Source organism: Marmota monax, unplaced genomic scaffold, assembly GCF_021218885.2.
Source record: "Marmota monax isolate L192 unplaced genomic scaffold, Marmota_monax_Labrador192_F-V1.1 WCK01_AAM20220418_F8-fsc00044, whole genome shotgun sequence".
NCBI classification, from domain to species: Eukaryota; Metazoa; Chordata; class Mammalia; order Rodentia; family Sciuridae; genus Marmota; species Marmota monax.
In genome coordinates this window covers 3,449,337-3,521,425 of record NW_026695198.1, presented here as the reverse complement: position 1 = coordinate 3,521,425, position 72,089 = coordinate 3,449,337, and the positions used below count along the sequence as shown (strand labels likewise).

Genomic DNA, 72,089 nt, shown 5'->3' with positions numbered 1-72,089 from the left:
ATTCAGACAGTGCAAACGTACAAAATAACCACAGTCAAGAGGAAGACATTTCCTGGGAAGGCAGGTGGTTCTGTTTTTTAAGTTCTCCCTTCAGATCCCAACACTGCCCATTTCTGGCACAGTGACATGTGCAACCTCCTGTCTCTCCCATAAACTGTATATGCCACCTCCGTGGTCCATGAAGTTGTCCAGGGCTAATACAAAGCACCTAACATATCTGGTATGTAGCAGAGAACAGTATGTGTCATGGGCTCCATTGTCCTATGGAACTCACAGCCAGACACCACCTGTTTCAGGACCACTGGTCTAGTCAGCAATGGCAGGTGACCCAATTTTGGTCAACGAGGTGAAATTTGCTGGGACCAGCTTGTAAAAACTAGACAGAAACAAAAATGGCCCTCTTCTCCACTGGTATTAAAAGTTCAGAATATTTTCAGCAACACAATGTATTGTGTTTTGCTAATAGGAGCCATGTCCCTCTCCCCTGCTCCTGTCCTTAACTCCTGGAAAACATTAAGCTGTTCTCTATTACTATAATTTGTATTATTTCAATCATGTTGTATAAACATAATTATACATCGTGTATCCTTGAGAGACAGGCTTTTTCTTCATCTAGTCTATTTCTCTGGATATTTATAAGGATTATCGCTTGTATGAATAGGTTTATTCCTTTTTATTGCTGAATACAATTGCCTGCTGTGGATGTGCCACAGTTTGTTTAACCACTCACTTGTTGAAGGACATCTAGGCTGACTTCATATTTTGGCTATTATTATAAATATCCCATGAAAATTCCAGATAGGCTTTTGCATAAATGTAAGTTTTCATTTTTATGGGATAAAATGCCCTGGATTGCAATTTCTCATGTTTGTTGCATGCTTATTTTTGAAGAACCTGCCCAACTGTTTGCAAGAATAGTTTTGCCATGTATGTTTCTGTCTGCCATATATGTGACCCAGTTTCACTGAATCTTCATCAGCATTTGATGTGGTCACTATTTATTATTTTAACCACCCTGATATATATATATATATATATATATATATATATCCTTTGGTTGCAGTTTCTATTATATTGATTGTTAATAATGTTAAGAGCAGCTTTTCATGTATATATTTACCAGCTATATATTTCTAGTGAAATTACTGTACCTGGGGGTTTTTTGTCCATTTTCTAATAATTTGAAGTTTTGCTGTGGTGGAGGTGGTGATACTGGTGGTGGTGGTGGTGGTGGTGGTGGTGGAATATTAAGACTTATACTTTATTTTAACTATTATATTTATTTTGGATATACAACGGTATAATCTTGTCTATAACTTTGAAATATATAACTATGCTGAGTCTTCCAATTCATGAACATGGTATGTCTCTCTTTTTGTTTAGCTCTTTGACTTCTTTTCTCAGCAATATGTAGCTTTCAATATGTAGTGTATGCTCTGCTTGTAGTTTTTTATATTTAAATTTTGTAGTCTACATGGTCACTGTAAAGAAATACAATTGATATTTTTATGTTGATCTTGTATCCTACAAACTTATTGAATTTTCCTACTTCTGAGAGTGCTTTCTTTAATTCCTTGAGATTTTTTAAGTAGAAAATTATGTCATCTGAATAAAAGGGAAACTTTTATGTTTTTCTTTCTGATATTTATGGCTTTTTTCTTCTCTTGCCTTATTTCAGCAATTAGACTTTCCAGTGCTCTGTTGAACAATATTGAGAACTGACATTCTTGACTTGTTCACAGAATTAAAGGAAAGTTCGGCTTGGGATGTGGCTCAAGTGGTAGCACGCTTGCCTGGCATGCGCAAGGTGCTGGGTTTGATCCTCAGCACCACATAAAAATAAAATAAAGATGTTGTGTCCACCAAAAACTAAAAAAATAAATATTAAAAACATCCTCTCTCTCTCTCTCTCTCTCTCTCTAAAAAAAGAATTAAAGGAAAGCAAGCTGTCTTTCACTACTAGTGTATGTTATCTGTAGAATTTGTATAGATTCTTCATTAGTTTCCATTATTTTCCTATTCTTCTGAGAGTGTTTAGCATAGACACTGTTAAATCTTATTAGATTATTTCTCTGCACCTTTTGATTTGATGGTGTGATTTTTCTTCTTTTGCCTCTTTATATGACATAGAACCTCAATCAATTTTCAAATATTGAAAAATCTCACCTATACACCAGGTTATATTTTTCTGTTTGCTAATATTTTGTAAATGATTTTCAGTTAATTTTTATGAGTGGTACCTATTGTTTTCTTTAGTTGTACTGTTTTTTATAGTTTTGATTTCAGTAGAATGAATTAGGAAGGCCCTTTTTCTCTTTGCTCTTCTAGAATAGCTAGGTAGTTTACAATTTGTGTTCATTCTTCTTCAAAGATTTGAAGGTTTTCTCCATGGTAACCATGTGTGCATGAACACTTTCTTTGGGGAAGGTTTTCAATTACTAATTGAATTTCCTTAAGAGTTATAGAGCTATTCAGATTACATATTTCATTATGTGTGAATTGTGGTGCTTTTCAAGAAATTGGTATAGTTCACCTAAGCTGCAAAATTTATTTGTGTAGAATTGTTTGTGCTAACCTCTTATTATTTTGATATAGGCAGTGTCTACAGTAGGATTTTTCTGGCATGAATCTTAAAACTCCTCCAGTCTCTACCCATTATCCCATTTCAAAACTGCTTCATATTTTGGAATATTTGTTATAGTAGCATCCCACTTCTTGATATTCATTGCCCTAGTTTATTCTGGTAATTATATAGGAAAATTCCACAAACTGGGTGTCTTATATACAATGAAAATTTATTTCTCACAGTTCTGAAGGCTCAGAAATCTAAGAATAAGATGGCAGATTCAGCATCTAATGAGAGACTGCTTCCTAGCTATGTTCTTAATTGGTGGGAAGGGAGGGAATTCTCTGGGATCTCTTTTATAAGAATGCCGATACCAGTCATGAGGGCTCTGTATTAGATCTAAGCACCTCTCAATATATGCACCTTCAATTGCCTTCACGTTCAATTGCTTTCAACCTATGAATGGAGGTGTGCACAAATATTCAGACTATAGCACCAGGGAACTTACGTCTCGAGCCAGTTTGCCTTCTTCTTTCCACCTTTGAGAGTCTTCTTATGTTCACTTGACGTTCATTGCCTATTGTTTCTATGTGCATTAGAGACAGGAACAAGGAAAAGTGCATGTAAGCATCCCCCAGAGAGCAGAAGTTCTGCCATGTTAGTATCAGCTTCTCTGTAGCCACAGAATGACTGAACAAAGAAGGCAACTTGTTCCTTGCCCTTCAAGTCGTAGAAGTACCCTGAAGCTATCTGTACAGCCAAGAGATCCTACCCAGGCATGGGACTCTGTTATGGTTTTGCTTTTTGATTGATTGTTTAGTTTGGATTGTTGTTTTATAAACAAGGATTATGGTATTTCTGAGAAGTAGGGACTTAAAATTTTCCCAGCCTTAGCGTGAATTCCCAGTTTTCTGAAAGAAACAGGAAGGCATCAAACAAATATGATAATTCGATCCAGTTATTCTAAATAAATAAATGTAATTTATTGATTCACTGTAATGCAGTTCATTTATTCTAAACAAAATAAGCTATATAGATAATAAATAAATCGAATAATTAAGTGAGTTAAATATTCAACCAAGCTGTCCTAAATCTCTGGTCATCCACATGATCGATCAATCAATGCATATTCATGAACCTCAAGGCTCCTGTGCCCACCATGTGCCAACTTTCATGTCTCTGTTATCTTTGCGTAGGCATGCAGTTGCTGATATAAAAGCATTTTACTTTTAAATAAAATGTTATCAGTAGATAGTTCAGATGATTATCTCAAGGGAAAAAGTTATTTCAATAATATGAAGCTCTGCCCCTGATATTCAGGTTAGAGATGTTGGAGTCTGTTAGACATAGCGTTTCCTTAGAGTCAGTGTCTCAATCTGCAAAGGGTATTAAAGTGACCCAAGTTAGGGAAATATTTCAGTTTGATAAAGAAGTTTTTGATTTCCAAGGAGTTAGGCTTTGAAGAGGAGAACTTGTTGAAATGTAAGTACTTGAGGTCACCAGGATGAAGTCTCCCAAGAGGCTATCTACTGGATGGACAGGAAGGTCTCTGGATTCCTTATGCTGCATAACTACAGGGGCATCTTGGATAGAAGGCCTCCTAACCTTGACCCTGGGCTTCCCAGCAGGCAGAAAGTGTGCCTAGAAACTGAATCTACTCAGGGTTTTAACTGGAGGATGCTGCCAGCATTTGATCAAATACAGAGGAAGAGTTATGGGAGCCGGGCTGGACTTGGAATGATTTCTCTTCCTGGTCTTTCCTTCCCAGTGATCTGCTTCTTAGAGCCTCAAAGAACATCAGAATTCATCAAAATAAATGGTTCCTAAAACTTGCTGAAGTCAGAATCACACATGAAACTTTTAAAGAAACACACACGTCCTAGGGTGCTTCCCCTACATGTTTATGAATCAGACTCTCCTGGGCAGGACTTGGAAGTCTCTATTTTTCCAAAGCTCTCCTAGGGGATTCTAATGATCCAGGGAAGATGTAGAAACTACAGGTGTCCCCTACCCCCCAGGGGCCTCCCTCTTTCAGGTAGTTCCCAAAATACCTGCAAGCAGAAGTTGCCTTGGACTCATGGCTTTCTTCCACCATTGCACCCTGCAATTCACAACACACAGTCTGTCAGGAGTTAACGGTCCTATTTCAGAACTTTCTCATCTGAGGAGGCAGAGGCAGTTAAAGATATAAGCATGCAGCTCTGCCTGAAGACAGTGGCCTCCTACAGTAGCATAAAGCATACTGAGACACCAGTGCACAACTCAGGAATCCATACTGTTTCCTGGATGGGTTAATTTAAATCTGAAATGCTCAGACAGAGCAGCCCTCATCAGCTGGGACATCAGGAGAATGCCCTGGTCACTCAGATAAGGCCCTGGGAGAAAAAGAAGGTGTGAAGCATGGTGAGAATTGCCCTCCCCACCGTCTGCACAGAGAATGAATGACAATGTCTACAGTTCACTGAGACTCAAGAAACCAGGGGCTGCTGGGAACATGTCTTTTAATCTGTGTCTGCTGCCCAGTAGAAAGATCCAGAGAAAAGTCTGCTTTACAAAGACCAAGTTGAATTTTTCCAATCAGGGATTTGCATGAAAGTTTCCCCCCACCTCCACCTCTTTTTTTTTTTTTTTTCTCTTTCTGAATGCTATGGAAGAGTCTCCAGGGCACAGATCCTTTCCAAGCAAGAAAAAGAGAGCGTGTGCTATGGCCTTCCGAGCGAAGGCCTGTGGGTTTGGGCCAGGAACAGGAATTCCCCACACAGACACTGAGTCGGCCGCCTGAGACAGGGGCGGCAGCTCTACAGAAAGCCATTCTGTTCGTGGCCACCGAGGAACGCCTCACAGGGCACACACACAGCCGTGGAAAAAGGGATGTTTGAAAGGAGTGTTTTTTTTCCCTAGAATACACAGTGCTCTTATTTCCTTAGGGGTGCAATAAAAACTATCCATGAATAGATGGCCAAACGCAGCTAAGAGTCAGTGAGGATATTTATCTCCACGGGCTGGGGTTTGCTGGGATGGGTCGCTGGGACTGACTTTGAATACTCAATAAATCAAATTGAAAGATTAAAATAAGAAAGCATTTGCTTAACATGTTTGGAAGGAATCTTTTATGCTGCTATTTTTCCCCCCTGCTCAGAGACTTCACTGGGCTTTTTGAATCCAATAGAAAAATGTAGATGTGTTTGAGGTGGGAGGTAGGAAAAAAAATAAAAATGAAAAACGCGGTTCATATTTAGAGCTTTGGTTTACAAGAATTTTTGAGGTCAAAGAAAATCCAATTGCTAACTCTAAGTACATACGCTATATTAACTGTTAAAAAAAACAATAACAACAACAGAAAATAGTAACATTTCCTCAGGACACATGGATTCTTAACAAATGGATCTACTGCAATGCATCCTTTGGTTTTTATTTTATTAAAATATAAAGAATCCATTTCTTGTAAAAAAAAAAAAGTAGGGAAACCCCCACCAATTAAAAAATATGAAATATATTTTTGAGTCCATGAGCAATATATTGAGAAGCCGTGAATAATCAGAAGTTGTAGCTCTCTGAGCACACATGGAGACATGGTCTCTGTCCTTCTTTCACAGCATAAGAATGCCTTATTTGTGTAGAACAGGAAGTCAAGCCAAACAAGAGGAGTAGGTCTTTCCAGCTCAGAAGCTGACCCTTCCTGATTTAGGCCTAACTCTCTTGGACACCCAGCAGACCATGGAACCTTTTCAAAAGGCCTGGCCACCTCCTCTGAATCCTGGAGCAACAACAGGCAGGTGCTGTTGCTATGGCTGGCCTCATCCACTTTCAGAATCTTGAGCTCATCTAAGCAGTGATTGTTCCGTAGACTGTAAAGGACCTAAGGCTCTGTTAAGGACCAAGTTGCGTGTCTTAAAAAAATCCATATGCTAAAACCTCAAGGTATGACTTTGTTTAGAGATAGTCTTTAGTGGGGTATTTAAGGTAAATGAATGTCATTATGGTAGGTCCTAATCCAATATGACTAATATCCATATTAGAAGAGATTAGGACATTAACATGTGGAGGGGAGACCATGTGAAGATGCAACAAGAAGACAGCTGTATATAAGCCAAGGAGCAAGAGCTTAGAAGGAATCAACCCTCCCAACACCTTGATCTTGAACTTCTAGCCCCCAAGCCTAGAGAAAATAAATTTCTGTTGTTTCATCCCTGCAGTCTTTGGTACTTTGTGATGCAGCCCTAGAAAACTAATGCATGCATCTTCTAATGCCCCATGGCACATAATCCAGAGCTTGGAACAAAGAGATCAGAAGTTATACTACAAACACAGATGAACTTTTTTTTTTTTTTTGTACTAGGGAGTGAACTCAGGGGCACTGAACCACTGAGTCACATCCCAGCATTATTTTTTTGTATTTTATTTAGAGACAGGGTCTCACTGAATTGCTTAGTGCCTCACTTTTTGCTGAGGCTAACTTTGAACTCGTGATCCTCCTGCCTCAGCCTCCCAAGCTACTGGGACAGATGAACTTTTCATCTATTTATGCAGGGATAATTCCTAACTAGTAAAGTAAGGTCAAGTCTAGAACATAATATAAAATGTGATAAAGCATACAAAGTAAGCAAGGGTGGAGATATATATATATATATATATATATATATATATATGATATATATATATATATATATATATATATATATATAATTATTTTTCAGATACCTAGATTTTTCTGTTCACTTTGCAGAATGAAAGTTTTCTTTCTAATGCATATAATCAGAGAAACCAAATCTGTACCTCAGCCAAGAAATAAAGTAGTCTACAAACCAGACTCAGAGCTGGACCTGGTGCTCAAATAACAGTGTATATATGTCTGCTGAAAACACTCAGCAGAAAGCCCTGTGGAAACAGAACATTCTCTTTACCCAAAAAGCTCTGTCCACATCCATCTTCCAAGGGAAATAGCTCTCTAGGGACTACAGGCTGATAAGAAATGGCAAGTGATAAATGAAGCCCTGGCGTCAAGGACGAATGGCCCCATAAGGATGAGAAAAACAAAAATTTTAATGGGGGTTATACAGGCTAATACATGTATTTCCAAAACACCATACACACACACACAGATGCACACACACATGCACACACACATGCACACATGTGTACTTGCGAGTATAATGAACACCACACATGACCCAGAATTCATCATCAGCCAATTTGGAAGGGAAAACACAACCTCTCTAACTTTGAGCTCCACACTTTTCTATCTTGTAACTAAGCAATTCAACCTCTCTGAGCCTCAGTGTCCTAAAATGTAGGGCAGATAAAATAGTAGTGCTGACTTCATAAGGTCCTCATGAGAATTCCTTCAATACAAAACAATCGTGACCACAGAACCCAGCAAACAAGTACTTACTAAATATAGTTTGCACTTAAGATTGAAGTGTGGATTGCTTTTTTTTTTCTTTTGGTGTCTACCCTCTATCTCTAACGTTTTACTTGTTAAAATTTGAACACCTGATTATGAATATTGGCAAATTCCAATGAGACAAGCTCAAAATTGGTTCTTCAGACAGTCTTGCCAAGTTAGCTCAGCTGTGTTTTCAGATGCTCGCTCAACATTAGCAACCCCAACTTCAGGGAAGAAAGGGGAGGAACCTCCTTTCCTTCTAGTCTTGTGGTCCCTTTTCTCCCAGGCATCAATATCTGGGCACTAGTAAGAGTAAGAAACCAGGTCCCAGCAGTTCCAGAGATCTCCCTCCCACGCACGCAAGCCAGTGAATCCCCAGCATGAGGTGAAGAGTACCAGCCAAGTCTCCCCGCTGGAAAGGCACCAGCTGTTTTTGAAACAAAGCACTTCCTGGCGACCAAGAAAGTCCATATTAGTAAAAGTACAGGGAGCTGCCTCTTGGCTCTTCCTAGAGAAATCTCCCTCTCCTTGTTATTTTTAGGAGTTCCTTTCTCCCTGTAGAGAGGATTCCCTGGGTAATACCTCGAACCTCACACCTTCTGCTTCTTCTGGGACATGGGACATCTCCTGGCCACAGAGGGTCCCAGAGGAGGGCTGTGAGTACAAAGCCCAGCTCTGCCACACGTGCCTTCCTGGGAAAGTCACTTAATCTCTGGGCATCCATGTCCTCACTCTGAATTGCTGTTCTGAATGAAACCACACAGTGGATAAAAGGTCTTCCCGATTTCTGCAAAAAATGTAAGCCCAAATGTAGATTATGTATTTGGTAGTAGCAGTAGTGTCCTGCTTGGTCATTACATTCCAGGACCCCAATGGATGCTTGAAACCACAGGTGGGTACTATATCCTAAATATACTGTTTTCGTCTTTGCATCCATGATGTGGTTTAATTTTTAAATTGAGACATGATAATATATTAACAATACTAATACTAATAAAGTAGAAGAGTTATAACAATATACTATAATAAAAGTCATATGACTGTACTCTCCCTCTCCCTGAGTCTCCCTTTCTCCTTCTCCCCCTCTCACCTACCCCACCCTCCCTTTCTCTCTTTCTCTCACAATATCTTGATTCCCTTCTGTATCTCTACTATATAGTGTTAAGGTGCTTTTTTAAGGTTACACCCAACCATGAGTAAATGAAAACTTGGAAAGTGAAACTGCAGATAAAGGGCTTACTCTCCACGACAGAATCATCCCTTCATATCCCAGGGGTTTGACTCCAGGACCCTCTATTAACACCCAAATCTGCAGATGCTCATGTCCCTCATATAAAACAGTGTAGGATTTCTATGTAACCTACATGTATCCTCTCACACACTTTATGTCATTTTTAGCTGGATTATTTCTACACAAACATCATGAAAATCTTATATAAATAGTTGGTTTACTGTCGTTTTAGAGAATAATAACGAGAAAGAAAAGTCTGTATGTGTTTAGTACAGATGTATTACTTTAAAATAATATTTTGAACTCATGGTTGGTTGACTCCATGAACAAGGCGCTTGCAGACACGGAGGAGGGCCAGTGGTCTTCACTGAGGCAATCTATTGCCAATAGTTTGGGAGATTCTCTAATATAATTTTCCAGAACCTGAAGAATGATGAAAACAGTGACAGAGTCTCAATAGGACCCAGCAGACCCATAGGCTTAGCTCCGGTTGTTCCTGGATTTTGTCATCCTAGTTTACTCTTGCAGCAGAAAGTCTATAAAGATGGCCATGGAGATTCCCCCCAGCCCCTCCAAAGTTGCCCTTCTTCCCAAAGAAGAAAGCAACTTCCCACCCCTGGCATCTGGGTTGGTCTTGGAACTTACTTTAAGAAGTAGAATGTGGGGCTTTGGGGACATGTGGCTTTCAGGAGCCAGCAGCGGCCACTTGGGCTCTTCCTAATATAGAGAAGCCTGAGCTGGCTTCTTTAAAGATGAGGCACGACCTGGTGAGAAAGACCACCCAACAGCCTGATCAAGCCCCTGGAGGAGCCACTCGGATCATCTCCCAGCTGTAGAACCATTGGTTCACCTGAGACCATCAGCACGGTCCAGGTGAAAGAAGTCCACATTGCCACCCCGTGGAACTGAAAGCTATAAAGGACTGTGACGTGAGCCACTAGATTCCGGGGTGGTTTGTTTTGTAGAGCTAGATCACTGACACTAATGTTGCTTTGGGTGCAATGACCTCCTTGTGGTTTCTCAAGCTTGATGAGCCTGAATCAGAGCCTTGCTCCCAGCTCCTCCTGCTCCCTCAAGTAACTTCTACTCATATGTATTCTATGATTAAATCCTTTGTGGGCCTGAGGAATTTGCTCAGACCTTTTTCCAGTGATCCCTAATCCCCGTCTTTACTACCTTATCCCAGGACACTTGTCACTTTGCAGATTACATGTTATATTCTCTGGCTGTTTGCGGAAAGCCTCACATAGAAGACCTCCAAAAGGGAGGCTGCCATGGGTCTGGTCCTAGAATGCCACCTTCTACCATAAGCTACATTAGCTGAATATTATGGTTCAGATCTGAGGTATCCCCAAAACCTCCTGTCAATGCAGGAATGTTCAGAGGAAAAATGATAGAATTGTGAAAGCTGTAACCTAACCAGTCCATCCTAGTTTGAATGGACTTACTGGGTAGTAACTATGAGCAGCTTTCCTTGTCCACCATGGTTTTCTTTTTTTTTTTTTTAATTTTTTATTGTTGGCTGTTCAAAACATTACATAGTTCTTGATATATCATATTTCACAATTTGATTCAAGTGGGTTATGAGCTCCCATTTTTACCCCATATACAGATTGCAGAATCACATCAGTTACACATCCATTGATTTACATATTGCCATACTAGTGTCTGTTGTATTCTGCTGCCTTTCCTATCCTCTACTATCCCCCCTCCCCTCCCCTCCCCTCCCCTCCCCTCCCCTCTTCTCTCTCTGCTCCCTCTACTGACATTTGTTTGTACCCCTTATATTATTTTTCCCATTCCCCTCACTTCCTCTTGTATGTACTTTTGTATTACTCTGAGGGTCTCCTTCCATTTCCATGCATTTTCCCTTCTCTCTCCCTTTCCCTCCCACCTCTCATCCCTGTTTAATGTTAATCTTCTTCTCATGCTCTTCGACCCTACTCTGTTCTTAGTTACTCTCCTTATATCAAAGAAGACATTTGGCATTTGTTTTTTAGGGATTGGCTAGCTTCACTTAGCATAATCTGCTCTAATGCCATCCATTTCCCTGTAAATTCTATGATTTTGTCATTTTTTAATGCAGAGTAATACTCCATTGTGTATAAATGCCACATTTTTTTTATCCATTCATCCATTGAAGGGCATCTAGGTTGGTTCCACAGTCTAGCTATTGTGAATTGTGCTGCTATGAACATCGATGTAGCAGTGTCCCTGTAGCATGCTCTTTTTAGGTCTTTAGGGAATAGACCGAGAAGGGGAATAGCTGGGTCAAATGGTGGCTCCATTCCCAGCTTTCCAAGAAATCTCCATACTGCTTTCCAAATTGGCTGCACCAATTTGCAGTCCCACCAGCAATGTACAAGTGTACCCTTTTCCCCACATCCTCGCCAGCACTTGTTGTTGTTTGACTTCATAATGGCTGCCAATCTAACTGGAGTGAGATGGTATCTTAGGGTGGTTTTGATTTGCATTTCTCTGACTGCTAGAGATGGTGAGCATTTTTTCATGTACTTGTTGATTGACTGTATGTCCTCCTCTGAGAAGTGTCTGTTCAGGTCCTTGGCCCATTTGTTGATTGGGTTGTTTGTTCTCTTATTGTCTAATTTTTTGAGTTCTTTGTATACTCTGGATATTAGGGTTCTATCTGAAGTGTGAGGAGTAAAGATTTGTTCCCAGGATGTAGGCTCTCTATTTACCTCTCTTATTGTATCTTTTGCTGAGAAAAAACTTTTTAGTTTGAGTAAGTCCCATTTGTTGATTCTAGTTATTAACTTTTGTGCTATGGGTGTCCTATTGAGGAATTTGGAGCCCGACCCCACAGTATGTAGGTCGTAGCCAACTTTTTCTTCTATCAGACGGCGTGTCTCTGATTTGATATCAAGCTCCTTGATCCATTTTGAATTAACTTTTGTGCATAGCGAGAGAAAGGGATTCAGTTTCATTTTGTTGCATATGGATTTCCAGTTTTCCCAGCACAATTTGTTGAAGATGCTATCCTTCCTCCATTGCATGCTTTTAGCCCCTTTATCAAATATAAGATAGTTGTAGTTTTGTGGATGGGTTTCTGTGTCCTCTATTCTGTACCATTGGTCCACCCGCCTGTTTTGGTACCAGTACCATGCTGTTTTTGTTACTATTGCTCTGTAGTATAGTTTGAAGTCTGGTATCGCTATACCGCCTGATTCACACTTCCTGCTTAGCATTGTTTTTGCTATTCTGGGTCTTTTGTTTTTCCATATGAATTTCATGATTGCTTTCTCTATTTCTACAAGAAATGCCGTTGGGATTTTGATTGGCATTGCATTAAACCTATAGAGAACTTTTGGTAATATCACCATTTTGATGATGTTAGTTCTGCCTATCCATGAACAGGGTATATTTTTCCATCTTCTAAGATCTTCTTCTATTTCTCTCTTTAGGGTTCTGTAGTTTTCATTGTATAAGTCTTTCACCTCTTTTGTTAGGTTGATTCCCAAGTATTTTATTTTTTTTTGAAGATATTGTGAATGGAGTGGTTGTCCTCATTTCCATTTCAGAGGCTTTGTCGCTGATATACAGGAATGCCTTTGATTTATGCGTGTTGATTTTATATCCTGCCACTTTGCTGAATTCATTTATTAGCTCTAATAGTTTCTTTGTAGACCCTTTTGGGTCTGCTAGGTATAGAATCATGTCATCTGCAAATAGTGATAATTTAAGTTCTTCTTTTCCTATTTTGATGCCTTTAATTTCTTTCGTCTGTCTAATTGCTCTGGCCAGTGTTTCGAGAACTATGTTGAACAGAAGTGGTGAGAGAGGGCACCAGACAAAGACACTTCAAAGAAAGAAAACTACAGACCAATATCTCTAATGAACCTAGATGCAAAAATCCTCAATAAAATTCTGGTCACTCGGATACAAAAACTTATCAAAAAAATTGTGCACCATGATCAAGTAGGATTCATCCCTGGGATGCAAGGCTGGTTCAATATACGGAAATCAATAAATGTTATTCACCACATCAATAGACTTAAAAATAAGAATCATATGATCATCTCAATAGATGCGGAAAAAGCATTTGACAAAGTACAGCATCCCTTTATGTTCAAAACTCTAGAAAAACTAGGGATAACAGGAACATACCTCAATATTGTAAAAGCAATCTATGCTAAGCCTCAGGCTAGCATCATTCTGAATGGAGAAAAATTGAAGGCATTCCCTCTAAAATCTGGTCCACCATGGTTTTCTACCTCACCTCAGTCCCAGAGCAATGGAGTTGATTGACCATGGATTGAACCTCTGAAACCATGTTCCCAAAGTAAATTTTTTCTCCTATAAACTGGTCTTGTCTTTTACTTTGGTCACAGAGACAAAAAGTCAACTAACATATTCAGGAAAACTTAGCTGCAATAACGAAGAGATTCAACAATAATCTAGTGACTTAACGTAGATTAATCATTTCTCTTGCACCCAAGGTGAATTTTACAAAGTGACAGGTAGCTCTGTTCACAAAAGCCTTTGGGGAAGGACTTAAAATCAGCATACTACAGCAATGCAGCCACTTCAATGTTTGCAGCAACTTAATTCGTAATAGCCAAGCTATGAAAATAACCAAGATGCTCTACAATAGATGAATGGATAAAGAAAACATGGTATATATACACAATAGAATATTAATCAGCCATAAAGAAGAATAAAATTATGGCATTTACCAGTAAATGGATGGATCTGGAAAATATCATGCTAAGTGAAATAATCCAGTCCCCCAAGATCCAAAAGCAGAATATTCTCTCTGATATGTGGATGCTAACCCACAACAAGGGAGGATAAGATGAAAAGTTCATGGGACTAAACAAAGGGGAAGGAAGGGGGAATGGGAATAAAAGAGACAGTAGAATGAATTAGACACATCTTTCCTATCCTTTTATATGAGTATGTGACCAATGTAACTCCACATCATATACAACCACAATAATGGGATTCTATTTGGAACAAGTTATACTTAATTCTATGGATGTATGGCATGTCAAAAAACACTTTACTATCATGTATATCAAGAAAGAACAAACTAATTAAAAAATAAACAAGGGCTGGGGGCATAGCTCAGTAGTAGAGTGTTCACCTAGGCTGCATAAGGTCCTGGTTTCAATCCCTAGCACCAAAAAATAAATAAACAAAGAAATAAACTTAAATTAAAGGAATTATAAACATCAACAACCAAAAAGCCTTTAGGGACCTGAGTTCCTCCATGTGACTCTTCACCATATCCTGTAAGGTTGAGACTTGGCAGAAAATCCCTTTTTCTTAGCTCATGAGAAGGTACATGGAACTTGCTTGGATATCTTGAATCTCAGACTCAAGGTGTCACAAAAAACCCTGCTCTTATGGCCAACCCTACCAACAAGGCAATATGAGGCCATAATCTGGCTGGGCATCCATGTGCCCAGTCACAAGCTCAGGAGCATGTGGAGGAAATCAGTTTTCAAGTAACAGCAGGAGACGTGGCCACAATTTCATCACAAATGGATAGCTTTCCCAGGAATAGTTCTATGGAACTTGTACCAAAAGAACTAGCATTGGAATTCATAATAAGCAGAGGAGATAAATGATGCTCATGCACCCTCTTTTCTGAGGTTCTTTGGGTTTAACTGCAAAGTGGATTAGCTAATGCGATCCACCAAAAATCTGCAGAGAGAAAAACAAGCATACAGACTTGCACAGGACAGAAATCAGGAAGACAGAGATATGAGGCACGGGAGTATGCAGTGGATGAGGAACACTATTTCTGCTTCAAGTCCAACTATGCCACTGACTGATGGTTTGTGAACTAATTGATTCTGATCATTAGTTTCTTTTTCTAGAAAATCCCCCAAATAACTTTAGAAGGTATCTTTGGGAATTAAATTATGAATATGAAAGCAGACAAGAATTCCAAAGGCAGAATAAATATTGGATGTGATTTGAGCAGACAGGAAATGGCACTAAAATATGGCCCAACAACTCAGAGCTGGCTTGGGGATAGAGAGTTCTGGCCATGCCTAAACCATTGACTATGCAAAAATTAAACCTAAGTCTTGTTGTAAAGAAAGGAAATAATAACAGCCTCACCAGAGCCAACCAGTGTGGAGACTCCCATCATGAAGAAATCATGGTTACCATTTCCCTTCAGAGGTTCATATTAAATAACAACTTTTCAGCAGAGTAACCTCAAGTGCTTCAAAATGCATCTGTTCATACAAAACTAATAATTCTACCACTAAGGCTGGCATTTATTTTCCAAATAAAGTCTTAGAGACGATTGTATGCAAAACCTAAAGTAGGGATTCTGTACATTTGTATTATTATAGGGCTTTTATAAGTCAGTTACCCTTTGTGTTGTATTTGTCTATGATACAGCACTTTCCAAATAAAAATAAGACTTGCCTATCTGGTATCCGGTCAAATTCCTATACAAGATGTATGTAGCTATATATACACACATTGTGACAAAGACATTTAAAAACTTGAAATCCAAGACACAAAACACTGAGGATTCAATCAACATGAAAGACTTCTACAATACAAGCTCAAATTTCTTTTTAAACTCTGATCACTATAAAGTGAAAAAAAATTAAGTTCCTAGACTGAATTTGAAATTATAGGATTCCCCAATTAGCTGACTCTAACATGGTTAGATTGTGAAGGCCCTAGTTAACAAGGAGCCATTTGGTGTCCCCAAGTAGACATTATATTGAATCATTCTCTTTATATTAAGGGTGACTAGTCTCTTCTATTTCCATGGAAATTAGTAGTTCCATAAAAATTCCTAAATTTCTCAAGAAACCATACTTTCCACCTTCCATAGCTAGCTTTTCAAATGCTTCATCACCATCTGCAGAAATCAATTAATTAATTAATTAATGCCATAATAATTATAAAACAACACTGCTTAATCAGTAGCTCCCTTAAGTAATCTTTTGCAGTTGTCTTGTTAACTATGCCATCTAAAATCAATATCAGTCATACTTTGTTTTATAGAGCCCCGGAGTGAGTGGTGTTCTTTCAAAGAAATCCAGAAGGACACATCTAATGTGCTGTTTCATTGACACAGAATGAATTGATTTACATTTTCCACACACTGGAGACTTTGGCAGAAATAGCAGAAACATCAACCTTTGTATGTTGTATTAGTCAATTGTTTTTTGTTTGTTTGTTTTTTGGGATGTGACCAAAAGTCCTGAAAGGAACAATTTCATAGGAGGAGAAAATTGATTTGGTACTCATGGTTTCAGAGGTCTGGGTCCTTGGATAGCTGACTTCATTCCTCAGGGCCTGAGCTGAGACAGAACATCATGGCAGAAGTGTGTGGTGGAGGAAAGCAACTGAGAGCATGGCATCAGGATGCAAAGAAAGAGCTCACCTCACCATGACAAATTTAAAACACAAAGTCATGCCCCAGTGACCCACCTCCTCCAGCTACAGCCTATCATCCTACAGTTGCCACCAAGTTAATCCCCATCAGAAGATCAATGTCCAGATTAGGTTAAGTTTTTGTAACTTAATCATTTTTCCTCTGAGCTTTTCTTATATTTTCTCCCAATAAGCTTGTTGGGGACACCTAATATCTGAACCATAAAAGCCCCCCCAAAGTTTATTCCCATCTTACAATTCAAAATAAATTTAGTCCATTTGAAGAGTTCCATAGTCTCAACAGTTTCAGGTTTACCCAAAAGTCCAATTCCAGAGTCTCATCTGAGACTCAAGGCAAACTCTTAGCATGTGCACCAGTAAAATTCAAAAGCATGTTACACATACACAAAGCATGTTACACATATACAGAGCATGTTACACATATACAAAGCATGTTACACATATACAAAGCATATTACACATATACAAAGCATATTACACATATACAAAGCATATTACACATATACAAAGCATGTTACACATACACAAAGCATGTTACACATATACAAAGCATGTTACACATATACAAAGCATATTACACATATACAAAGCATGTTACACATACACAAAGCATGTTACACATATACAAAGCATATTACACATATACAAAGCATATTACACATATACAAAGCATGTTACACATACACAAAGCATGTTACACATACACAAAGCATGTTACACATATACAGTATGTAAAGGTACATATTAAACATTTCTATGTGAAGAAATAGGGGCATAGAAAGAAGGAATGGGACCAAAGCAAGATGGAAATCCAGATGAGCAAACAAACCCTATACTTTCATTCTGGCATCTGGAACCCATGGCATAGTGATACTCACTCCAAAGGGCTTGGGTCGCTCTGCCCCTGTGGCTTCACTTGTTGCTGCACAGATGGCCTCTCTCTTGGCTTGCATGTGCTTTACTCCTGCAACTTTCCTCAGCAGACATTCCGTGGTACTGACATTCATTAATTTGGGGAGTCACCACTGCAGCTTTGACTTCCTTTTCACATCTGTACTCATTGCCCTATCAGCAGCAGCCAACAGGGGTTCTGACCCAATTGCACTTTGTCTGGTTTCCCAGGCCTTCCTTTGAAATCTCCATAGAACGCCCCCATGACCCTCTGACTCCAGCATCCTGCATTTTTGCAGAACCAGTACCACATGGTTGCTGCCAAGGTCTGCCACCATCTCAAGAAGTAGCCAGTCCTCCAGGGACCACAGCTACAGAAACTCTGAATGCCTGAGTGGTTGAGCAGGGTGAAACGACTTCCTATAACCCCCCCAACCCCCACCCACCTCCTTCTCCACCCCCACCCCTGCGGCAAGTAGGGTGACACACTGGTCTCTTCTTAAAACAATTGTTACTTTAAACCCTTGAGGGGGAGATGGGTGTGGTCTTGCCAATTCCTGAGATGCTCTCAAGCTATCTTTCCTATTGATGGGGTAAAGTATTCATCAGTGTCTCTTTAATGGCTATATCTTTAATAACTGCAACTTCCTTAGCCCCAGTTTTGCTCCCACTTTTCAAATCCAAGTTTTTCGAATCTCTCCACTCTGTTTTCTGCTCCTTATTATCATAACAAACTTGGCTAGAAGATTCCAGCAGTATCCATGCCAACACCTGAAGCCTATGCTACTTTGAAATGTCCCCACTAGATTAATTAGCCCATCACTTTTAAATTCAGCCTCACAGAAAGTCCCAGGAACAGACAACACATAGACAACTTCTTAGCCAGAATGTAACATGAGTGACCTTCAGCCCAATTTCCAATAGTATCCTCCTTCTGGTCCTCGATCCTCACAAATCCTGTCTTTACTGTCCATAGCCCTGTGGGCATTCTGGTCTCCTAAGCTCCCACCAGGAGAGCTCTCATCCGTTAAGCTCTACTTATAGCATTCTAAAACTTCTCCAGGTTTCATCTCTAAACTTTCCAAAATTATTTTCACAATTTTCGAAGAGCTCAAAAAGCTTCTGAACCACATGGTGAGGATAGTTAGAGCAATGACATCACTTCTGATACCAACTTCTGCTTTAATCAGCTTTTTCACTACTCTGACCAAAATGCCTGACAAGACCAATAAGAGGAGCAAAAGTTTATTTGGGAGCTTACAGTTTCAGAGGTCTTTATATGTAGGTAGCCAACTCCATTGCTCTGGGCCCAGAGTGAGGTAGAACATCATGGTGGAAGAATTGTGCCAGAGGAAAGTGGCCTAGGGCAACCAGGAATCAGAGAAAGACTTTGTTCATCATATACAATGTACCCAAAGGCATATCCCCAATGACCCCACCACCTTCAGCCACACCCTACCAGCTAGTTAATCCCTACCAGATAATTAATTACAGATTAGGTTAAGTCTCTCATAAACCAATCATTTTACCTATGAGTTTTCTTGCATTGTTTTACACATGAGCTTTTTGGGGACTCCTAATGTCTAAACCATAACATACAGTAACCCCTTGCCTACTGAGATGCTTGAATAATCATGGACCTGCAATCAGAGGTTTAATAAGACTGTTATATTTGCCAAACTAAAACCTGGACCTCAATCAGGAACTGATTCCACCAGGGATAAATGAAGAAGGAGGAAGATGTATTTGATTCTTACTAAGCTCTCCCAAAACAAACTAAGGTCATTGTGTGGCCCCTATAAAAATCAATACTTTATTAAAGTAAAGAATCTCTCGGATTTAAGTCTTCAAGTGTAGCTCAACTGTTTGTCCAGTGAAAGAGAACAGAAGATGAATAATGTTCTATCTGTTCATTATAAATTCAGTGGGGAATATAAGGTCCACTTGTCTAGAGGCTGAGTTGCCACCAAGGCTTAAAAAGAAGGATGTACAGTCATAAAACTGTAGGAATCTTATTATCCACAAGTTCAAACCCAACTTTGACCTGTTACATGATGTCATTTTAATGAAAAGCTCTTGTTGGAACTTTTTATTGTTTAACATGATGTATCTTTAGTACAGGACATGAAATCACTCTACGGAACACAATGAAGTTCCAGGTAGACAGATGCTCAAACACAATAGAAATGAGAAAAAAAAATAGAAAGCTGATTTCCAAAGTTTCAAAAACATCATCCAAAAGTATACTTAAATATGTTAAGTAACTCAAGAGAATTTTACTTGCATTTTGGAAACTTTAAGTTGTTTTTGTTATCGTATTAGTCAGCTTCCTGTCACTATAACAAATACTTAAGATGATGAATTTATAAAGAGAAAAGGTTTATTTTGGCTGAGTTTGGTAAGATTCTGTTCACAATCAGGCAAACCCTTTGCTTTTAAGTCTCTGTTAGGAGATAGCACATCATTCCAAGAATGTGAGGTATAGCAAAACCTGCTCACAACATGACCAGGAACAAAATAAAGAAGACAAGGGACTGAGATTCCACTTTACCCTTCACAGGTACACCCTCAATGATAGAAAGACCTTTCATATGGTCCCTCAAGTCTCCACCACCTCCCAGTAATGTCAAGCTGAGGACTAATATATGGGCTTTGAGGGAACTTTCAAATTCAAACTATAGGAGCCAGGGAGAGAATATTCCTTCTGCTGTGACAGGGAGGAAGGAGGGATGTAGTCACTCAGGGAAGGAGGGAAAGAAGTAAAGACTTGGGAACTTTATGCAGAATGACCTCTACTTTTATTTAAAGTTGAAGGCCAGGCCCTGCTCTGAAGGATGTGACCCCTGTACAGTATTGCAAAGAACAAACAAAATACATCAATGGATTCCACAAATTAATGAAAGGAAGAACTGTCCCCCCACCCCACTGAGAAGTTATTAAATGAGGTGAAGTTTTGGTTGCTGTTGTTGCTGTTTTGCTATGTTCTTAAATTATAAAGTGGATTTTAACGAATGTTCTCAAAATAACAGATGATCGGGTATGCAAAATAGCCGTGTCTATTATAGTCCCTTTAGACTGCTTTAACAAAATACCATAGACTGGATGGCTTGAACAACATTTATTACTCATAATTCAAGAGGGTGGGAAGTCCAAATCAAGGCTTCTGGAGGTTCCTGCTTCACAGAAGGCCATCTTCTTGCTGTTTTCACATAAGACAGTCAGATGAAGACATTCTCTGGTGTCAGTCTTATAAGGACATTAATCCCATTAGCAACAATTTCACCCACAATGAACTCCTCCAAAGGCCCGACCTCCTAATCATTTCCAAAGGCTCCACCTTCTTCTAAAATCATAACATTGGGGTTTGGATATCAGCATATGAATTCAGGGGCAAATACTCAACCCATGTTATGATTTAGATATGTGGTGTCCCCCAAAAGCTCAGGTGTGAGACAGTGAAAGAAAGTTTACAGGTGAATTGAATGGGTCATGAGAGCCTTAAAGTAATCAGTGCATTAATCTATTTGAATGGATTGACTGGGTGTTAAGTGTAGGCAGGTAGGGTGTGGCTAGAGGAAGTGGGTCACTGAGGGGACATGCCTTTGGGGTTTGTGTTTTGTCCCTGGTGAGCTACAGCTGTCTCTTTTTCCTTGTTGCCATGTCCCAAACTGCTTTCTTCCTCTATGCCACCTTTCTCTCCTAAGGTTCTTCTGCCTTGTCTCAGGCCCAGAGCAATGGAGTTTGCCATCTGTCAAATGAGACCTCTGAAATTGTGAGCCTCAGATAAACTTTTCCTCCTCTAAAATTTTTCTTGTCAGATCTTTTGGCCACAGTTGCAATAAAGCTGGCTTTAAAAGTCCACTAGAATGTTTTAAGACAAGTATTCTGCAAAAGTGGAAAAAAAGAGGATAGCAGCTTTGTGAGTTTATTTGCTTTCAGAATACCATGGGTCTTGTGCTAAGCACATGCCTGGTAATGTGGATTTATGGATTAAATCATTAGTTTGTATTTAAGCCAATCCTGACCAAAAGACAAGTGGGTCAAAATCAGTCCTTAACAGAGAGACCCTGAGTTGAGGGAAAACAACGAACAATCAAAGCAGGAGCCAACAAGGTCCCAAAGTCAGCCCAGCCTGCTCACCCCCTCCCAGCATGAGCTCACTGTCAACAACAAGAGTGAGATTAGCAGTGATCAGCCAAATCTGGGAGACACTGGCCAAAGGAAAATGTATTAGCAAGATTTTATGATTTATGGGGTTATAAATGAATCACTAAAGTGTGAAATGTGTTTTAAAACATAAACTAATGATCACATGATTGCTAAGATAATTGAAAATCAATGAGCAGAAATGAAAAAAAAAATATTTACAATTTTTGAAAGGCATTTAGAGCTATGAACACTTAACATTGCTTTTCACAATTTTTTCATTATTTTAATGAGATACATTTGTAAGTCTTGCTTGAGTTGTAAACTTGTAAACAGGAGAGCCAAACAGCTTTGGGAAACAGCTTTTCTTTCCTGTCACTACAAAAGTCATAGAAATAAGACATGTGAATTAATATGTCAATCATACACAAATCATTCATTTGTCAGAAATACTACTAGAAGACATGCATAAAATATCTCTGCTTATTAGAAAAATTAAAAGAAGGGGGAAATTCTATTACCCATTTGGAAGATTTGCTACATGAGTTTGCTTATATAAATATTTAGTAGTAGTCAGGATAAGTGATTTGAGACATACCACCCCAAATCCCTGTCATAAAGCCACTGAGACATACCACCCCAAATCCCTGTCATAAAGCCACAGAGATACATTTCTTCCTGCTTCAATGTCTTCTGCCCAGGAAGCTCTCCAACCAGCTTCCCCACAGAAAAGTGCAGACACCCAGTTTCTTAGCATCATGTTCCTGACCATGCAGCATCTTTAGCTTTCCTTCAATGGAGAAGAAGAACCTAGCAGAAGATAAGAGATGTTGTGCGGCCAGGCCTGGATATGGCTTATCTCACTTATGCCCATATTCCATCCACCAGAACACAGCTATGTTGCACTATTTCAATGCAAAGATGCTGAGAAGTGACCATGTGACTAGCAGGAAAGCCAAATGTCTTTCTTAATTTTCCTCCTGGTCACATGGGCACCAAATATTTGCAACATGTCTATGCTTATGGTATTTGATCAATTCTGTTTCAGGATGGAGACTCTAAAGAACAGAAATGCTGTAATATTTGAGGAGATAAAAAGCTGATTACCCTGATTTGGACATCAGAACTTGTATACATGTGTCAAATGATAACAGTATGCTTACATAAATAAGTACAAATGATATGTATCTGTTAAACATAAAAGAAAAAGCAGACATGCCATAGAAGGTATAATTCTAATAAAAAGGAAATAGTAAATGCAAAAGAAGTCATTTAGTGAAATACTGTGAAGATATAACCAGAATGAAGAGAAAACAAGACAAAAACCACTGGATAAGGCTATAAGAGACAGTACCACACATAAAATCCATCTGTACATAATTTGTAGGCAAAGTTAAATTCAAAGTGAACAAGTAAGTGATGCAGTTAGTTTTCTACAAACAAGAGCTTCATAATGTTGGGAAATATTACCAATAATTCATAATGAGAGAGGGAGTCATGATAGAACTTTTTAGTACTGCACTGATGTTTGACGATTGAATGTGGCAGTGTATTTAAAAAGGTCACATTTAAAAAGTTGTAGAAGAAGTTGTATATCATTTTTTTTTCCTAAAAGTTAGTATTCCAGGTTGGTTAAAGTTTTTCTGTGATATGCATCTATGACTTAATAAATACTGTGAAGCTTTCAGCAATGATGAATGAATAATAATAAAAAATTCAGCTTCCATTGTTAGGAAAAATTATCAGGAGACTTGGAGTAGAAGACAAATTTCTCCATCTAATATCATATATATATATATATATATATATATATATATATATATATATATATATATATATATACACACACACACATAAACACACATATATACATGTACACACATATACATCAAATACATATATGGTTAACATCATATTTAATAGTGAAATATTATTGGGCACATTCTCCATAACAGAGAACAAAGCATGGATTTCTACTTTTACCACTTCTCTTCAACATGGCACTAAATGTCCTAATCAGCAAATAAAGCCAGAAAGCCTGGGAAGCAGGAGAAACAAATGTATCCAGTTTAGAAAGGAAGAATTTAAATTGCTACCACTCATAAACAACATGAAAAGTCCTAAGGAATTTCCAAAACAGTTACTAGAACTAAGAAATGAAAGGTATTTAGTGAGTTTGCAGAATACAAGATCAAAATGCAAAACTCTATTGTTTCTATATAAACAATAACCATTGAAACAAACCATGGAAAATTAATTTTCAAAGTAATTTCAGGTACAATAGCATCAAAAACATAAAATACTTAAGAATAACTTTTTTACAGTATGGATATTATTCAAAAGAATAGGAATAGACCCACCTAAGATCCAGTTTTCCTATACCTTGGTATTTATCAAAAAAAAATGAAAATCAGCATATTATAGTGATACAGGCACATTGATGTTTACAGGAGGTCAACTCACAATAGCCAAGTTATGGAAGCAGCCCAGATGCCTGTCAATATATGAATGGATTAAGAAAATTATATATATATATTGGAGTTTTATTCAGCCATAAAGAATAAAATTATGGTTGGCCAGTAAGTGAATGGAACTGGAGAACATTATGCTAAGTGAAATAGGTCAGACTCAGAAAATCAAGGGTCAAATGTTTTCTGTCATATGTGGAAACTACATCAAGCTAAGGCAAAAAAGGAGAGGGTCAGATCTCACAAGGATAGAGGGAAGATCAATAAAGTAGAGAAGGGAGGTTGAGGGGTGAGAGTTAGCAAAATAGAGGAAATTCAGAATGAATTTGACAAAATTACACTAGTAACATGTATGGATATGCCACAGTGAATTCTGCCTTTATGTTTATTTATAAAATAGCAATTTACAAAACAATAAATAAATAGACGGAAGTCAGCTTAGGAGATAAGGGAGAAGGGAGGAAAAGAAGGAAGGAAAGAGGAGGAACTAGGGACTGGGATGGAGGAAATCATGCATGCATGTATAATTATGTCAAAATGAACCAAACTTTTATTCACAAATTATTTTTAAAAAGAATAAATTTTTTTAAACTACAAAACATTGCCAAGATAATTAAAGATGAAAATAAAAGGAGTATTGCATGCATGTGCACTGGAAGATACGATACTGTTATGGTCCCAGTTTCTCCAAAATTAATCAATATACTTGATGATATCCAAATTACAACCTCAACAGTATTTTTATATAAAAATTGGCAAATTGATTCAGTAGACTTAGAGATAAGAACCATATGATCACCTCAATAGACGCAGAAAAAACATTCAACAAAATACAGCACCCCTTCGTGTTCAAAACACTAGAAAATTAGGGATAACAGGAACATATCTCAACATTGTAAAAGCTATCTATGCTAAGCCCCAGGCTAGCATTGTTCTAAATGGAGAAAAATTGAAAGCATCCCCTCTAAAAACTGGAACAAGACAGGGATGCCTTCTTTCACCACTTCTATTTAACATAGTTCTTGAAACACTGGCCAGAGCAATTAGACAGATGAAATTAGACAGACTCAAATTAGCAATTAGACAGATTCAAACTAGCACTATTTGCTGACGATATGATTCTATACCCGAAAGACCCCAAAAATTCCACTAGAAAACTTCAAAAACTAGTAAATGAATTCAGCAAAGTAGCAGGATACAAAATCAACACCCATAAATCCAAAGCATTTCTGTATATCAGTAACAAATCCTCTGAAAGGGAAATGAGGAAAACTACCCCATTTACAATAGACTAAAAAAAAAAAACACCTTGGGAATCAACCTAACAAAAGAGGTGAAAGACCTCTACAATGAAAACTACAGAACACTAAAGAAAAAAATTAAAGAAGACCTTAGAAGACGGAAAGATCTCCCTTGTTCTTGGATAGGCAGAATTAATATTTTCAAAATGATCATACTACCAAAAGTAATATACAGATTTAATGCAATTCCAATGAAAATCTCAATGACATTCCTCATAGAAATAGAAAAAGCATTCATGAAATTCATCTGGAAAATAAGAGACCCAGAATAGCTAAAGCAATCCTTAGCAGAAAGAGTGAAGTAGGTGGCATCACTATACCAGACTTTCAACTATACTACAGAGCAATAGTAACAAAAATAGTATGGTATTGTCACCAAAATAGATTGGTAGTCCAATGGTACAGAATAGAGGACACAGAGATTCACCCACATAATTACTGTTATCTTATATTTGACAAATGTGCCAAAAATGTACATTGGAGAAAAGATAGCCTCTTCAACAAATGGTGCTGAGAGAACTGGAAATTCATATGCAACAAAATGAAATTAAATCCCTATCTCTCACCATGCACAAAACTCAACTCAAAGTGGATCAAGGACCTAATAATACAACTAGAGACACTGCATCTAATAGAAGAAAAAAGTAGGCCCCAATCTCCATTATATTGGATTAGGCCCATACTTCCTTAATAAGACTCCTATAATACAAGAAATTAAAATCAAGAATTAATAAATTAGATGGATTCAAACTAAAAAAGCTTCTTTCAGCAAAAGAAACAATCAGTGAGGTGAATAGAGAGCCTATAGCTTGGGAGCAAAATTTTTCCACTTGCATGTTAGATACAGCACTAATCTCTAGGGTATATAAAGAACTCACAAATCTAAACACAGAAATAACAAATAACCCAATCAATAAATGGGCCAAGGAACTGAACAGGCACTTCTCAGAAGGTGATATACAATCAACCAACAAGTATATGAAAAAATGTTCAACATCTCTAGCGATTAGAGAATAATTGCAGATAAGATCAAAACTACTCTAAGATTTTATCTCACTCCAGTCAGAATGGCAGCTCAACAGTAATTTTATATAAAAATTAGCAAATTGATTTCCAAATTGATGTTGAATTAAAAGTATATTTAATCATATTGTTCACTAAGCTATAATTTTAGTAAGACCAAAAGTCAAAATAACATTTAAATTTTTATTTCCATATTTTAATATTTCCATGTTTATATTTTATGACATACAAATGTATTAACATAAAGTAAATGAGCATTAATGCTCATTATCAATAAGCTTATATACTAAACAAGCATATATTTTGAAGTATATGCATATTTTTTCCCATAGGAATATTTGGAAATCAAAAGTGTGGCAATTGAGTCTGAAGAGTTGTACATGCTGAAAAGTGTATCAAGGCACCTTTTAATGAGAGTATCATAAATTTAAAAAATTATTATTATTCTATTACAGGTTTCAAAAACCTCAGCCTTCAAGCACCTAACACACAATTCATCTTTTTAAAAAAGAGAATGGGGCTTTCTTTTGCTTCTGATTTAAATAGAGGAGCAGGGATCAGATTTACCTTCCTGACTGAAGCAACAAGGAAAGTAAGCAAAATACATTAAAAATGGCTCGGGGCTGGGGATGTGGCTCAAGCCGTAGCATGTTCGCCTGGCATGCACGGGGCGCTGGGTTCGATCCTCAGCACCACATAAAATAAAATAAAGATGTTGTGTTCACCAAAAACTGAAAAATAAATATTAAAAAAATTCTCTCTCTCTCTCTCTGTCTCTCTCTGTCTCTCTCTCTCTCTCTCTCTCTCTCTCTCTTCTCTGTCTAAAAAAAAATGGCTCAGGCTTTGAACAGGAGGCAGCAGAGGATGGTGAATGCCTAGATATGGTAATGAAGGGCTGAGTCCTGCAACATCCTGACTTTCTCCTAGAAGGCACTGTCCAGGCCAGAGGCAGGCACAGGCTGAATCTCATTGAGATGAATGACATTCAGATGGGCATTCTTGGGAGATGAGATGACTAGAAATTGGGAACCACACTGAAAGATGGGTATCCTTGATTTTTAGCTCAATTCTGATCTTATCTGCAAGAATGAGAAAAAATTGCCCTCAATAGAGAAACTAAATAATAAAAATCAGAAAGAAAAATCATCACTAGAACTCATAGAGCTAGGGTTAGTGTTAGGGTTTAAATATGAGGTGTTCCCCCAAAAGTTCATGTATGAGACAATCAAGGAAGTTTAGAGGTAAAATGATTGAGCTATGAAAGTCTTAACCTAATCAGTACATTGATCTCCTGATAGGGATTAACTGGGTGGTGACTATAGGTAGGTAGGATGTGGTTGGAGGAGGTGGGTCATTCGAGGGGGGCTGCCTTTAGGGATAATATTTTGTCTGTGGTATGTGGAGCTCTCGCTCTCTCTTTGCTTCCTAGTGCCATGTCCTGAGCCTCTTTTCTCCACCACACTCTTGCACCATGATGTTATGCCATATTTTGGGCCCAGAGCCATAAAGCCAGCTGTCCATGGACTGAGACTTTTGAAACTGTGAGTTCCAAATAAACTTTTCCTCTTCTGAAGTTGTTCTTGTCAGGTCTTTTGGTCACAGCAGCGAAAAGGCTGAGTAAAACAATTAATCATTTCACACATCTGATTGAAAGGACTTTAATTGAGGCAACAGGTAGAATCCTCAAAGAAGCATTGCCCTTAGAATGTGACTATATTAGCTCTAGAGGAAGACCTTCAAGATTTTGTTTAACAAAATATAAAGGACAGCCAACTGATTCCAAGTAACATAACTTGGATGTGAGAACAAAATGCAACTACATGTGAGTGACACAGAAAAGCAAGCAACAAATGACGTAAATGCATAATGTTCTGATCTATTCCAGCTTACCAGGAATGAAAAATTAAAACATGAGATCAAATTCGTGGAATGAAAATTTAATTTAAATGTAGAACATTAGATGTTTTTATTAGAAGAAATATCTCACATTGATATCTGACTTTCCACCCAGAGAACTAGAAAAATAAAAGCAGGGTAAACCATGATAAAGCAGAAGAAAGGAAATAATGACAAGAGAAGAAATTACAGAACGGGACATAGAAAGACAATAGAGGACATCAATGAAACCAAGATCTTAGTTCTTTGAAATGTTAATATAATTGATAAACTTCTTTCTAGACTGACAACAACAACAAAAAAGAAATAAGACACTGATTAAGAAAACCAAAGAGACAACAAGAAGACCAGCCATTTCCGGGCTAGTGATCCAGGAGAGGTTTGCTACTGTGGGCGCAGGAGAGGGCTTTATGGGGTGATAGAACATTCTATAATATGGTATTATGGACAGACATATAAAAGGATCCATTTCAAAACTCACCAAATAATATTCTTAAGATTGGTGGTCTTTGGTTTACGTAAATAACACTTCCCGAAGGTTTTCGGGGATTTGGAAAAGATTTTGTTTTTGTTATGATGCATGTTGCAGTTTAAAAAAATGGGAAAAGGTGATATATTTATTTTCTATTGCTGTATTACAAATTGCCACAAATTCAGCAGCTTAAAACATTCATTTATCTCCTGCTTCAAGAGATGAATAAATTCTGAGTTCTCTTCTCAGGGTCTCACAAGGCCAAAACTAGAGTGTCAGTCATCCTAAAGCTGAGAGTATGGTAGGGGCCCTGCTTCCAAGGTCATTCAGGTTGTTGGAAGGATTACTTTCCCCATGGTTGTATGTATGAGGTTCTCATTGCCCTGAGGTATCGCCAGCAATGGCACAAGCAATACAAGGTGGGAAGGGGAGCAATCTATCTGCTTTCCTTCCCACCATCCTCTTCAGCTTTCAAGGATTTCTGTGGTAAAACTGAACCCGCTGAGATAAACTCTTTATTTGAAGGTCAGTGGATCAATAACCTCAATGTCATTTGCAATGCCTGTATTCCCACAGAAGGTAACATAGTCGGTAGGGTTAGGGTATGAATCTTCCTGGGGACTGTAATGTTGCCCCCACAGGCTGGGAAGTAAATGGGCGGAAGGAGATTCACCCACAAGCCCACTGCTACAGATAATGATCATAGCTAACTAATGGGCATTGCGTCCAATTTGCTGTCTCCCAGACGCTGTACTCAATGCTTTGAAGTCCCCTTACAGTTCATCTCATCAGCCATCTCATAAAGTAGGCTCTATTTCTTTAGTTATTGTGTGGCAGATGATCACAGAAGAGGTTTGTAAGTTGCTAGGATCATTCCACTAATGAATGGCAAGGCAGATGTTGCAATTCATATTGCCTGATTGCAGAGCCATCAAAGTATTTCGGTCACTGTGCTATTGTTGTTGTTGTTGTTTTGTTTTGGTACTGAGGATTGAACTCAGGAGCACTCAACCACTACCCAGCCACATCCCCAGCCCTATTTTGTATTTTATTTAGAGACAGGGTCTCCCTGAGTTGCTTAGTACCTCATCATTGCTGAGGCTGGCTTTGTACTCTGGATCCTCCTGTGTCGGCCTCCCAAGCCGCTGGGATTGCAGGTGTGTGCCACCACACATTTTCTCCTAGTTGTCATCCTTTTGAAGGCAAGAGTAATGGTCTGCGTTTGGCCATCACTATGCTATTCTTGTTAGTTGGTCATTAACATATTTTAATAAAAAGTGACTGTGACCTTCCATACCACTTTGCACAGCTTGTACTTACATTTTTTCCAATTAATCAGCAACTATCTTTTCAGGGAGCAATCATGGCCTGAGAGAGATTTTCTCTGCCTTTGCAGTATTATATATCCATGCCCCATTGGCTCATGGTGTGGGCTCAGTAGGAGGTTATTGACTAAATGAGTAAATACCATGTAGTATACAGCCCTCTCCTATGGTCCTCTTCAAATGCAGAACATTAATCTTGCCTTCAAAAGGATGACAACTAAGAGTAAATGCAAGCCAAAATACCCATGAAGTCCCAAGTTTGCTAATTATTGAATTAATTATGACATCCAAACAATGCACCTTATGGTAAGAATAGCTAGGACCTGACATCTCTTGAGTTGCCTTACTTCCCCCAGAGATCCCATTCTTTTATCTTAATACCCCATCACATCCTGTCTCATCATCATATTTGAATGGATAAATAACAGTGGACACCTAAAACTACGGTTTGAATGAATTCACCAAATGTGGCACATGGAAGCTGACTGTGAGCCTTGTATCATTTTTTTTTAAAAGTCTTCCCTGAAACAGATTGAGGATATAACCACAATAAAAAATACAATGTTGACCAAATCCTTCCTTCAATTCTGAATGTGAAATCACCTTTCTTCATCGGCCAGTATTTTAGTACTACAAAGAAAATGTCCCTTTGAATGTTCCTTAATGTGACCTTGTGTTGCAGATTATATCGGGGCAGGAAGATGATTTTCCTTAAACACAGCTGCATTTCGCAAGTTTTAGAATGCATGTAATTATGTGTCTTGGTTAGCAGCATCCATTTTAATGAAAGGTCAAAAATATATCACCAGGGTTTCCTCTGTTAGTCATTCACAGACAGATGACAGTTCATCTAGGCAGTGAAAGCAGAGCAACATCTGCTCTGTGTAGACATTTAGTATTGCCCACCAGTGCCAGCAACAAGTTGAGAAGAAACACATTCCAAATTCCATCCTAGAGCACACCAGAAGTTTAGGATGGGAATCTCAGGGAATTTGAATGATTGGAAGATCATGTCACCACTTTAAATTTGCAGATAAATGTTGGCCCTGCTTAGATAATTTGAAATATTGGGAAAATATGAAAAGATGCAACTATCCATTAGGGTGATATACAATTGTAGTTCTTTTGTTGGTCAAAATAGTGAACTACTGACATTTTCATAAGTTTAAGCCTAGTGAAGGGAAAGTAAGAGTATTTGCATATCAACCATAGTTTTGTTTCCAAGAACATCCAACAAGAAAGAACCTTAAAGGAAAGGAAGTCCAGCTTTCTCAGTTTAGAACTTGTGTTTATACAGTTAGATGAAAATATGTGAAAGCCCTCAAATGTTGATGGGATAAATGAGACAGAAGCAAATTTCATACTCTTGTCAAGCAGTTCCCACAGTATAAGAGTCACAGCCCCTTCTAGATTGCATTCCATTCTTAGTGGCTCCCAGTCCTCAGTGAACCTCATGGTCTAAGGTGGCTGCTAGAGTTCCAGCCATTAAGTAAACAGGGACAGTTCAGAGAAGAGGTTTACAAGCCTGACAAAGGTCGGACTTGGAGAACCACAGAAACCTGAATTTCTCTTGCAGTTGCTAGGAAGCCTCTTTAATATGAAGATATGATTGGATCTCTATGGCAGCACCACAGATGGTTTTGAGGAGCACATGAAGGAAGACAGCAGGTCAATGCAGGAGCACAGAAGGTGGTAAAGAGAGAGGTGTAGCCGTAAAGGCAGAAAGCATAGCTTTCACTTTCTGGGAAGTGTAGATGTGAAGAAAGCACAGAGCCCGTATGGAAATGGAAAGGTGAAGCAAGGCCATGGGGATTATAACTTCTTTCTGAGCATAAGTGAATTGGTATGAGGAAACAGGGAGCGTCTGCCAAGAATATTTGCAGAAGAAGCAATATCTTCAAAGAGAAGTTGATTTAGAGAAATTGTGCAAAGACAGAGCATGGAAGGGTAGATGCTCACAATTGAAGAGGGGTTCTGCTAAATACAGTTAGGTCTAGGTTAGAAATAAAATCTTATAAAGGGCTAGGTTATTTGGAGATGGGCATTTCTGGGTGCTTCCTTTACTGAGTAATCAAGAACCATGGAGTTGTCTGGGCTTGGTTGGATATCCACTGTCCCTGGGGTAGCAATACAAAGAGTTCAGTTGCCACAGCCTTCACCATGAGTGCTCATGACCCAGAGCTCCCTTCACTCCAGCCTAACAAATTTCACAGGATTTATTGGTGGGCTCTTTCAGGCCTATAGAAACCAGTTTCTTTACTTAATATACTTCCAATATAGTTAATACAAAAATTACTCATCACAAGCCACACTTAATTCACAACTTTGTAAATTACATGTAAGATATAAGAATTCTATCTTTAGTAAATCTTGAGTATTTAACTTAACCAACTGGTCACTTGATTATAACAAAAATAAAAAGTCTAGATTTGTGTTAACACTAGGGCAAATTGAGTGTATATTTGTGGGGAAAGATCAGTTTAAAGGAAAGCTCTTCTTAGCCTCCATGCTCTATTTTAGGGCCCTACTGTGGGCACTATACCTCTCCCTCTAAGGTGCCCCACACTGCATTTAGGGGACTATCCACCAGGTACCACAGGGAATTTGCGAGTTCATCCCTTGTTGAGAGCCACAGCTGAAGGGGCCCCAGCAAACTTCCAGCTGATTGGCTCACCTTGGCCCCAGAAAACTTCCAGCTGCCAGCTGATTGGCTCCTCTGCAGTGATGCTCATTGGGCTGTTTCCCCGCCCTTTCAGACCATGGAGCTGCTCATTGGGGGACTCTTGTGGCTCCACCCACGTGACCCAGCCAATGGGCCTCAAGAACAGGAGGAGTGGGGGGGGGGGGTTGAGAGGCTCCCCAGAAGCCAGTGGTGGCAGTTGGGCTCTGAGGGAATTCCTGAAGAGTTGGTGTGGTGCAGCATGTGTGTTCTAAAAATAAAGTTTGTTTCTGCTTGATAAGTGGCTCTGAATTGTGCCCAGCCAGACCTCAGCAATCCCTGAATTTGGGCATCTCTCCCACCAGTTTCCATTAATACAGCCCATACAACATGGTCTGTGTTGTCAAACTTCAGAGATACAGACAATGGATAGATACAGTAGGTAAAACAGACTTGAACAGGAAGAGAGAGCGCATGCCATGTAATGTACAGTCTGGTAAAGAGGAGAGATTAAAGAGAGCAAATGAAATTGTTCCACACAGTGGCAAGGACTAAAAAGGAAAAGGTCCTAGAACAGAGAATGACTGGGGAGGAGAGAGTCAGGCGGAAATGGGTCTTTGAAGAAGAATTGTCATTGGAGGTGAGTAGAAATAAAAAAAAAAAAATAGGATAGAAGTCGTGAGTGGGACAGTGTTCAATGGGTTTCAAGTGCTAAAAGTATTTTGTCACTACAGCATTACAGCAAAGGAGGAAGAGGCCAGAGGTAGCAGTGTCCATTCAACCAAATAGTTGGCTAAACTTAAGTTCAAATTTTTCATCACTGTACTCTACAAAATAAAGTTTGTAAAATTGAATTTAAATGATGCAGATAACCAACCTTTCTATTTTCCTTCTATTAAAGCAATTTCATAATAATTTTGTAATACACAGAATTTGGAGATCAGTTCTATGATGTAATTTCCTAAACAGCTTTCAAATGCCTTCATTATAAAAGGTCCATGTTAAAGGAAAACACTTTCATCAAGTCAAGGTCCAAGCTATTTATCATGGCAACATTCCAATGAATGGTGAGTCAAAGGGAAGATTGTTTTGCACACAAAATTAAAGGAAACATTATAGCATTAATAGTCACTTTAATGTATTTTTGTATTTACAAAAGCATCCATCTGGAGGTTGCTTGAATTTTGGAAAGTTCTGTGATCATTTAATGCACAGTAAAATTTGTGTCCAATACAAATTAAACACAATCTTTATTGATTGATTTGATGTGAGGTAACTATTTCAACTTAATTGCCTTACTCTGAGAAAACCCTTGGGGAAAAGCAATCTGTCTCTACTCAGCAAAAGCAGCTAAAAACTACAAAAAGAAATTTCCATTCTGACTTGAGATGTGATATGCTGACTCTACAGGCCTCCAGATTGTTTCTTACATCTAAAAATATTAAGTTCAATAACTTCACAAGAATAGAATGAAAGTTCTGATGTTTACCCATATTCTGACAAAATATGACCAAAATAAATATTGTACTTCCCTGATAAAGATTCGTAAGACTTTATAGTGAGGTCAATTCTGCAGCCCACAGTCTTAAAGCCATGAGTTTCACACAACAATTTGTTCAGATTCTTTTAAACTAAAAGACCAGAATAGAAGAAAGAAGAACTGGCAGATATGCCGGAGAGAAGATACCTCACAAATGTTGCTCAGCAAACTAAGAAATTGTTGCCTGCTGTAACAAAATGCCTATTGTAATCTAAACAGGCTGTGATATTGTTCCTACATTATTTTTTTCTACTTTAAAGGAAAATGGATGATAGGTCTTGCTGAAGTAATACCTGATTAGATCACCTACCTACAGGTGCTCCCCAGAAGGTGCCAATATAGTCTGCCTTCCAAGAAGCCTGGGCATCGTCATCAATGTGCTCACTACCAGTGGAGGCCTGTTCCCTAAAACACATGCACAGGGAGACTTGCAGCACACCTTTATGCCCATTGCTTCTCTTATTAACTACTGACAACCACTGATTTCCTGTCTTTTGAAATTAGCACCTCAACAGTCTATAAATTCAACATTTGCTACAACTCTTCAATCTAAAAAAAGCCTAACCCCAGCTCTGGTTTCAGATAGCATCTCAATCTTTCATTCCACAAACAAATGAAACAACAAAAGAAAACCAGAGACCTCAACACTGAATCTATTTCATTTTGGATTGTTAAGGCATGGTAGGCAGGGGTCTTTTAACTTTCAGTCTAAAGATGATAGCATGTATACTATAAAATAGTTTGGATTTCCAAGGCATTTTCCCCTCTGAAATTAAACTAGAAGACAATCCGGAGAATGTTGTACATTTATCCTACTGGCTTAGCTATCCACAATCTATTGCCGTTTTAATTAGAACAGGGTTGTACCATCTGCAGTTAAGAAAAGCAGAAAGTTCCCCTGACTCTACAAGTTTAAGAACTTTTTTTTTTTCTTGAAGACACTGAACCTGTCTGTACCCCACACCTAAGTGGCAGTTAGCCTGTTTCCATTTGGGACAATGCCTCTTGAACTGGTTTAAAATGTGACACTGACAACCTCCACGTCCAAAGAATGGGATGGGGGGCAGAAGGAGAGGACAAAAGGACTCTAGTTTCTTCTTACTCTCAGAAATGTAACCATAACATGAAGATACTTCGTACCAGTCTTCCTCCTTGTGTCAGACCACAAAAAACTGACAATCTCCTAGGTAGTTCACCAGAACAAGCTCCTCACCCTCCAGCATTCCACAGCGAAAAGCTAACACTTGATATTTCGTGAAGTTCTCCCAATTCCCCCAGATCTCCCTGAAGACCAGAAGCATTCCCTTGAGATGTGAGGCTCACACCCGCCCCAGACATTCCTCACACAGCGTGCACATCATACTCCTAGATTTTGATGATTTACAACGCAGAGAGGGACTGTGAACCCAAAAGACAGTGACAACTGGAAAGGAAAACTCCAACCTTAGCAATCAGAATACTGTCTGCAACCTGCGCGGGTGCGGGAGATGAGTGACGGGCCGAGGAGCCAATCAGCGGCCGCCCCAGCCGTTGCCAAGCCCACGTTGTATTGGGGGCGTGTCCGCACCCTGTGCGCCTCCCCCCGGGAGCCAATCAGCGGCCGGCCCAGCAGTTGCCATGGCCTCATTGTGTGTTGGTACCGCGTAGGCGTCACTCGCGTCCCAGCCCGGGAGCCAATCCACGGCTGGCCCAGCCGTTGCCCTGGACGCTCTGACTGTTAGGCCAGCGCTTGCACGGGACGGGCAGAGACCCAGCCTGGCTGTCCTCGTCCCGGGATTCTCCAGGGTCCCCGCTGCCACGCGCCCAGAGACACTAGCCACCGCCAGATTCCATGAGCTCCCAACATGAACCGAAAGAAATTGCAGAAGTTGACGGACCACTTAACTAAAAATTGCAAGCACTGTAAGTAAGAATCAAGTGCTGAACAAGCCGAGGTTCCTGGGCCAAGTCTGCTCCTACCCAGTGCAATTTCCCTGCTGTGCCTACTTCCTGCTTCCAGGACCTGTGTGACCATGGGCCCACCCCAAACCCCTAAGAGAAGTCTGAAAAAGTTCATCCCATCCCGGGATGCTAGCTCCTTGGGCGGGCACCCACGCCCGGGACCTTGAGAACTACTCTCCATGCATTTAGTTCTACCTACACTTGAGGACACTACACTTTTCTCGTTCCTCAGACCCTCTTTGCCCTTGGTCCTGGCCTTCGGTGCTGACATTGAACTCAGGGCCTCTCATGTGCTACCTAAGGTGTCTCTCACTACTGACCTACATCTCCAACCCCACCCCACTCCCGCACCCTTTTCTAAAATTTTGAGATTGGGTCTTGCCATATTGCCCAGGCTGACCTCGAATTTGGGATCCTCCTTTTTCTTGCCTCAACCTCCCTAGTAGCTGGCATTGTTTGGCATATGACAGCATGCCGGGCTCTCAGACCCTCTTCTTAATTTACTTTTATATTATAGAAGTGAAGTAATATGTGTTCATGATACATGTAGTTGTAGCCTCAGACATGTTGTAAAAGAAGTACTAAAACCCACCGGACTCAAGAAAAGAGCATAATCAACGTACATCGTGCACCTTAGCCGGCTTTTCAGCTCTTCCTAGACCAAAATAAAGGACAGGTCCAAGTTCTGGAAGCTTAACAAGAGATCCATAGGGGAACATAGCCATGTAACTGATGTGATTCTGCAATCTGTGTATGGGGTGAAGGTGGGAGTTCATAACCCACTTGAATCAAAGTGTGGAATATGATATGTCAAGAAATTTGTAATGTTTTGAACAACCAACAATAAAAAATTAAAAAAAAAAAAAAAAAAAAACAACTGATCATCTTTAGGAAAGATGAGTTGAAGTGGCACAGAAACCTGTCTCAGAGCAAGATTTGTTTGGAAATAAAATTGCTCAGCAAAGCTAAACATGTGGTAAACAATCTGCTCCCAACTTTGCGCTTCCACTTTCCAATTGCTAATATGGTGGGAAGGTAGAGAAGACTTTCTAGGTGACAAACTGAATGTTTATTAAAGACAGCTGTTCTAATCTCCCCTTTGGAAAGGCAGTCCTAGAACTTCATAGAACACTTTAGTATTGTATTCCAACTGCACTTTGGCTAGAAAGCAATAGATTTGGTTTAGAAGAGGATGATATTGTCTGGTTCCCAGACTTCCAAGTTGTATGCTGATTGCAAAACTACTGGCCACTTGAGGAAACAGGAGAAGCCATGGTCCTCAGAGAATACCCATTATGCAAACAAGGAGGAATAAACATGTTTAAGTGTGATTAAAGGATCTAGTGCCTTCTCATCATCATTAGTATCTGATGTAAAGAGTGGTAAGAATGCTCTCTTCGTGGGTTGGTGTTATAAATAAAAGTTATATTGAAGGTATTATTACAGACCTTTAATTTGATGAGGATTTCATTCTGTTATTTTTCTTAAAACACTTTCATTTCTGGGAAAAGACCAGATATTCTTAAAACATCTAGTAAACATTTTTTATAATACTCATAAACAATGCAATAACTACTATACACAGTACTGATTTTGATTTAGTCTCCGTTCAGTAAGTTTCCAATGCATTGAAAACATTCTGTGAACAATTGAAAAGTGAACATGTATTTTAAAAGATAAATGAAAACACGTCAGAAAAAATCAACTCTTGATTTTTGTTCTTACAAAAAAAAATTTAAGTGAGCCTTAATAACTTTGATGATTAAAAGTAAACATCACTACATTATGTAGAAATAGTTATAGGTCATGGACATCATAATAAATTTAAATTTCTTTAAACAGAAGGCTTTTACCTAAAGTCACATTTCTTTTATAGTTTCCAGATGATAATGCAATAGATGAAATGGATACATATTGTTGAATCAGAAAAGAAGAAAAGAACTTAAGTGAGCATCTAGTTAATTCTCCATTCACCGTCTTATGATTCTACACATATGATCTATAGGTCACATGTAGAGTTTTCCAGAAAGATGAAAGCCATTCCATATCAATGTCCCATAATTTCATGCAGTGTGGTATTCTAGAATGTAAGAACTATTTCAGTAAGAAAAGTACTAATGGCAACCTTTGATCCTTGAATCAATTTTTTAACTGAAAGTCAATCGATATATTCAGCTTATGTTCTTTAATTTTTATTTCAGTTGAATGGAAAAAATGTGTGTCTTGGATGTAACACAAAATTTGCCATTTTAACTGTTTTAAGTGTATAATTTTGTGATATTAAGTATAGAATTCCCCCCTTATCAATGGGGAATGTGTTGCAAGACCCCAAAACAGTGTATAGTACTGAACTGTATAGTTCTACCATATATATATATATATATATATATATATATATATATATATATTACATGTGTGTATATATATATATGTAATAAATTTGAATTTATAAATCAGGAACAGTAAGAGATTCACAGTATCACAGTAATAGAACAATAATGACAATATACTGCAAAAATGTTATCTAAAACTTATAAATATTTTATTTCTGAAACTTTTAAAAATATTTTCAGACTGTGGTTGAGCATGGGTTACTGAATCCTTGAAAAAAAAACTTCAGATTTAGCAGGGAGACTACTGTACATTCATACTGTTATGTAACTACCATCCATCTCCAGAAATTTTTCATATTTCCCCACTGAAACACTGTACCTTGAAGAATAACTCCCCACTCATTCCTTCCCCCAACCGCTGGCAGCAACCATTCTACTTTCTGTCACCATGAATTTGACTTCATATAACAGGAAACATGCAGTGTTTTATCTTTTTATGTCTTGAATTTTCACTTATCTTAATGTCCATAAAACTGATCATTTTGTAGTATGTGACAGAATTTTCCTTCCTTTTTAAAACCAAGTAATATCCCATCGTAAGAATACATCACATTTGGTTAGCCATCAACGAATGCTTGGGTTGCTTCTATTTTTTTGGTGATCATGAATTATACTACTGTGAATATTGGGGTACCAGCATCTGGTTGAGGTCCTACTTTCAATTATTTTGTGTGTAGATTCAGAAGTAGAATTGCTGGATCATATGCCAATCACGTTTAATTTTTTTTTATTTATTTGTTGCTGTTGATGGACTTACCTTTCTTTCTTTCTTCCTTTCCTCCTTCCTTCCTTCCTTCCTTCCTTCCTTCCTTCCTTCCTTCCTTCTTTTCTTCCTTCTTTCTTTCTTTCTTCCTTTCCTCCTTCCTTCCTTCCTTCTTTCTTTCTTTCTTATTTATATGCATTGCTGAGAATTGAACCCATTGCCTCACACATGCTAGGCAGGTGCTCTACCACTGAGCCACAACCACAGCCCTCATGCTTCATTTTTTGAGGAACCATTATACTCTTGTTGGGTTTTTGGTTTTATTTGGTTAATTTTAAAATCATAACCATTACATTTTCTGCTATTTAACTTGTTTAATCTTTTTAAAGTTTTAAATCTTTCCCTTAAAATGTGGTTCTCAAAACCAGCAATCACTGGAGGCTATCCTGATCTATAGGATGAGGTGTGATTTTTTTCCATTTTCATGTGTTATCTTCTCATAGATGTATACAGGTTTTGTCTTTGTTTTTGAAAATATTCAACCATAATTTTACCTGGTTTTGAAACAAAAATATTGCCCATCTTCTTTGTATGCTTCATATTTAGAATCATTTTTATGTTCTTAATGCCAAGCAATAACCCTTCCACCTTCATACTTCAAATGGCAGTTGGAAAATATAATTAACTCAGTGTTTGTAAACATTGTCCTTTATGTGATCATGGGTACCAGTAAATATCTGTGTTTGTATATATGCTTTAGATACAAATGTCCTCCCTCCAAAGTACTAATTGTTCAATGTTAATTTTTGCATTGTCCTTAAGGGGAGCTCAAAACTTCTTTTTTGTAAAATAGGTGTTTCTTATTTCAGAAATATGGCTTATGAATTCACAAAGGTTAAAGTGATATTAAAAATGAAAACCATTAATTCTCAAAGTATGGTATCTATTTTCTGGGAAAGCCAAGTTGTAAATCTGATAAATGCTTACCAAAATGCTGGGATAAATTAACATTGTTAAACATTACCATTCTTATTTTAAATTATATATCTACAAACCGTATAAAATTTAGAATCTGATACCACATTCATCATTCAAATTACTAAGCTAATATTACCTTCGCCCCCCCAAACATGATTGAATTTGCATCTATTTAATGTATGACTCTTGTTTGAAGGAAATGCTAGTTTTCTTAAATGAGTAATGTATCTTTGGCTATCTTCATCCATTAACTTAAGGTATGAATCTCAAACCAGGACACACACAGGTATATATATATATATATATGTATATATATATATATATATGTATATATATATATATATATATATGTGTGTGTGTGTGTGTATGTGTGTGTGTGTATATATATGTATATATATATACATATATATATACACACACACATACACACACAATATACAGTATACTATATATACAGTATATATATACATGTACGTATGTATATACAGTATATATATGTAAATATATATACTGATGTATTTATGTATATATATGACATAGTCTTAATGCATATAAATATGCTTCAATTGCAATATTTAGCTTATAATGTAAAGATTGAAATACACTTTTGTTTTACCTTTATTATTCTACAGTTAATAAATCTGAAGTGACATGTCTCATAAAGCTTTTCTATAACTTGGTTGGAGATGTAGCAGAGCGACCAGTTGCAGTTGTTGGACTAGATCGTAACGCATTTCGGAACATCCTACATGTAACATTTGGAATGACAGATGACATGATTATGGACAGAGGTAAGAGATATACAAAATTTAAATCAGTCAATTCTAGCCACCAGAAAAAAAATTTAAAAGCTTGGAGTTCGGTCATAATCTTGGTAGGAGGCTTAATGTTCTACATTCTCTATTTATTTGAATATAAACATTTAATTTTCCAAAGATAATTAGAGAAAGATGTAATATTCTCTTTATATGTAAGAACATGACAAAGGTTGGGTAATTAGATTTCCCTTATATTGAAAAGCTTGGAATATTTCTATTTTTTCTTAGTAAACATAATAAATATAATGGCTTCTAAACTACATTTAAATTTTCTTATATCTAAATAAAAATGGAATACAGTCTTATCATGTAATAACGTTCCTTGTCTTGAGTAACAAAAATATGAAATTGTATATTCTACATTAATATGTTTAGATTATCTAATATAATTAACATTTTAATATATCACAATATTGTATTATTAATTAATAATGTATGTATTTAGATATTCAGAATATTCTTTCTTACCACAAAATAGGAAGAGAAAATTCAAATGCATAATTAAAATGCATATCAATGTTCTGATAACTCAATTTCCTCCTTTGTCAAGTGAGAATATTGGACTATAAAATCCTGACGTTTTCTCTAAATTATAAAAGCAAGCGATACCGATGTAAATACATTATTGAGAATTCAAATGCAGCACAGCTGTTACATAGTATCTCTTTCTCTTTTTAGTATTCCGAACTTTTGATAAAGACAATGACGGCTGTATAAATGTATCGGAGTGGGTTAATGGATTAACCGTGTTTCTTCGAGGATCCTTAGATGAAAAAATGAAATGTAAGAGTTCAGGTTGTCTTAATGTTCGTACATTATGATTAACATAGCCAAAGCGTTTAAATTACTGTCCCCCAACCAGCCAGTGGGTGAGTGAGTTTGTTGGTTGGTTGGTTTGGATTCTCATTAGCCTCTTTTATGGAATGAATTTGAGTTAATAGGGGATAAAAGAAAATGACTAAAAAGGAAAATCAAGTAATTCTGAAGAGTGATTATGATGCCAGGGAAGTTTGCCTAGGCGTTGCTGTACACACTAATTATGTACACATGTATTTATGCACTAAGGACTTAACATCATTTGAATTTTAAACAGAAAAGCAGAGACTATTGATTTAAGTGTTTGATTCTTTTTTCTTTTCATTTCTTTTGAGTGTAAGAGTAGGATTTATTGAAGGATAGAGACAGGGATAGAACTCTCTCAGTGCTAGAGAGGAAACCATAGCAGATTTTCCAAAAGTTCTAATGTTTAATAGTTGACTCTGATGAACTCTAAGTCATATTTTTAATCAGTGTTCCAAGAGTTTCAGGATTTAAAAATGTCCGATGTATTGTTCCTTGATGTGGTTTTTCATAACTGAGAGTAAAGAAACTTCCTGAGGATTCTTGAATGCATTCAACATTTACCATGAAAACCAGGTGATGCCAAGGTCTTCAGGGTTGATGAAGCATCAACAAGATAGACCTCAGCCCTCAAAACTTGGTCAGAGAAAATGTTGCCTTAGTGATAATATCAAATTCATAATTGGACATTTTCTTTAAAGATTGCTTTGAAGTATTTGACTTGAATGGGGACGGCTTCATTTCAAAGGAGGAAATGTTCCACATGTTAAAGAACAGCCTTCTGAAACAGCCATCAGAGGAAGACCCAGATGAAGGAATTAAAGATTTGGTTGAAATAACACTTAAGAAAATGGTAATGATTTTGAGTAATTTAGAGTTTTATATTGAAATGCACAGGTCACATATGGAATGGAAATAAGAATTTGAATAATGAGAATTTTCAGTTTCCTGTTTAGTTAACTAAACACTTGAATGGTGCTATTACAATATCCAAAATTCTTTTGAGGTGGGGGGATAGCTAAGTTTTAGAGTGCTTGCTTAGTATGTGCAAGGCCCTTGGGTTCCATTCCCAGCAAAACCCCAAAAAATTCTTTTCAATTTTATGACTCAATCCCTTATTTCTCTAGAACCTTTCTTCCATTAACATTTGACTATGAAAATAACAAGCAGTTGTGGTAAGCATGTTACATGTTAACTGATGTATTCCTGCTGTCCCCTCAGGATTATGACCATGATGGGAAGCTATCTTTTGCAGACTATGAAAAAGCTGTGAGAGAAGAGACTCTTCTATTGGAAGCCTTTGGACCATGTCTACCTGATCCAAAGGTAACAATATTGCTTTGGCTGAACTGTAACTAAAGTGTAATATAAGATATGCAATCCAGAACTTCTTGCTTATAGTGGACCAGAGGAATCATGTTCACCCAGGGAGAATAGCTTCTCAACACTGAAAGGCCACTAAAGAAGAAACTACCAGTACATCTCATAGTACTTATTGTAGCCAAGTGCTTTGCTTTCCATTCGTAACTTACTCATGTTAGAAAACAATTAATGAGACTTAATGTGTGCCAGATGAAAGGCTCAGTGATTGCCTTGAGAGAAAAACACAATATGAAAATAGTTTTATAACAGCGTGATAAGTGTTATTATAATAATATTTAATGACTTATAGGGTGCTTCATCTGTGTCAGGCAGTATCACAAGTACCATATCACCTCAATGAATCCATCTAAAACTCTCTGAAGTAGATAGTACTATTATCCTTTTTTTACAAATGAGAAAACTAAGGCTCAGATAATTTTGGTCAACTTTTCAAAATCCATTCACTAATTGGCAGAGTGGCCTGGGTATCCTAGTGTCAGAGGAGTCCATAGAGATGTATAGAACATGATGATTGGCAAGAAGAGAGGTATCTAAACCAACTGTATGTATCAGGCATTTGTGAGATCCATCCATCTCATAAATGCAGAGATTGGATGAAGGAAGAGATTGAGCTCTGGTCTGGGGAAAGGACTTCCAGGTAGAGGCAACAGCGAGTGCAAAAGCTGTATGGAACCACCGCAACATGGGCAGTGACATAGGAGGGCTTATCAGAACTGGGTTTTGAAGGAGAAAATAGCCAGGTCAAAATGGGGGAAAGTAATCTAAGCAAAAAGAATGACTATATATATATATATACACACACACACACACACACACACACACACAAAAGAAAGAGGGGGAGTGAAAAAGGAAACAGTAAGTAAAAGACGAAAATACATCTGTCTTGGATGAGAACTTGGTGCATATGAGGCTGGAGATCAGGTGGCAGATACAAAGAAGGACCATATCTTGTTGTCTTAAAGATGATGGAAATTCATTGGGGGTTTTCAAAAAGATAGAGTTATGTGATTTGTTAATGTTCCCATCCTTTGAAGCTTTAGTTTATATCTCCAGCTGCCCACTTGACATGCCCTTAACAAATTTCAGGTTTTCCCTAAAACTTCACCTCTCCCTCAGTCTTCCCTATTGTTAAGTGGCATTCCTATGCACCCAGGTTTTTCATTGAGAAGCCTGAGAACCAGATTACTATCTGTCTCCTCCAAAATTTATGATTGCAACCTCTTCCGATATCAACATGTATCAGGCACAATGATCTGTCACTCAGCCCAGATCATTAGCTCTCTTGGATCCATTATTTTCCCCCTACTTCCTTTGCTCCAGAATACTCAGTATGTTCAATAATGCCAATGCTATCATGCCCTATCCTTGCTCAGGACCCACCTGTGGGTTTGAGAGTAGATACAATGGCCTCTTTCTCTCTCTCCCCCAGTCACATCTTCTACTGTCTCCCATTCTCACATGGCACTGGGCCACACCAGCCACCTTGCTGTTCTTCCCTGTGTGCTTTTGCACTTGCTGTTGCCTCTACCTGGAAGTCCTTTCCCCAGACCAGAGCTCAATCTCTTCCTTCATCCAATCTCTGCCCAAATGCGTCTTGTATACAGCACATAGTAGATGCCCAGTAAATGATGGAAGGACATATGGATGGATGGATGGATGGATGGATGGATGAGTGGATGGATGGATCTCATAAATGCCTGATGGAGAGTTCTGGATCTGTCTCCCTCCTCCTCTTTATCATTTACCTTTACTCCCTCATTTACCTTTACCTTGACACAACCTCTTCCCTCTCTAGTAAAACCTTCCCATTAGGACTTTAAACATTTTAAACTGTCCTGTCTGAAAAACAAAACTAAAGGAAGGATAATAAATAAATAGAGATAAATAAATAAATAATAAATAGAGAAGAAATAAATAAAGGAAGAAAGAGAAGAAATAAAGGAAAGATGGAGGGACAGTGGGAAGGAAGGAAGGGAGGGAGGGAAGGAGGGAAAAGGCAGAGAAATTAATTTTATAGCTGTTTCTACTTCTTGTCTAATGGCTCCATCTCACAGTCAAGGTTCTTGAAAAGATTGTCCAGATTTGGGACCTATATTACACTCTACTTCCTCTCATCCATCCCTGTATCTGCTGTGGCCAGGGTCACCCTGCCCTTCTGTTAATAAAGCCTATGAACACTCTTGGGTCTTCACCTTACTGAAGCACATCCTTTCATTGTCCAGAGCTCTTGGTCTGCCTTCCTCTGCTCCAGGAAGTCTCGCCACTTCCCTCCACTTTCCCTCCCACTTCCCTCCACTTTCCCTCCCACTTCCCTCTACTTTCCCTCCCACTTCCCTCCATGGTCTAACTGTGCCCAGATTCCTCCTCTAGGACTCCCAGAATTCAATATGCGCTGATTCCTGCTGCAGTCCTCCTGGCCCTCATCTGTCCACCCAGTTTCTGGCCAGTCTTTGATACTAGGTTGGAATCCTTTGGAGAGCTGTGTCATAGGGTCTTGTTCATCTCTGTGGATCAAGAACCAAGCATTGTGCTTGTAATACAGTTAGTACTAATGAAGTCTATGGAAGAAGACAACCACATAAACACTTGAAAGTCTTGATGCCCATTCTCCCAGCTACCCTCTCTCTCTATAAACATTAGAGAGACATGCAGAGTATTTTGTTTTGCTCTACCTGTTTTTTGGAAGTTCGTGTGTGTAAGTCGAGTCTGTAAGTCTGTAAGTTGAGTATGTTTGTTTTGCAGAGTCAGATGGAGTTTGAGAGTCAAGTATTCAAAGATCCAACCGATTTCAGTGATATGTGAATTCTAAATGCGCATTGTTTGAAGTGAGTACTAAAGAAGATACACCTGTAGTTTATTTTTTCTACTTAGCTCAGAAAGAAGATGTTGAATTGTGCATCTGGGGGTGGTGATGGGGCTCACTTCCATATATCACTTAACTCTGGTATAAGGTGCAAGTAAAACAGAGTAGACGACAAGTTTCTTGTTAGAGGGGATCTTTCTAACAAATATTAATATTTCCAATATTAGTTTAGTTGGGTTGGGTATGGTTAGTTAGCATTCCTAGATATATTTTCTCATATAGACTATCTTTCCAAGAATATAACTGTTGTAAAATATAATTCATTAAATTAATGGACAGATAATGTAATTATCAATTATGAATACAAATATTCTTCATGTCAGAAAGAGGTTAGGTATACTTTGAAAACTCATTGAAACTACTGAATTTCCTTTGGAGAAGGTTGGCATCAAAAATAATACTTGCATTTACCACCTAAACACACTTCTGACAGGAACTAGGGCAGATTTAGAGAAATGAAAGTTACACTGAGGCTTTTTAATATGATTTATGTGGTTGTGTGAGGCTTTGCTTAATCATTTTACCAGCTTGTAAGTGTCAAGGGCAGGGATTTTATCCTCACACATCTTTATATCTGCCATAGCAGTTAGTCTTCTGCATATCATGGGCCCTCTATAGATATTGTGCATCGGATTGAAAGCTGAATATCACTACAATATAAGTACAGACTTATGGTGACCAGAGAAAGAGGAACAGGTTCTGTTTCTTAGCCTTAATGGATAATGAATGGGCAGTTTTCAGTTAATTTTGGAGTCATTCACCTTCAATGCATTAGGACGTCAAAGTCCTCCTCTCCTCTGTTCCCAGTGTCTCTCCACCCTAACCCTCCTTAGGGTCCCCTGGAACTGCCTGACTGCATTGCAGTGTCATAGTCCCCCACTGCCTGGATTCCTCTTCTGAATGTCCTCATCAGGGATAGTACATATTTTATGTTAAGTGTGTCCACAGCTGTAAACTCCAGAAGACACATCTTCCTTCTCCCTTTAGCTATGCTGCAGCAGACGCTTGTGGGCATTATAATCAGGAGAAAGAGAGGGGCTAGTTAGCTTTGTGTGAGCTCCTTTCTAACACATGTAAGCAGCTGAGAGAAATAGACATAATATCTGCCCCCTACATGGGCTGTCATTTAGATTTTGTTACTACACATGCATTATTAAATGTAAACAAATAAGTATATTCTGTGAAAAACTGAACTGTTAATAATGAATAGAATAAGCAATTCTGTGAAATAAAAAAATATTTCACTGTATTTTCTAAAAAATTTAGCTGCTTGTATAGATGGGATTTGACACAATTCTTCTATTTGCAATTGGTATAAATAATACAATGCACAGTGTTTTAAATTTTCCACCTTTGCTGAGATACAATTAACAAATGAAAATTGTGTATGTTTAATTATTGTGTGCAATTTCATGTCTTGATATATATACATTGTGAAATAATTACCAGTATAAAGGTCACTAACATATCCATTGCTTCACATAGTTGACATTTTTTTTCTTTGGGAGTACAATGTACCCTCTTAACAAATTTCAAGTATCTAATACAGTATTGTTAACTATAGTCACAGTGCCTGTCCCTAGAACTTATTCATGTTGCATAACTGAAACTTTTCACCCCATGACTGACATCTCCTCATTTCCATAACCACCATTCTATTCTTTACTGCTATGCATTTATTTCCACATATAAATGAGATTATTCAGTATTTGATTTTTTTCTATGTGGAGCTAATTTCACATATCACAATATCTTTCCAGTTCATCCATGTTGTTGAAAATGACATGATTTCCCTCTTTTTAAATGTTGGCTAGCATTCCATTGTTTGTGTACAAACATATACATCTATACACATAATGCATATGTATATATCATAATTTCTTTATCCATTTGTCCATTGATGTCAGTTTAGATGGTTTTTATATCATAGCTACTGATACTGAAATGAACGTGGGGCTAAAGATGTCTCTTTGTGATACAGATTTTATTCCCTTTGGATATATACCTAGAAATGGGATTGTTAGATCACATGGTAGTTCCAATTTTAATTTTTTGAGGAACCTCTATTTTCTGTAATTTACATTCCCACCAGTGGTTCCTAAGAGTTCCTCCTTCTTCATAACCTGGCCACCACGTGCTATTTGTTTATTTAGTTATTTAATTTTGTCTTTTTGATAATAAGCCATTTCAACTGAACAGAGGTTTCTCATTTGGGTTTTGATTTATATTTCCCTGATGATTAGTGATATGGAGCAGTTTTTAAATATCTCTCTTGGCCATTTGTATACCTTTGAAAAATGTGTAGTCAAATCCTTTGCTCGTTTCTTTAGATTTCTTGCATTTTTGCTACAGAGCCCTTGGAGTAAGTACCAGCTGACAGGAGTAGCAGCTCTGGTTCCAGGTAAGGACAATGGCTTGGACTCCAAGCAGCTCCATCAGATTCATTCATGAAGGCTGCAGGTGTCTGTGATAATGGCAATGTCTGGGAGCGTCAGTGGGTGTTTTTATTCAGCTTCTTCACTGCTGGGACTTAAAGACCCAATCAGAACAACTGTAGTGGGGGAAAGGACTCATGGTTTTTGAAGTTTTAGTTCATAGAAGGTCCACTCCATTCCTCAGGGCTTGAGGCAAGGTAGAACATCATGTTGGGAGAGTGGCAGAAGGAAGTAGCTCATATCATGATCAGAGAGCAGAGAGAGAGAGTTTACTCACCAGATACAAACATATACCTAAAGCCACACCCTAATTCCCACCTCCTCCAGCCACACCCTGCCACTTCAGTTACCACTCAGTTAATCCCTATCAAAGAATTAAATCACTGATTGGGTTAAGACTCTTATAACCCAATCATTTCTCCTCTGAAACTTTGTTCTCTGTCTCACACGTGAGCTTTTTGGTAACACCTCACATTCAAACCATTACATTTGCCCCTGGCTCCCAAAATCTCACAACCCTCTCACAATGCAAAATACATCTTCCCCCATTTCCAAGAGTCCCCACAGTCAATAGTTCCAAGATTCCTCAAAGTTCACATCCAAATTCTTTTCTGAGGCTCAAGGCAATCTCTCATCGTGAGCTCCTGCAAAATTAAAAGCAATTTACAAGTATATAATATACAAGGTTACAGAGTACCCATTTCCATTCACAAAATTAGGGGCATAGAAGGGATAGGACCAAAATCCAGCTGGGCAAACAAGTCCTGTAGATCCATATCTGGCATCTAGGGCATATGACATCATGATGTTCTCTCAAAGGGCTTGTGTGGCTCTACCCATGGGGCCTTGTTTGTTGCAGCCCAAGTGGCCTCTCTGTTGGCTTGCTTTACTCAATTCCTTTAGCTTCCTAGGATGATGTCCTACATTACTGGTATTTCTTAATCTCAGGGGTCTCCACTGGAGCTTCGGTTTTCTCCTCACATTTTGACTTCTTAGGGGGTACCTGCACTGCTGCAATTTGCCTGGCTTCCCAGGCCTTCCTTTGAAATCCTCCTGGAAGCCTCCATGAACCCCTAACTCCAGCATCCTGCATTCCTGTAAAATTAGCACCATGTGGTTGACTCCAGGGTCTGCTGCCATCTGAGCAGTAGCCAAGCCTCCAGGGGCCCTGGCTACAGCAGTCTCTGAGTGCCTGGGTGGCTGAGCATGTTGAAAACACTTCCTAGGCCCACTTGTGCAAGAAAGGTGACCCATTGGTCTCTTCTCCAGAGAATTTTCACCTTTATCCCCTGGAGCCTGAGATGAGTATGGTCTTGCCAGCTCCTGAGATGACCTCAAGCCATCTTTCTCATTGTCTCTAGGAAAAGTCTAGCATTTCTGTATTGGCAGTAAAGTCTTTAACAACTGCTCTAGTTTTACTAGCCCTAGTTTTACTCTGGCCTTTCAAATCCACATTTTCCAAGTCTTTCTGCTTTGCTTTCTTTCCCCGATTATCACAATAAATTTGGCTAAAAGCTACCAGCAATATTCATGCCACCGCCTGAATGCTATGCTGCCTAGAAATTACTTCTGTCAGATTAAGAAGTCCATTACTTCTAAGATCAGTCTCACAGAAAGTCTCTGGACAGGGCAGAATGAAGACAGCTTCTCAGCCAGAACATAACACAAATGGCCTCTACTCCAAATTCCAATAGAGTAGTCCCCTGAACCCTCTTGAGACCCGTCTTCATTATCCCCAGTCCTATTGACATTTTGGTCTTCTGAAGTCCCACCAGAATCGGCCATTAAGCTCTGCTTACAAAAACCTAAAGCATTTCTAGCTTGCACTGTTAAACATCTCAAAATTCCTTCCACCAATTCCAAAAAGCTCAAAAAGCTTCTGAACCACATGTTCAGGTTAGGCACAGCAAGGACCCCACTCCTGGTACCAATTTCTGTTTAAGTCAGCTTCCTTCACTGCTGCAACTTAAAGACCCATCCAGAACAACTATAGAGGAGAAAAGTTTATTTGAGGGGTTCAGAAGTCTTAGTCCATAGAAGGCTGGCTCCTCGGAGCTTGAGGCAAGGCAGAACATCATGTTGGGAGACTGTGGGCAGATGGAAGCAGCTCATGCCATGATCAGAAAGCAGAGAGAGTCCACTAGCCAGATACAGTGGGGAAGGCTGCTGGGGTCTGACTGCTTCTTCCACAGAGAGAGGTCATGGCAGAGAGACTCCCCCTCGTTACCCGTGTCAGCCTAAGAGATGTGGTAACACACGTTAAATGCTGCCCACACTTTTCAATGCAGCCATTCTGGGTTTTGTGCCTTAATGGATTGCTGAACCTTCTTTACTTTACTCTCTAGCTCTCCCAGAGCTATTATTGCTGGTGACTCATTGTTAAATTATTGCTTTTGCCAGGAGAGCAAGGGCCAGGGCCTCTTTATTCATCACCTTCCTGATATCATTTCCTGGCTTTTAATTTTTTAATTGATTTTTTTTCTGATTACAAAGTAACAGGTTTACTGAAAAAAATATTTCAGAAGTTGAAGAAATTAAAACAATAAAATGATCTATTGATTCATAATCTGATATAAATTCAGGCGTTTTGTAAGGCATTTGTAAGTGTACCTATATTTTAGCAAAGTATACCTACAACTTTGAGATGATAACCTTGAAAATGCATTTTTAGGAACTGCTTTTGTAGTGTGCCACTATCCCACAAACATTTTTCAGGCTGTTGAGTATCTGTCTACAGCCTGGTTTATAATGGCTGCCTGCTGTTTCATCATAACATACTGTGCAAAATCACTTGTCTGCCATTGACATTTTGGTTGTTCCTACAATTTTTGCTATTATAAATAATTCTAATAGTCTATATTCTTATAGTTTAATCTTTTCACATGTCTCATTACTTACTCTCTTGGTCTAAGTTTGTAAAAGTAAATCACTGGGTTAGAGACTCTGTGATTCTGAGATTTCTAGCATGTGCTGCCTGGTCACCCTCCACAAAGGCCCCTCAATTGAACTGCCTTGCTCAATGTGTGGAATACCTATCCCTTTGCCTACAGGGAGCTTGCTTTTACTTTCCTTGCAAAATTCTGGACGATCATGAGTGTGATTTTTATTTGTCATTTCAAGATATATATTTGTACCTAAACTTTTTATTGTAGGTTGACTACAAATTGACCTCCAAGTGAATAACCCTCTTCTATTTCTTGACATTATTTTTTAAAAGTTAAAAACCAAAAAAAAAAACTAATTTCAGTGCAGCTTAAGATGCTTCTGGCATGTGATTGTAAGAACTCATAAGATCTAAGATCTTCTTGATGTATATACGTAGAATATATCCTCTCTGCCAATGCGCATCACAATGTGCCCGGAGTATTTCTATCACTATACCTACATTGTAATATTCCCTTATTTTCACTACTGTAGAAATTAATAGATAATTTTAAAAGGAGAAATTTCTCACTGTATAGCAAGTCCCTCTGCATACACACAGAGTCCCTTTGAAGGACAGCACTCTCCCCTCCAGCCCACTCTGGGCTCTCACCTCCTTGGGGCTAGTCTTGGCATCACTTAAATTGCCCTTAGTACAACCAACCTAGAGCCCAGTTGTTGCCTACCTTTTGGGTGACTGAGTTGGGACTATAATCAAGCAGTTAAAATTTGGAGGGTTGGATATAGTCTTCCTCCTATGGGCCCCTCGGTACTGGCTTCCTCCTCTCCCATCATTCCAGGACTAGTAGAAAGTCAGCCTGAGCCCCTTTGGGAGAGGTACACATCACCTCACAAGCAGCACAGAGAGATTCTGTTTGGGAAACACTCAAGTACTTTTTTTTTTTTTAACTACAGGATTTAAAAACCACCACTGAAAACTGGTAGTCCTACATTCTTAACCCACAAATATCTCTGTGTACAAGACTGCACTTGTAAGAAACCAGGCCTGCAATTGCTCACACCATAAAATCATCCAAAACATTCGCTAAGTTTCCACTCTGTGCAACACTGTGAGGGTTAATGAAGTCTAAGTGAGTTACCCCTGTCCTCAGCTTATTTATGATGGAAAATGACAATTATATACCACGCACAGATTATCACCTGTTACTGTTTAAGTTTATGGTAACAGCTCCTCTCCTTCCAACATAAGCATAGTTATCGCATTTTAAATTAAAGACAATTGATAAAAAGAATCAAAATCTAATACAAAGTCTACTACCATCTGGACAAATTTCTCTGAGCTGCTCTCAGATTCTCCCTATTTTCAGATCCTGCACTTAGTCCAACAGGATCCTATTTCCACCCGAATGATTCCCAACCTCTTCCACAGTTATCCAGAGCTAATGGCTAATTCTCAGCAAGTGTGGCTAACAGAGGTTTGGGAATTGCAATTGGACATAGACTATAAATGATACATAATAAAACAGAAATCTAAACCACAAGTATATTAGTTACCATTTAGCCAACTGTAAGGATGTTTGGGTGATATTTCGAAAACGGGCCACAGCAATAACTGTGTTTTTCTGGTGACTGCCCCTTCCATTGGAGTGGAGTAGATGACCTCCTGAAATGTTTTTCAGTCTAAGTTAACGTTAAGGAATAAGCCGACGCCAAAGCATATCAAGTAAACCAAAGCCCTCTCCTCATAAGACATATCTCAAGGAAACCCACTTAGTTTCAAGGGAGAGTAAAAGAAAGAAGGAAATCTTAACAGTGACGTGTCCTGAATGAAATTAGGCATGGTTCTGCATTTGAGATGTTTTTATCAGGGTGTTATTAACCTGAGCAACAGCTAACTGCTCACAATTCCATCCTTGGTAATTTGTGGCTTTCTGAGTACCTCATGCCTCCTGCTTAATCCATCAAGAAAATATTCCTCCCCCTAAAACACACATCCTTTTGTTATTTTTACCTCCCTCCCGCCTGCTTAGCTCCACACTGCCCCTATTATGTGGCCCCAGCCAGGCTCACAGAGAGCTCCCTGGGGTGAGGACTTGACAACTTAAAGGACCTTTGAATAGATTGGGTAAAATACAGGCTGTCCTTCCCATCCCCTGTCCACATCTCCAAAGCTTTGTGTAGATGAAGGGTATCCCGAGCAAGCTGTGACCTAGGTGAGGACAGACCCGTGCGGCACTGAGCCTGGGATAGAGAAGAGCCTGGCAGGATGCAGAAAATTTCAGAAGTCCTCCCTGCAGTGGGTGTTTGGAAGTTGAGTCCCTACCTACCTCCCAGGATGAACCATTAACACAAAAGCACAGAGCAGTCTAGTGTACTAATTAAAACCATTTGGTCAAGTCTTCCTTAATGAATCTTTCAGAAACACGGTAAAAGTCAGAAAATGGAATGAAACAATCCACGTAATTCCAGAAACACATTATATAAAAATCCAGTGAGCACTCATGTGCCAAGCTCTCCACATTCATATAGCATTGACTTCTCACAACTACTCTAACAGGTAAACATGACCATTGTTTACTATTTTCATCTTAGAGATTGAGGGAATTGAATTAAGGGAAATCAAGAAACTTATTATGTGTCCCAAACTGGCAAATACAATGCCAAAATTCAGGCCTTATCTCATTCTAGTATTAAAGATTTTTCTCTATCTGATCTTCTAACCACATATCCTCAAGCCATGGAGAAATCGAGTGCCGCAGCTTCCTGGAGAGTCTTCAGATAGACCGTCATGGCTGTGGGTGCCGGTCACTGTGAAATGTACAGGTCTTGGGAGTGAGACCATTGTCACTTCCATCCATTCACACTTCTTAAATGAATACACTTTGGGACTTTAGTTGAAAGTTTCTTGTTTAGATGTAAAGACCTTCATGTTTAGTACTAACAGAGTCTAGACCTTAAACTGGAACCTTGCATTACCAAGAGTCCAGATGTGATGAACTCCATGAAATGGCCCCCAGGATGTCAAACCCTAATGGCTCCAAGGTCAGTTAACAAACAACAGAGAGAGAGGGAATACCAGCCGAGACCACCACTGGTTTGTGAGAAGAAGGGCAGAAGCTGAATTCTCAAATGGGAAAGGACAAGCAATGGGTCTTTGGGTCATCTTGGGTGATGAAAAGAAGGGCTGTTATCTGGAGAAGAAGATGCCAGTAATAAGAGGCCAGGTGATCAGCTGGCCAACACAAGAAATCATGGTGCTTAGTAGATGCTGTTAACTAGCCTGCTATAGGTTGGATTTGCTAGATAGGAACCTGCAGCCCAGGCTGTTAACAACGTCAAGCCTGACCCCCCCCCACCCCTCATGGTCAAAATACCACACAACATTGCATAAATCACATGCATTTTAAAAGTCTGACATAAGTTAAAAGTGATTTATAGATTGGTTGGGGACAGCGTTTATCATCCACACTGAGAAGATATTGAGATTGGAAGGAGAGATTATCATAATTTACATCTGGACATGTACTCTAAAGTTGTTCCAGGAAAAGCAGGATTATGATCACCAATGTGTGGGCTATACATTACTCCACAAATCACATTTTCTGTGAAACGGGAGTAACACTTACTCTCTTTGTCTACATTATAGGAGGACTGAATGACATGATAATGACAGTTACATATTTTTGTAAGCTATAATGTATGATATAAATAAATAGATTATACTATGTAAGCATAGAGTGATTTACCATGGAGTATGCTTTGCTCTGAATAGATGCTCATATGCACCAATATCATAGGCATGAAAAACCTTGGCTTCTGGGCCTTGCCTTGTGCTAAATGTGTGATAGTTCTGTCTCTTCACCAATATAAGGAAATTGAAGGATATTTCTAACATATGTTTAATAATTGAATTAATTTAGATAAAGTTATCTTGTCAGATCAAGATGATATTTCAATGTAGACATCAGTAGAGTTTTCACGAATGTTAGCCTCTTGGACTTAGTGAAATTATAATCCCCCATATGCACACAAATCACACACACATACCTTCCTCATCACAAATTCACAAACTGAAATCATATAGATACACACATGATAGTTTATCCCATTTTAAACTAACGGGTTTATTAAGATTCTCTGAATTTCTCTCTCATTCTATCAAGATACCACTGACTCTAAAATAATTGGTGTCACTATGTAACTATGGTTCTGATGAACTTACACTCAAGATTTAATGTATTTGTTATGCTGGCCTCCAAGCACCAAAATGTCAAAGAGATGTCCATTGGATGCATGACTTGTGTGATAGCAAAAATAATTGAAAATCCCATTGAGTTACCATGAACTTCATCCAAGCTGTGTGAGCTCCAATGAGCCAAATTTATACTGTGGTCAACTTGCTGGTTCCTTAATTTGAATGTTAATCAAAGTGCAATGAAGGTTTCTTCTCTCTTTTAATTTCTAGTTACTTGTTACTATATTTCAATTCATATAAATGCAGAAGGAGCACACCAGCCATAGGAATGCTAGTTACTCACTAACCAGAAAAATGGTGCTCATTCTTTATTTACAAGGTCCTTGGGAACCGTTGTCTCTGAATTTAAGCATGATGCATACATACACCCCTATCTTCAATAACTGCAGACTATATTTTAAAAACAGCAATGAAATGAAAGAACAACCTCCCACCTTCAAGGAGTACACAATTTAGGAACTAAGAGTTGCCTTCGTCTTGAAAAAGAAGAGAAGGAGGGAAAGAAAGGAGAACAACAGAGAGAGGGAGAGGGAGCTAGAAAAAGAAAAAGATTAACTGAGTAGGGGAAATAGTTTTCATGCATGGATTTTCTTTTAAGGGAAACAGAGAGAGATAAGCAGGAGGGCATTTCTTTTCTGTTTCTTTCATGGCCCCATGATTACAGAACATCAAATGGCAGGGGGCAAGAGTGACAGGTTCGCCTCACCAAGGCTATTGAGAAGGAGGGCAGCAGAGGAGATAGAATCACAGCTAAGAGCAGGATGTGGAGCAGGCCAGGGCCTGCACAGCACCCAGGTATGTGGCTGAGAGGCAGGCGCTGGCCCGCGGCAGGTGCAGCACAGCCAGTGCCTGGCGGCCTCAGGAAAAGAAATCCTGCAGGTGCAGTCAGGACATGTCCTGAGCCTCCCCAGCCACGCGTTTTTTTTTTCTGAATAGTTGTCCTATCTTCATTGTCTGCCAGCAAGATTATGATTTGCAGTGGGAGGATGCAAAGCAGGGAGTGGTTGGTGGAGTCTCCAGTTCTAGTGACTTTGATGTACTACACAACGGCTCTGATGAGGTGAAGTGGGCTTTGGGGGTCCCTGGGTGATCCTGAACTGGCTGAGGCTGTAGCAATGGAGGTGCCCTCTGCCAGCCTCAAAGCAGCTCTCTGCCTGCTGCTTCCAGGCTATATGAACACTGTGCAGGGTCCTGGCTGAAGCTGTGCCTGCATCTTCCTTCTGAAAGGCCACTAGTCACTGTCCTCCACATCTGAAAGTCTCTGTCTGTTCTCCTTCACCATCCTAACTCAGTGATCACAACCCTGAGATCTTCCAGGCTGCCTGAATTCCCCTCGCACATTCCAGAAGTTAACGTGGTTTAGCACACACTGTAGGTACTCTGTATTTTGTCCAATTATCTCTCAGCCCCTGTCATGACCTGTAATCAGAGGCAGTTTTGCAAATAAGCAATGGTCGTCTTCAACTGGAAACAGGAGAAAGAAATGAAGACAGGGTATCTTTTGCCAGCAGTGAATGCATGGTCACAGGAAGCTCCACCCTGTTCAGAAAAGTCTAGGATATATGGGGGGGGGAGGGCGCTGAGAAATGAAAAGATGGGAGCATTTTATCTTTTATCTTTTTGGAGCATTTCCTTGAGGTAAGAGAATTGTTGTAGCAGTGACGGTGACCAACAGAATGAGAAGGAAGGAACGTAGGGGGAGGTTTTGCTCACCCTAGACAGTGACCCAGGGAAAAAAGAAGGCTGGAGGTTGTGCAGGAAAGGAGGTACTGACACTTGCAGAAGGTTCTGGAACAAAGGTTAGAGAGAAAGCAAGAAGCAAGTGGGTCTTTTCAAAATAAAAGAGCAGCTCAAGTCACGGAACAATCCAAATAACTCTGGAGAGAGGACAGAGGCACAGAATGACAAGGAAATATGGAAAGAATGGGTAGCTGGAGGCTTTAGGGGGGGCAACGTATAGGTACTTGATGGAGGAGGTGGTGAAAGAGCTTTGGGACAAGAGGAGATCAGAGGACCCAAGCATATAGTCAGGTTGGCACAGATGCTGTGGGTGCAGAATGCTAGGGAAGCTCTGCACATTGGGTCTGGTCTTTCCTCTGACACAGAGGCCAGGGAGTTCCCCAGTGACATCAGGTGTCAGGGTGGAGTGAGGAGAGGTGCAGGAAAGGTAGCATCTATGCGAAGTGCACCAGGGGTTATTGTAGTTAAATCCCTTCTTTCTTGGGCCCTGGGCTCTAGCTGCCCCGAGTCTCTCCTGGCCCCTGACCCTTTTTGGCCTCCTCAGTCCACTTGAGTCATGTGGGCAGCAACCACACACATCCTGTCAGGACCTGTTCCTTCTGGAGAAGAGTGCAAAAACAAGAAATTGCTTCGAATGCTGCAAGAGACCAGCAACACCTGCTGAGGCGGAGGGGGGCGGGATTGCAGGGATAGGTAACAGCACAAAACCAGAATACAGAACAATTTAAGACCTGACCCCAATTGAAGAGCTGATCCCAGCAACGAGAAAGAGAGAGAGAGAGAGACTGAGACAGACACTTGGACCACAAAAGCATAAAGAAATGGCAGAACTCCGCTCTGGGCTACAGGTGGGCTAAGCCCAACAAAACTTCCAATCCCTTCGGTTCATCCTCACCTCAACATGGCTTGAGCCTGCTCTTAAACTTGGTGCCCTGAAACCTGTGCTCTGCCCTACACTCTGAACCCAGCTGTCACCAATGCATTCTTCAGGATCCAGCAAACACATGCACCTTTGTTCTGGCCACGGAGAAAGACCTCCTCAGCACCATCCCAGGGAAAGTTTTTTGTCCTCCAAATCCCATCAGACTGCAAGATATTCCCATCCTGCTGCCTCATGGTTGCTCTGCTTCTAGGCCTTCCTGAGGGTCCCAGACAAGTGCCTGGAGCACACTGTACTTAGCTTTCCATAACTACAGTGTGTGTGTGTGTGGTGGTAGGGTGGTTCATCAGAATACCTTCAACCCTGTAGGGTAGGAAGATGGAAGTAAAAAAAGCACTTAGAGGGAGTCTGGTTCATAGGAGATGCTCAATAAATATTAGCTCTCATAATTATCTATCATATAAATATCTGTGTGTTTTGGCTACATTTCAGAGGTTTTGACCTGTCTGATCCAGTGTTGCATTCTCAAGAAAAGCCATGATATCGGTTGCTGCAGGGTTACCCCTTATAGCACTCAGATTGTGCTCAGTAAGTGCCGCTGGCCGCCAGCCCACCTGCCGCAGTTCCTGAGCAGAACTGGAATTCCTCCAGGGATCAGCGTCCTAAGTGGGCATGCCTGGAAGGAGCCAAGGCAGGTGCAGTTCAGCTGCTGTGAGTAGGTGATTAAGAGATTCCTCATTATATGATACACGAAAAAAATCTTCCCAGGAAAAGTGCTCAGCAAAGAACACAATGGTCTACTTTTAGAGAATGCTGACTCTAAGTCAAATTGGGATCCCTATCGATTGAGAACAGCAAAGTGTTCTTACAAAACTTTGCTTACGGTGTCCCCTCAAAGCACACCGGTTGCTTTGAAGAAATTCTTTCTTAGGAGCTGGGTATGTTTCTCAGTGGTACAGTGCTCACCTAGCAAGTATGAGGACCTGGGTTCAATCCCAAGTACAGGGTCAGGGGGCAAACAGGAGGGGGAAAAAATCTCTTAGACTTGTTACTGAGTGCCATACTGCAATCCATTGCTGTGTGAGTTTTAGAGAAGCTTGTTATCTGGTCTTAATTTAAGGTCTGGTTGTATGTGCATGTGTTTTGTGTGTGTGTGTGTGTCTGTGTGCACATATACACACATGCACCTGCCTTTACACCGAACGGGACTTTTTCTTCTCTGAATCTCCCAAGTCCTTGGCTCCCTCTGCTATTGCAAATGCCTGCATGTCTTGCCAATAAACCCCATATTTATGCACATTGTCTTCTACTCACCTTGTTGGACTTTCCAGTCACTCCCCAGATTGTGGGAAAGTCATCTCCATGCGGAGCGCAGATAATAAAAGTGACAGGCTTTGGATCAGGGACAACAGATATGCCTCTGAGCTTCTGTGTTCTGCCTTTTAGAACATGGCTGCCCCTTAATACTGGTTCCTTCACAAACAACTACTCCCAACCATGAGGGCAGCAGGCAAGAGGAAGTAAGCTGGCAAATCCTGATGGCTGAGACCTAGGATCAGAAAGCAAAGCCTGAGCCCAACAGGTCACACAGACTCCACATGGCCACACTAAGCCACTTCCTCATAAACAGTTACAGAAAGAGTGCTAATGGAGGGCCATGATACTAATTGTCACCTGGAACCATATAGAAACACAGAAAGCTATGCTTTCATGTACAGAATCAAGCTAGATGAATTTGAGCAGAAGAGAGGGAAAGCAAAGAGAAGAAAGACAAACCAAACAACATGGAAAAATAAAATGGTGAGAAAAGAGAGAACAGTCTGAGTGCCATTATCTAGGAATTGCCAGGTGTGCGGTAGAGCAAAACAAAGAGGAGGTGGGCTCTTCCTTCTGGTAAGGAAAACATGCTTCTGAAGGACAGGCAGGAGGAAATGGCTAAGCCCAGTCTCCAGGAATAATAAACAAGCCAGACTGAAAACTCCGTAGGGAGTAAGTAGGAAGGGATCACCTAGCTGACAGTGGCATCCTAAAGCATCCCATCCACATGGCACATGGACAAGCTCCACACCCACAAAGACCCACAAACGCAGTGTGGTACAAATAGCTCTTGGGGATGGAGTGTCTGCTTTGGAGCTCATCCTTCTCCATCAGGTGTCACATGAATAACAAGTGGTGGGCAGAGGGGAGGGGAGGGGAATAGCAGAGAACAGAGCACAAGTACTCGGCACTGAGCAGGGGTGCCACTGTTGGGATCCCAGAGTGACCATGGTGTCCGTGTTTCTATGGAGCAGTTCCCTGCTCTTGAGAACTGGTTGGAATGCAGAGTCTCAGGCCTTCGATTCTGCAACAAGCATTTCACTAGAGCCACAGTGCCTGCCACACAGGTAAATGGAAGAAGCCCAGATCTGGATGGCTAGAGACACACCAAGCACAGCTTAAGCATGTGGCAAAAAATGTCACAGAATGCAAGAGGATTCACTTTTTGATCCAGAGAAATGGAGACGAGAATTTAATTTAATGGCACGGAGTTCTTAAAAAAAAAAAAATCACCACCACAACAAATGGGGAGTTGTTTAAACTCAATGTCACCTTAATTTTATGTGTATCCAAAGAAACTTTGGATACATATAAAATTATGTAATAAAAGGAAATGGTCTTTATTGTAGCTAGAAATAATTTGTTAAGCCATAACAAGGAAGAGTATACTGATGAACTGGTAACCTACCAACAGGATGTGTTGTGTCCTCATTAGGATATGTTAGCACAGCTTAGGGAGGCAGCAAGTGGGAAAACCTGAGGACTCCATGACTTAGAGAGCAGGAAGGAACAAAATGCACGTTCTCTTGAGGGCTTGCTAGTAAACCAAATATTAAAAAGAGATTTTAACCCAATATGTCCATCAAGTGAACAGAGGTTTCCATATTGCCTTTCATTCTCACGTGTATTTCCATGTGTGGATCTCTCACGAGAACTTCAGGAGCAGCAACACAGAGTGCCTGGGACATGCCAGAAGCCCCTCAGTGCGTCATTAGATCTGCATGCCATCGCCAGCGGCATTTGCTGCAGAACAGTGTGGCCCTCTGCTTCAGTAATTTGTGGCTTTCTGTGTTCTTCATGCTGTCATTTAATCCACCAGGAAAAAATTCCTCCCTCTAAGACACACGGCCTCTTGTTTATCTACCTCCCTCTTGCCTGTTTGGCTCCACACTGCTCTACTATGTTACCCTAGCCACTCACACAAAGTTCTCCCACAAGGAGCTCCTTGGGTGAAAGAACATTTGAATACATGGGTAAAACATGGTCCTGGCTTCTCCCCTTCACCTGCATCTTCCCTAAATCCCTTCTTTGCACCACCAGACAGGCAATGATGTGGAGGACAGTCCCCAACAACCAATCACTCTTCCCATTGCAGTAGATAAAGCCTTCTCCTGGTCCTAGAAAAAATGAAATTCAAGAGAAACATATATGCTCAGGTGAAGAGGTCCAGGAAATCAGGAGCAAGATTCTAAACTTCTGTCACCAGGAAATACTTAGCATGTGTCAATCACTGCTTTGTTCTGAAAAGTTAATGCCACCTGCTCATTCATAGCAGAACTTTCTTATTGTTGAGCATGGAGTAACAAATCACAGAAGCCAGATTATTTCAAACTACGATTTCAGTCCTCCTTCGTGATTCAGACAGAGTGGTCTGAGAGCTCCAAGGAGGGGTACACTGGCATTGGCAGAGAAGTCTTCTGTCTCATATATATATATATATATATATATTTTTTTTTTACCATGTACTGCTTTTGAGTTGATACTGCTGCTTATTTCTTAGAATGTTCCTGTTTTTCTCAATAAGCCCACCACACAGTCATCTTTTCGAGCTTGAAGAAACAGAAAAATTTTCTATCTCCAGTAGCAAATAGCCTTTGGTTTGATGGAACATTTATGTGTTAGTTCTGATAGAAAACAACTGGACCCTTCTTCAAAAGAACCTTCTAAAACTTCCTGTCTGGCTGCATGATTGATTTCTTCTCTCTTCCAAGATAACCTCCTGGTAAGCACAGTTTCAACCAGAATATGTGGGTTTGCTCCTTGAAACACCATAATCAGGAGAGAAATCGACAACACATTGAACCCAGGCAAGCAAGGTCTCGCAGTGGCCTGTGGCAGGGAGGGAGAGGCAAAGGGGTGTTCTTTTACATTTCTTTCATGGCCCCATGATTACAGAACATCAAATGGCGGGGGGCAAGAGTGACAGGTTCGCCTCACCAAGGCTATTGAGAAGGAGGGCAGCAGAGGAGATAGAATCACAGCTAAGAGCAGGATGTGGAGCAGGCCAGGGCCTGCACAGCACCCAGGTATGTGGCTGAGAGGCAGGCGCTGGCCCGCGGCAGGTGCAGCACAGCCAGTGCCTGGCGGCCTCAGGAAAAGAAATCCTGCAGGTGCAGTCAGGACATGTCCTGAGCCTCCCCAGCCACGCGTTTTTTGTTTTTTTTTTCTGAATAGTTGTCCTATCTTCATTGTCTGCTGGCAAGATTATGATTTGCAGTGGGAGGGACGTAAAGGAGGAGGGAGTGGTTTGGTGGAGTCTCCAATTCTGGCGTCTTTGATGACACATAGGCTGCTCCAGAGGGGTAGCTGGCGGAGGTGGAGAAGTTCTGAGGGTTTGAGGGAGCCAAGTGTGGTCTGGTCAACACTGGGCCAGAGAAGGGATGATGGTAGGACCCTCCTCCCTACAGGCCTCATAGAAGCCCCTGGTCCCCCAGGGAAGGTGCTCCTCTCTTGATATCTTGAAAAGTTTGTAGGGGATCCCTTCTCCTCACATGCATTCCAATCCAGCTCTCTGATTCTTCAAAGGGTTTTGATCTTCTCCCCAGTATTTAACATTTTTCTCAGTTATTCTTGTGAAAAAAAAAAAAACAAAACAGAAGACAAAGACAAATTAGACTAGTGAAACTTAAGAAGGTTAATGTAAAATTTGACAATGTCATCCTTGGGGCTTGCTCTGCTAATGGCTTTAGTACTATCAAAGGGAGAACAGGGCATTTGATCTATCCACAGAGGAAGGCACAGCTCAGCCAGCCAGTCTCCCATGTCACCCTGTGGTCACTCTCTGCTTTTTTTTTTCCTTATTTATTTGTTTCTATTTTTTTTAATGATGGGAAAAATCCCTTTTGTATTGCATCTTTACAGAGTTTGTGAGCTCAGGAGAATGTTGTTTTCCAAGTTGATGGGACACGACTTTGCATGCTTTTATTCTACCCATTATTGCGTGGTCTCAGTACTGCTCTGTTCATTTTGGTCATCAAACAAAATTAAAAATACCACCATAGAGAACAAAATGGTGGATACTTACATACCTAAAACTTTGCTAGGTTAAGTGCTTCTGTGTATATAAATTGATCCCATTGGATATACCCTCAAGAAAAAGGAAAGAAAGTAAACAGACTCTAACTACAGTGTACAGCAAATTTCATTTGAGGTAAACAAAGAGCATTCTAGCAATAATACTTCAAAAAAAAAAAAAAAAAAAAAACCCTGCCACAGTCCATTAAGAAAACATCCTTGTGTCTAGGTGTGGCGGTGCATGCCTATAATGCCATACACTTGGAATGCTAAGGCAGGAGGATCACAAGTACCAGGCCAGCCTGGGAAAATTAGAAAAAAAAAATTGTCTCAAAAGAAAAAAATAAAAAGAGCTGGGGATGCAGCTCAGTGGTGGAACGCAGCTGGGTTGAATCCCCGGTACCAAAAGAAAAAGAGTACATAAATGAAATAAACATCATCGTGTAATTAAAAATTAAACTATCAGCTATGCTATAATTCCCTAAGGTGGGCCCCAGCAGGTGTAAGTAACTACAGGATTCCACTAGGGTGGTGATTCTACTACACTTCACCCCCTGGTAACATTGTAATATGGAGAGGTTTGAAGTGCATGGATTTTTGGCACCTGGCTGACTACGAAATCCTAACTTTTAAAGGAGGTGAATGATGGTCAACAGAACAAGAAATCATATGGTAAAAGTGACGCTGGCTGAGAGAAGTCTTCCTTTCGTTCACAGTACTTTTACATTCTTTGACACCCATCCTGTGGGTGCCAGTCAGGAGATATAATGGCAGGTTGGGGCTTCTAAACAATTGCTCACAAATGTAGCTCTTTAGAACACACTATGCATCTATACAGTTCCTTCAAGTCACCTGTGCCATGATGTTCAAACACTTGGTCCGTTCAGGTCCCTCAGTACCTCTACTCCTCCTTTACAATGGTTTTCTTTCTTCTTTCTTCTGCCTAGCCAACTCTTACTCTACCTTCCTGTCAAATTTTACCTCCTCTCTGAAACCTTTCCGGTTTCTGCCATGAAGTTGGGCCACGAATAGTCCATTGTCCAACCCAGCCTTCCAGCATCTATTATCAATGTCGATGTCACTAAGGCCTGGGACACACTCCCTCTCCTTGTCTGGTAAAAATCTCCATAACAGGAATGGATAAATGAAGCATGTTTTCAGTGCAAACTCATGCATGCGAGAGGTCTCTGAAGTGTCCCTAAACATCCCTAAATTTCAGCTCCTCACCCCTTATAAAAGACAAATGTTTGTGAGGGGATCGATCTTATACTAGCCTCACAGTGCTTGATGCTTCCACAAGAATGTCCCCCCACAAGCTGGCCTTCCTTGGAATACATTTCTGTCAGTCTAATCTCAGCTATTTTATTCTTAAATACAATCTCCCAGTTTCCTGCCTCTCCAACGCCAGTCTCATTTCACTTCATCTTCCATGTCATAAACAACCTCACAGCCTTAATCCCAACATTTTCTCCCAATTTATCATCTTGCACTGACCTTACTTTCTCCTCTCTTCTTGGCATTTCCTGTCCAGCATTTCCTGTCCCTGCTCTTTATCTGGGGAACTCCTCACGTACCAAACTTGCTCCTGGCAGAGTCTCTGTCCAGATAATCTCTCTGCTGGCTTTTGTGAGCTGCATCCCCCAGTAGTGTCACCCACTCCAGTCACCACCACAAGGTACTGAACCTTTCATAGTTCAATTTCCTATTAGTGGAACTTTACACTTTACAAAATATAATTTCTCCAGGACGAAATAGATCAGACTCATCTGTACTCCCCATATTAATAAATGATAGTTAACCTGTCACCTTGTGTAAAATTCTATAAGCTACCTGGGCAGGGTCTGCAGAGCAGTTGGCTACATCCTTGAAAAGTTAGAGCACTCCAACATTATTGCTAACATCTAAAGAAAGTCAAACCAAACCCATCCTGTCCTGTGCAGGTTTAAAATGTCAGTCCACACAGGAACTGATGTGAATTTTACCTCCCCTTTCTTCCTTTACTCCCAATGCAATACAACCACCACTCCTTGGAGACTTCTGTCTGTTCCAGGTTAAACCTGAGTTTTCCTACCACTCCCAGCTTGCAGCACAGCTCACCACCTGAACTATGGGGTGCACAGACTCAGCACAAGACATTTGCCACCGAGGAAAGCAACCAGTGATGTGGTGTCTCAGGGCAAATTCCAAAATATGACTCACATGAATACTCCCAGTGAATTATTTGATGAGTCCATTCTTCTCTGTAGACTATCCATCCTTGAAGCTGCACCACAAATTCCATTTCTTCCATGAGACATTCATTGTTAAAAAGCAAGACTTGAAAATGAGAGGTGCAGGAATTTCCTTCTCATTCCTTTGAATCATGATGTCATATGATTCAAGTCTTTATCACCAACTTGGCAATTTTTTCCCAGATATTAGGGATGCTGATGTAGAAAGGTGGTCTTCACCCACTGCCTCCGTGAACATTTTTATTTCAGCATTGATTAACACAGTGTCTTGCTTGAAATAGGTATTGCATAAATATTGCTTGGGTGATTAATGAAAGGAACTCATTGATCACTGATATAAAAGAATCATCTCCCAGAAAGCTGAAGGTCAGAGTTTCTAGTAAACAGGATGACCATTCTTCAGGGTTATCCTGGCCATCATAAAAACTATTTCCCAAAAGGTAGTTGTTGAAAGGTCAAATACTGAATCAAACAGCTGGTGGGGCTGGTTAAATGGTAAGCATGCCTTATCCAGAAAAACTATAGAATTTTTATTATTTGTGTGGCATTTTTATACTCTGCAGAATATTTTTATATCTATGACTTCATTTGATCTTTACTACCAGCCTGGAAGAAGATGGGGCAGATGTGGTGACTAATGGATGAACAAACTGAGGCCCAGAGAGGTCAGGAGACTACAGCTTCAAAGTCTGCAGAAGAGAAATGAATGAGAACAAGATGCAGCTCTGGCCCTAAGAGAGCCTGCAACTCTGGAGGAGATGCAAAATTCACACGGGGGACCACATTGAAGAGTGTGATGAGTGCTAACTGCTAGGTCTGTCTCCAGTGCTGGGGAAGTGCAAAAAGAGGATCAAAGATCTACTCCCCTGTTGTGCATTCTGTACCCCTGGAGAGGGGCCCTGACTCCGTGCAGCCTGAGCAAGAGACTCTGGCACACAAACCTTTCCAAGTGCTGCAGGTTCTGGAGGGATGAAAGGGGCTTTGAATATGTGAGCTCCAGTAATTATGTTTGCTTTAATGGAGCAATGCCTGCTTTTGTTGTGCTATGGTGCAAAGGCCCAATTATTCAAACGCAGCCATTAGTTCCCACACAGCAGAGATGACGGCAGATGTTATAAAGATACCATCTCTTGGCCATTTGCCCACCCAACCCAGCCGCGAGGACACTTCAAACGCAAAGGCAGCTCCTGCCAGCAGCATACACCACATGTCCTAAGACATCACACAGCCCAGAGTTGACCTGAGACATCTGGAGAGAAGAGGGACCAACTGGCTGCGATCGCTGCTCCTGCTGTGGCTCCCAGGTAACTGAGGCATAGCCAGGCTGGTTAGAAGGAAGTGACCTTGACTTCCTGGGGCCCTCTGTGTCCTGCTGGCTGTTTTCACCCAAGCAAGCAGCTCCAGGGCTGTGACACTGTGTCAGGGCAGAGACACTGTGTCAGGAACCCAGTTCACACATACAGGGTTGAAAGGAAGTCATTCATTTCACTGGAGGACAAGATGTACCCAGAAACCTGTCCAACTTCTTACCGCCACCACTAGGAAAAAAAAATAAAAAAGTGACTTGCTGAATTTGTAGGTATACTATTGCTCAAACATGAGGACTCAGAAGCAGGCACTGGCCTGTCTGCATTTTTCCTATCCCAGCCCTTCTATGAGTAACTGTTAGGAAAACACAAAGGGCTTTAAAAAGTTCAAAGAATTAAAAAAAAATAAGTGGCTGCATCATTATCATCACCAAACTGCTCCATATAGACTTGTGTAAACTAAAACAAGAAAAAAAAATACGTTGAGAGGAAAGCAGGGGTTATATTTTCCTCTGCACCAATCATAGCAATGAGATTTCCTGGAAGTGCAGGAAAATCTCTGGGTAACATGCAATCAGAAATACTTATCTTAATCAAGATTTCTGCCCCCTGGCCTTAAATTGCATTTCCCTCTGGCTTTTTCTCTCGTGTCTGCCAAATGATAGAAGGAATGCCTCATAAAAACTGCAGAATGGAGAGTTCTCAGTTTAAAAAAAGAAAAGCATGGAGGGACTGGGGTGTAGCTCAGTGAAAGGGTGCTCACCTCGCCTTCACGAGGCCCTGAGTTCCATCCCAGTGGTGTGAAAAACAAAAAAAACATAACAGAGGAAAAATGAAGAAGAAGAAAGATCTGCTGTGATAATCAAGAAAGCCATCTCTCTACCATTCCCACCAGCAAAGTCTTTGTGTGAATAATGATGTGCCCTGTCATTCATGAAGACTCGCACAGCAGCAAGTGGAAGGAGTCAAGGAAGATGGCAGAGGTCCTGCAGGAAGTCCCTCCTCCACAGCTTACTGGCAGATTCTGTCTGGTGGGACTGCACAGCTCAGTGCATTACTTTTTCTTTTTTTTTTTTCCCATGTGGAGATACACAAGCAATCACAGGCAAGGATGAAGTCCCCATTCTTGCTTTTTAGCTCAGGAAGGAGAAGACGAACTTCAGAAAGACCTGCAGTATTCAAGAGAGCTCTGAAAGTATGTCAACTTAAAAATTTAAAAGCACCTGCAGTAAAAAAAAAAGCACAAAAAGTTTAAAAAGTAATCAAAATATTAATGAGAAGGAGCAGTGAGCATGCTCCATAACTAACTTTCTAGCAACTAAAAAGAGAATAAGGTGAACCCAGGCCCTTTGCTAAGAATAGGAAGAATTTCACAGGTCTGAAAAGATGGAAATAGCACTCTAAGTCCATATTTTAAATCCATATTTTAATCAAGAAATCACTAAATGCCATCCTTAGAGGTAAGATAAGGGGGAGACAGTAGAGACCTCCCAAAGTGAAGGCTTATCCTGTAGACAAGGAAAGCAAGCCCAGAGCTTCCCAGACATGTGGCTAGCTGCTCAGTGCAGAACTGAGAATAGAGTGAGTCTGCTCTTCTCTCTGTTCTGCTCTTCTCCCTGCTCTACAGATAAGGACACTCTGGCTGAGTAACACATCTAGAGTCATCCAGCAAATAACTGGCACACGAGAGTTCTGACCCACACTTGCTACCTGCAGAACCTGTACCGTCAATGTCCACACAGCGCAGCTCTAGGAAATGATGGCCCATTTTCTTTCTTCCTTTTTTTTGAAACAGGGTCTTGTTATGTTGCTCAGGCTGGCATCCAACTCCTGTAATCAGGAGATGCAGATGAAGATGGAGATGGAATAACAAGCCTCTCTGAGTCCTGGGTCAACTTCTGCAAACTCTCCCATTAAGGCCACCTCCCTTTCTCCTATCCAGCAATGCCCTGTCCCCTAGAAGAGGTTAAATTCCCCAAATCAATGCTTTGTTTTTCTGACTAGTTTCTTCTGAACAAAAGCACTTGTTTCTTTATTTTCCACTTGGAACATATCAAAGCAAACCCCAGGGCAGCTTTGATATCTTCTTGCAGCAACACAGTCACAGGTATGATGGCGGTTACAGATTTTTCTCTGCCTTAATAAAGAGAGAAGATGCTGTCTGAAAAGACACAGCCCACCCAGGCTGGGTGTGTGGACTCCACCCTCCTTAATCCTGCAGGCTGAGTGATCAGCTCCTTAGGTTAACAGAAGCATGTCCCTAAGTGACCATGTTACTGCTTGCTGGGACCAAAGGCCAAGCCCATTCTCCTGCGAGGGACAGAAAACTCTTTGGCAGAGGGAATTTTTCAACTACAGTCCTTGCAGGAAGAGACTAGTCATGGGGCAGGTTGAAAGGGGGGAATGTACACTCTGCTCAGGACCCAGGTGCCAGGCCTGAGGTGTACTGGGATCATTTGGGAAAACCAGAAACCTATAAGATGGAGCTTCCTGAGGAATCCCTGGCCACTATCCCAAGTTGATGGGGATGTCTGAAGGAAAATTTGGGGTTCTCAGACTGTCTTGGTGTGAATCACTTTGGCTTCTGAGAAGCCTGTAAATTCCTTCTTAGAATAATGTCATAAATACAGAAAACCAAGTGGGATTAAAGGAAAGCAATTCTATTGAAGCTGGATATATCCATGCCTTCCTTGGTTAAGAACTGCTTAGGGAACTAAAGAGGCCTACATTTTGACACAAAACATAACTGTGGGGAAAGAGTCCTTGTGAGATCTGGGTTTTGTAGTCTCAGACTGCCATGGGCCATTTGGACAGCCACTTGTGATAAAGACTACTTGGTTCTTGCAGAGCATCCAATTCAAGTGACTCAGTCTGAGTGTTGACTGAGTCACATAGATGTTGTATTATACTTGAACCTCAAATGGCAGGCTGCAATATGTCTTCTAAATGTAGAGACATTTCCATAGAATCAGATTTTGACTGTGTTGAATAGGTTTGTTTATGAAGGACATCAACACATTGTTTTATATTTTACATTTTAGACTACTTTTTTTATGAAGTATATACATCATAATTCAACCCAATTCAACCCTCAGAGACATATAGATATAGGGCATCAAAGACTCACTTTAACTTTGATTTACATCTTCATAGTGGTTTCCCAATGTCCAATGCTTGCTGTGCATTTAGACAGTTTCCATGGAGCCTGAGAGCTGCCCTATGCACATTGAGTTCCATGCTTAGTACGAATTACATTGATCAGGCTGAAGCTTTTGCTCACCTGCTCCTGTGGGGCTTTGCAACTCCAACAGGCACCTGCACATTCAGAGGTGTTGTCATTACCCTCAGAGCTATGTACACAAGCGAGTCCTGGCCTGTTAAGAGTTGCCTCCAGTTATCACAGACCCAGACACATGGCGCTGTGGAGGAGCCAAGGAGACAAGCAGCACCCACACCCTACCCCACAACCAGCATCAGGACCCTGGCATACTCACTCCTCCCCATGCAGGTCTGGGTCACCTTCCCCATGCATCCTGCAACCCTGATCCCAGGCCCAACTCTCACTCCCACACAATGTGGGTGACAGGCCCCCTCTGCCAGAACCATCCAAAATATACCGAGACCACTGTAGGGAAGACTTGAATCTAGCAAAAGGCCCCTCCTGGCTCCCAGCCAAAGGATTCTGCAATCTCCTACAATAACTTCTCTGCAGTGACCTCTTCAAAGGACCCTTCCTTAGCAGTTTACATCAATGCTTTTCATGCAATGTAGAAAGGTGTTTAAGACAGGTCTCTGGCTGAACTTACTTCATAGTGGCATCTATAAAAGACTTGCAGTCTCCCCTGTGGTCTGGGACATCCCCACTTGAGCTATACTCTTCCACACAATGTGTCCTTTTCAGAGGACTCACCAGCTAAACTGAATTTTTACAGATGGTGGTATCTGCTCTATGAAGCCTGAGGAATTGGTGTCCTTAGAGTGTCTCAGAGATGTCTACACTCAAGCAAGCCCTGAGTAAGGTCTGTTTCAGATCCTGGGTAAAGCATGGGGGTTAACATATTCAAGTTCTTAAGAAGTGCTGGAAGGAAAAAAAAAAACTTCTGCAGATAATAAAGTCTAAAGAATGTTTAAATATCAAATATGTCACTTCTTTACTTGGAAGTTGTCAAATGGAAATTGACAGATTCAAAGGTGAAAGAATAAATTTCTCATCTCTAAGAAAAATCTTGTTTCCAAGGGATATAAAAAGAATGATGAATGAAAGGAATTGAAAATCAAGTAAGCTCAGGGACCGATTTTGCTTCATGCACTCTATTCATCTGAAAAAAAAATGCAATCATTTACTCACCTCTTTAGGGGAAGACAGACCTGAAGAGAATATTCAAGTGCCAATTTCCTATTACTAATCTTTTCAATGCAGAAAAATATGATTTAAGCAGTCTTAACAAAAGCGGGAGTAGATTATAACCTCCTGACATTGCCTTGTTGGACTTGCCGGTGGCCGCAGATGAGCCCCAGACACCTGTAACTTCTTACAAATAGTGTGACAGGTAAGCCCTTAATAAAACATCAACTCTAAAACCTTGGCAAAGGCCACTTGGCTTTCAAACATTCTTTTGTGTATCAAAGCTTAGGCCTGACGCTTCCAAAGGACACACGCTGCAAGATGTTTTTGGTAGATCTTATGGCAAAGCTCTTTGCAACACCTTGGCAAGGAGATCGTCATTCCCTCCAAAACACACAGGCCAATGCATGTGAGAACCGGCTCCCTCCCCTTCCATCTGAAGCATTTAAGATCTCCAAGCTTTGCTT

The 72,089-nt window shown here is 39.9% G+C and overlaps 1 protein-coding gene across 4 annotated transcripts; it reads left to right on the top strand.

Moving 5' to 3' along the window:
• The first annotated feature begins 35,968 nt into the window (after window positions 1–35,968).
• Window positions 35,969–68,755, top strand: Clxn (calaxin). Of its 4 annotated transcripts, XR_006848280.2 has the most exons (8): window positions 35,973–36,198; window positions 40,944–41,102; window positions 41,808–41,912; window positions 42,671–42,822; window positions 43,191–43,295; window positions 46,095–46,177; window positions 48,568–48,616; window positions 66,576–68,755. XR_006848280.2 is itself a non-coding variant. In XM_046428641.2 (7 exons), the coding sequence occupies exons 1-6, from the start codon at window positions 36,141–36,143 to the stop codon at window positions 46,152–46,154; spliced, it is 639 nt and encodes a 212-aa protein (XP_046284597.1). In that variant the 5' UTR covers window positions 35,973–36,140; the 3' UTR covers window positions 46,155–46,177; window positions 48,568–55,317. The 4 variants fall into 4 exon arrangements, 3 of the variants coding, with proteins under 3 accessions (XP_058429978.1, XP_046284597.1, XP_046284596.1); XM_046428641.2 differs by lacking the exon at window positions 66,576–68,755 and having other exon boundaries at window positions 48,568–55,317; XM_046428640.2 differs by lacking the exons at window positions 48,568–48,616; window positions 66,576–68,755 and having other exon boundaries at window positions 35,974–36,198; window positions 46,095–47,610.
• The last annotated feature ends 3,334 nt before the right edge of the window (window positions 68,756–72,089 follow it).

Bases quoted from the DNA above. Each gene is read 5' to 3' on its own strand.
- Clxn (XM_046428641.2), top strand. From the start codon at position 36,141: ATGAACCGAAAGAAATTGCAGAAGTTGACGGACCACTTAACTAAAAAT. The intron at 36,199-40,943 runs GTAAGTAAGAAT...ATTATTCTACAG, and splicing joins AACTAAAAATTGCAAGCACT to TTAATAAATCTGAAGTGACA. The intron at 42,823-43,190 runs GTAATGATTTTG...CTGTCCCCTCAG, and splicing joins AAATAACACTTAAGAAAATG to GATTATGACCATGATGGGAA.